General features: G+C 34.1%; 5 protein-coding genes and 1 long non-coding RNA gene across 18 annotated transcripts in view; 5 read left to right on the top strand and 1 right to left on the bottom strand.

The window, feature by feature from the left end:
• The first annotated feature begins 11,349 nt into the window (after positions 1 to 11,349).
• Positions 11,350 to 15,764, top strand: LOC123904498 (probable glycosyltransferase At5g03795). Its single transcript, XM_045954160.1, has 4 exons — positions 11,350 to 11,791; positions 13,711 to 14,171; positions 14,361 to 14,709; positions 14,966 to 15,764. The coding sequence occupies exons 1-4, from the start codon at positions 11,609 to 11,611 to the stop codon at positions 15,635 to 15,637; spliced, it is 1,665 nt and encodes a 554-aa protein (XP_045810116.1). The 5' UTR covers positions 11,350 to 11,608; the 3' UTR covers positions 15,638 to 15,764.
• Positions 15,765 to 39,517: 23,753 nt separating this feature from the next.
• Positions 39,518 to 43,400, top strand: LOC123904443 (probable glycosyltransferase At5g03795). Its single transcript, XM_045954113.1, has 4 exons — positions 39,518 to 40,029; positions 40,741 to 40,973; positions 41,855 to 42,203; positions 42,558 to 43,400. The coding sequence occupies exons 1-4, from the start codon at positions 39,748 to 39,750 to the stop codon at positions 43,224 to 43,226; spliced, it is 1,533 nt and encodes a 510-aa protein (XP_045810069.1). The 5' UTR covers positions 39,518 to 39,747; the 3' UTR covers positions 43,227 to 43,400.
• Positions 43,401 to 44,310: 910 nt separating this feature from the next.
• On the bottom strand, positions 44,311 to 56,240 carry LOC123904456. 13 transcript variants are annotated; one of them, XR_006808252.1, is made up of 13 exons: positions 55,835 to 56,240; positions 55,641 to 55,736; positions 53,110 to 53,169; positions 52,505 to 52,630; positions 52,208 to 52,430; positions 51,774 to 51,853; positions 51,624 to 51,695; positions 51,192 to 51,258; positions 50,232 to 50,316; positions 49,429 to 49,859; positions 49,251 to 49,346; positions 49,025 to 49,107; positions 44,311 to 45,035 (listed from the first exon to the last, which is right to left on the bottom strand). It is a non-coding gene; the product is annotated as an uncharacterized LOC123904456 (long non-coding RNA). The 13 variants fall into 13 exon arrangements; XR_006808262.1 differs by lacking the exon at positions 44,311 to 45,035 and having other exon boundaries at positions 48,949 to 49,107; positions 49,429 to 49,567; XR_006808254.1 differs by lacking the exon at positions 44,311 to 45,035 and having other exon boundaries at positions 48,949 to 49,107; positions 55,841 to 56,240.
• LOC123904448 (late embryogenesis abundant protein At3g53040-like) lies at positions 44,852 to 46,366 on the top strand. The gene is made up of 2 exons (XM_045954120.1): positions 44,852 to 45,709; positions 46,075 to 46,366. The coding sequence occupies exons 1-2, from the start codon at positions 44,852 to 44,854 to the stop codon at positions 46,309 to 46,311; spliced, it is 1,095 nt and encodes a 364-aa protein (XP_045810076.1). The 3' UTR covers positions 46,312 to 46,366.
• Positions 56,241 to 61,974: 5,734 nt separating the features above from the next.
• LOC123904433 (pollen-specific leucine-rich repeat extensin-like protein 1) lies at positions 61,975 to 65,887 on the top strand. Its single transcript, XM_045954104.1, has 5 exons — positions 61,975 to 62,412; positions 63,346 to 64,577; positions 64,664 to 64,757; positions 64,858 to 65,124; positions 65,246 to 65,887. Exons 2-5 carry the CDS (start codon positions 63,463 to 63,465, stop codon positions 65,657 to 65,659), a joined length of 1,890 nt encoding a protein of 629 aa, XP_045810060.1. The 5' UTR covers positions 61,975 to 62,412; positions 63,346 to 63,462; the 3' UTR covers positions 65,660 to 65,887.
• A 4,194-nt stretch (positions 65,888 to 70,081) lies between these two features.
• The window catches only part of LOC123895711 (sulfite exporter TauE/SafE family protein 4-like), a 3,261-nt gene continuing 1,253 nt past the window's right edge, over positions 70,082 to 72,089 (top strand). The window contains exons 1-7 of the mRNA XM_045946199.1: positions 70,082 to 70,249; positions 70,333 to 70,492; positions 71,039 to 71,239; positions 71,356 to 71,417; positions 71,548 to 71,602; positions 71,799 to 71,854; positions 71,930 to 72,016. Of these exons, the coding sequence (XP_045802155.1) occupies positions 70,082 to 70,249; positions 70,333 to 70,492; positions 71,039 to 71,239; positions 71,356 to 71,417; positions 71,548 to 71,602; positions 71,799 to 71,854; positions 71,930 to 72,016 (789 nt within the window). The remainder of the gene's footprint in view (positions 70,250 to 70,332; positions 70,493 to 71,038; positions 71,240 to 71,355; positions 71,418 to 71,547; positions 71,603 to 71,798; positions 71,855 to 71,929; positions 72,017 to 72,089) is intronic.

The following is a 72,089-nucleotide window of genomic DNA, read 5'->3' as shown; positions in this document are numbered from 1 at the left end:
TAAAATGGACCACTTCATAGAGTGGTCCATGGTACACCAGTCATGAATAACATTATAACAAATACGAATTTTATAAAATCTACCGTTGGATTAAAAGTTTATATCATATAGATTATCCATAAAAAAATTTAGAAAAATTAAAAATCATTTGATATGTTATTGAGAACCATCAAAATTAACGATTTATTAAATACCGTAATCTTGATGAGTCTCAATATCATATCAAATAATTTTCAATTTTTCTACTTTTATAAAATTCGTATCAGGTATATTACTTGTCCTGGTCCTAGGTGGACCGCTTCATTAGCCATCTTGTGTATCATTGATCGAACTATTTTTATAAAGATTAAATAGTGGGTGGCATTTAGCATGGTTAATTGATAAAGTTTCCCACCATGGACCACTTCAGATCAATGGTCAGATATTGCAGTTCTACTAACTCTTATTATACTCTTCTGTTATCCCACTACCTAGTACCACCCCCCATGGCTTCCAATGTTTTTACTACTGCATTAATAACAACCCACACTACCCCAGTCACAAAATTTACCAAATTTCGGACAAATTTATATTTGAAACAAAATCTTGGCATGATATTGGAATTTGTTATAAAATATAAGTAATAGTAATAATATATAAGTATAGAGGAGAGAAGAAGAGAAGAGAGAAAGAATAGAGATTGTATTATTCTCATCAAGGTGTATGTTTACATGACAATACAAGTACTATTTATAGGACAATATAATGGGCCAGTGGAATGGGCCAATGCTTAATGGACATCCACCAAATTATTCATAACACTCCCCCTTGGATGTCCATCGAGGATATGCCTCGTAAAAACCTTACTAGAGAAAACTCATTGGGAAAAAATCCTAGTGAAGGAAAAAGAGTACATCATCCTTTGTGTGTGAACTGCCTCATTAAAAACCTTACCAGGAAAAACCCAGTGGGACAAAACCATGGTTAAGGGAAAAAGAGTGCAGAACACAATTATATCTCCCCCTCATGAAGACAATTATATCTGAGACGAATAAGAGCAATTAATCTTCAATATAGTTGATCAGAAGCTTTACTTGATGATGACTTTGTAGAAAGATTTGATTCTTCTTCTTTAATATAATCTTCTCTGAATTAGCTGTTGATGCAGTATTATCTTCTTCAAATTTCTTGTATGTGTAGAATCACAAACTTCAACAAAACTACACTTTGAACTTTCTGAATGTAGTGTTAAAACTTTCACATAATCGGATGATATTGTTGTATCTCTAAGATACAAATTATATATTTGACTTTGTTCCAATATCTTTGAGTTTATTGATACTATCACATACATAATTAACAAAATGCAATAGTGTTCTCAATTGAACTAAAATATGGTCCTTCAAGACCAATTCAAGTAAGTGATCATTTTCTTGAGACATGAAATGATCTTTGTTCACATCAAGTGACAATAAATTATATTTGTTAATATCAAATATATTTCATTTCAAACTTTTCTTTAATCAATAGATTTCAAGAACTCTTCAGGAGTTTATGTCATCATATAACAAATTCATTTCCAAAGTGACTTATTTATTTCATTAAGTCATCTCTTCGATAGTTTGAAATGTATGTCTCGTGGAAATTAAATCCTTCATGGAGTTTTATATAATCCACGCTAACAAGTGACATATAAATATAGCGTAACACATTTTTCAAATAAATTGAATCTTCCATGTGTTAACAAACTTAATCAAGTAAGAGAAGGATTTTGATTTCACTTCAGGTGAATATTTCTCTTCACAATCAATGGCAAACTTTTACCAATATGCTTGAATAAAAAAAATCAAGTTTTTAATGTTTGTATTTCAACATTTTCTATTCACACGAAAATTAATTTGTATCTATCATGTTTTACATCTTCAGGTGTATGGACTGCTGGTCCAAAAATCTTCACTTTGCAAAGTGACTTTAATTACGTAGCAATTGCGTTTTCATTTAGACAATCATTGTCTATAATTCTCAATAGAATTTATTTCATGATCCTCATTAACTCCTTTCACAAATAGCGCTATATTATATATAAAAATATCATCAACGTTGACTTCCTTTCGGTTCCATCATATTCCATTCATGACATAATTTTCATTCATGACATAATTCGTCAAGATCTCTTTATTATCATAAATTTCAGGTACCTGAGAAGTTCTTCTGGAACTTATAACTCAATTATGTCAAATACTCTTTTGACAGTTTCATATCCTCAATTGGGTCATCTTTCTTTTTAGCTCATTTTCTTATTTGAGGATTTTTTTTCTTTCATTGGAACCGATTGATCTACCACGCTTCAGGGTGGTTAAAATTCATTTGCAATATAAGACTGTCCATCAGGGACATCCATTTTGATCGGAGCATTAGCAGCTGATAGTTGATTTCATAAACTTTGCAAATGATTTATCTTTTGAACTTCTTGTTCAAACTATTTTATATGAGGATCAATGTGAGATAATAACATTAATTTATTTCAAGTGATTCATTTGAACTTCTGGTTCATATTTTTCAGCTGCTTATTCTCCCCCCTAATATTGGGAAAATTAATTCATCACTTGAAAATCAGCCTACATGGCTGTAAATAATTCTCCAATTTTTTTGGCTCAAGGTGATTTATAATAGATGGAGATTCATATCAAATACATTTTCCCAATATTCTTTAAGAACCGTTTAAATGCATTCTATTGGAGCAATTGCACATACACAACACATCCAAAAATGCTTATATGGGAATCATGTTTATAAACAAAGTTCAAATTGTAAATTAGGGGAGAACTTTATAATAACTAGTTGGCTTGATGCGAATTAGTATCTCAATATACATGTTTGAATGTTCCCAAAATATAAATTAGAAGTTATGATCTCATAAGTATCAGTCATGTAATTAACTTTAGACGTCTAAAGAATGGATCTTAAGTCCATTTTTTTGTATGAACATACTACCGGATGTTTCATAGTAATTTCAATTGACATACGATACTTATCACATATTTTCTAAGAATTTAGAAAATGAGATCTTAGCAAAACTATTTGAGAAAATAATCTCACAAACTTCTGGTTGTGAGTAAATATGCATGTGACCAATTTAGTTGATGCATCAATTCAAGTCACAAAATGTCTAAATGGTCCAGATTCTCAAATTATCAATTTCTTTTGGGAATTAGTAACCAATAAAAATTATTAGAATGAAGGAACTTCGGGCCCTTCAATATATATTTATAGTTTTTTTTTTCGCATCATAATAAATCCGGGATGACCCAACCGGTATTGCCAACAATAAATTTAATATAATTTGTAAACTTCTGGTTTACAATAATTTGTACTTCAATTGCACTATTATATATAAAAGTGCAGTATAAACTTCTGGTTTATAACTTTTTCATTACACTTAATTTATCCAAAATATGTGTAGTAAATTAGTAATATATAGAGATATTCAACATCTCTTCATTTCTTGTTTCCATATTGATATTCATATATGAATGACAAGAAGATTATACTTATGCAATCAATTGGTCTGCAAATCAACATCTCCCTTATTATTGGGCTGAATTGTTACTATTGTCATTTATGTCCGTTTAAAAACGTTTCATCATATTAGGGAGTGAGTGCCTTTACCAATCATTGGTACATTTATATAAATGAGCTCCAAGCAAACTTCAGGTTGCCACTCGAATTCTTCCTTACAAATGGAGTCAATAAATTTTGATGACTTTACAAGTCATCTCAAATAGCCACAAATCAACGGCAAACCAATATATAATAATAAAAAAAACTCTTATAATAAATCAATGTAAGGATAACTTAATACTCAATTGTCTTTATAGTTCCTCAAAATAATAATTTCAATAACAGTTTGCAAGTGAGTATTCAAATAACAAGACAATATAAAATTTACAAAATATTTACAAATATTCATATAAATAACATTTGGTGTAATAACTAACAAAATTGAGCCTAAAATAAATTTCCAAATAGAACACTTTAACAAAATAATTAACATTAGTGTTACAACTTTTAAAGTAAAAGAGAGTTTCTCATATAATATTTTAGGCTCAAATTGTCATATTATATAGTTTAAAATTATATATGATTCTCAATTCTCACATTCAATCAACACCAAATATTTAAAAATTTCACAAAATAAATTCAAATCCCATAAACCAAGGATATGATATTAATATCTAACAAATATTCTTGAATTCTTGAATTGAATATAAAAAAAAATATTCCGGGTATAAATTATAATTAAATTTATTTCCAAAAGAAAAAAGATATGATTAAGGTATGAATTATAATTTTATTTCCAAAAGAAAAAAATATCAATTAAATTGATTTATTATGGAAGAAAAATATTTTCTTAATAAGACACAATTTCATACCTTAAACATTGTAGTAGCAGAATTAATTCATAATAACACATAGTACAAAGTTATCGTATAAAATAAAATGAATAAAGTATTAAGTCATGCACACCTTTTATTTTAATAACATTCAAACTTAGTATATGAAAGTAACAGGAAACATCACAATTGTAAAAAATAATGTAAATAAATAATACCTTAATTCATGATTTAAAAGGTCAAGTTGATTTCATCTTGCAAAAATCCCAAAAGTAATAGGTAGTATCACAATTACAAAAATTTGGCTAATAGAAATCACAAAAGAAATTAAACGATATGATATTTCAATTGATATTTGAAAATTTGTCAAATCAACTAATTTTATTTTCAAAACAAATCATTTAATTTCAAATGAATCAATCATAATACTTCCTTAACAGATAATGTAATAAATTGAAAACAATAAAAGAAAGAAATAAAAGGCATTCAATTGTTTTCAATGAGATTGATTGACCAAATTAACATATGAATGACATATGAAAAATCAATATGAAGATTTGTCTTAATTTATAATTTAGAAATAAAAGGCATTCAATGTTATATTTGGAAATAGTATTAAATATGAAGATTTGTCTTAATTTAGAATTTTTAACGGAAAAATCAATACGGCCATTGACCTTGTTTTTAAGGTTATATTACTGCAGGCCGTAAAAACAAACGGTGCGATTCATGCTACATGCTTTCTGTGAAATTTACTTAGCAATTGAATTTTACAATTTTATCCATTGAGTTCTTCAGGAACTATATAATAAATCACTATCAATTTACAATCCTTCAAGGATGTAGGAATATTGAATTCATCTAGAATTCATTGAAGAGAAAAAAAAGTTGTTTTATTAGTTCTTCAGGAACTATATAACACATAAAAGTATTTTGATGTGCAATCCATTAGGGATGCATGGTGATAAATGGTGATATTTCGTAAGTTCTTCAAGAACAAAATTAATTGTTTTCTAAGTTCTTCGGGAACTAAGATTATGAATTCTTCGGGAATTCATGTATTAAATGTCTAAGTTCTTCAGGAACTAAGAATAGGTTCTTTAGGAACCAAGATTATGAATTCTTCGGGAATCCATGTATTAACTTTCTAGGTTCTTCAGGAACCAAGATTATAAATTCTTAGACATGTTTATGTTCTTTTGGATGATCGAAGTGTCGATGTTTCACCATACAGGTGTCGGTCCCGAAGCATAATGATGCTTCACCAGACTATTGTCGGTCACGAAACTCAAACAAAATCAAACATCCAAGATACATATTATAAATAAATAAATAAATAATTGATCAACATTTTATGTAATATTAATGATCAAAGTGTTATGCTTCACCATACAAATGTCGGATATCACGAAGCGTAAACAACATTGAATCAATTAAATACATAAAGAAATGATGCTTATTTATTTATTTAATTTTAATTATTATTATTTGATCTTTATAAGTATACAAGGTTCAAACGATTGATAATCATATAATATTAAAAAAATAAAAACTACTTGTGATTTCATAAAAATAGAATAAGAATTGCGTACCTCAATTGGTTAGAGTGTCGTGCTGATAACGTGTTATAAAATATAAGTAATAGTAATAATATATAAGTATAGAGGAGAGAAGAAGAGAAGAGAGAAAGAATAGAGATTGTATTATTCTCATCAAGGTGTATGTTTACATGACAATACAAGTACTATTTATAGGACAATATAATGGGCCAGTGGAATGGGCCAATGCTTAATGGACATCCACCAAATTATTCATAACAGAATTGAAAATTTTTGAAAACCGCTATTCATTTTTCTGCAAACATAAAACTTTAATATAAATATTGGCATTATGTTGGACATGTTAGATAATAAAATAATAGTCTATGTTATTGGGCCTATTAGTTTAGAGTCCATTAGGTTTTATTATATATTCTCTCCAATAACCTTTTGTAATGTTAAGCATTGGTATTCTATTGAAACCCTAGCCGTCTCTTTCTCTTTTCCTATTTGTGTATCTCTAATTCTAACATGGTATCTAGAGCTTGCCTCGATCCGCCTTGAACCACTAGTCGCTTCCGTTGTGGATTCCCAAAAGTTTGGGAATGTGTTATTAGTTTTCGAGCATATTATTGTTGTTGTATGTTGGATTTGCAAGATTTTGATGTGGTGCGTGATGAAGCTATTGATCCGATTTGATCCATTGTTGGCTACGTTTCATACTTATGGTATTGGTTTGAATGATTTGCCTTTAGTTTCATATTCAAGAAAAAGGAAATTGAGAAGTGGCGTAATATATGAAAAAAGGAGAGGAATTGTTTATTGGTACTAGCATGTTGACGTTTGATTATTGGTACTTTTTGGACGTGTTTCTTCTTATGCGGTTCAGGTTCATTCCGATAGAAACTCAATTGTATTGCACTTCTCTCTGACTTCTTCTGATTGTATTGCATTTCTCCCCCTATTGCACTTCTTCTGATTGCATTGCACTTCTCCCCCTATTGCACTTCTCTTCTGATTGCATTGCACTTCTCTCTCCAATTGCATTTCTTCTGATTGCATTGCACTTCTCCCCTATTGCACTTCTCTTCTGATTGCATTGCACTTCTCCCTATTGCACTTCTTCTGATTGTATTGCACTTCTCCCCCTATTGCACTTCTTTTCTGATTGTATTGCACTTCTCCCTCTATTGCACTTCTTCTGATTGCATTGCACTTCTCCCCCAATTGCACTTCTCTCTGATTGCATTGCACTTCTCCCTATTGCACTTCTTTTCTGATTGTATTGCACTTCTCCCTATTGCACTTCCCCCTATTGATTCTTCTGTTTGGATGCACTTCTGGCTGCTCTTCTCTTTGATGGTTTCTCTGTTGACTGTGAATTGATGCTCTCTGTTGGTAGTCATCTTAATTAGTTTGATTTATTTTTTGGGGTTAATTTGTAACAAGCTTGAAGCTTAGTAAGCGCTTCAGCTTGAGGGGTGATGTTAGAAGTTTATTTTATTTTATTTGGTAGTTTATTTTATTTTCGTATTTTGTTTGACAAACTCATAATGCTTCTTGTTAATGCATCATGAGTTTGAGAGTAGGTGTTAGATAATAAAATAATAGTCTATGTTATTGGGCCTATTAGTTTAGAGTCCATTAGGTTTTATTATATATTCTCTCCAATAACCTTTTGTAATGTTAAGCATTGGTATTCTATTGAAACCCTAGCCGTCTCTTTCTCTTTTCCTATTTGTGTATCTCTAATTCTAACAGGACAAAAAAAATCCAACTTGTTAGATCTGAAACCACATCATTATCATTATCAAGTTTGAATCTTTGAGTGGAATAAAATTATCATAAGGTTTTGATGAAAATCTGAACTTCAAACAAACTTCATATCGTTGAGTGAAATTCATATCTTTGAGTGAAATAAAATTATTAATTTACTATTTATTGTGTATATTATTTGTCTTGTTTTGTGCACTTTCATCTGCCATGCTGGAGGTAATTGTCGGAGCTGTTGACAGGGATGGAGTTGTTCCGATGCGGTTGTTGAAACAAGGATGAAGATGAGTTGTATAAAGTGGTGGTTAGATCTAATGTTAAGAGACTATGATAATGTTGTGTTCTTTGTTTGATCCAATGGTTAGAAAGCAACTTGACCATGGTGAGAAACTTTATCACTTGACCGTGCTAAATGCCACCTAAACAATGGGGGTACAAGAAGGAAAAGACATCTATTTTAACTTCAAATATATATAGAAATAATATGAGAGAATAAAATTCACAGCTTGTGTTGAATATATGTCGATAAAGGAAAGAAAATATAACAAAGGGACCTGTGAGAGAGGCTGAGGGCCATGGAAATGCAAGGGACACAATCTCAGCCACTATGCCACGTTTTTCATATTCCAGTGGTCCACTATTTTATCAATAGATGCTTATTGACGTCTCAATACAAATGACAACATCATGACATAATAAATGCTGCTTAAAAATTGTGTATTTAATTTTTCAAAAGTTAAATTATCGTAGACGTTCTCGTGAGTTTAGCTCAGTTGGTAGGACATTGCATTATATATGCAGGGAACTGAGGTTTGAACACCGATCATTCCACTTATCCACTTTATGGGTGGAATTTCTAGCCACAAGATTACATGACAAAAAAAAAAGTTAAACTATTGTATTTTCTAATAGAATAATTTTAATTTTCTTAACATGTGTATTACAATTAATTTTGTAGAATTAAGTTAAATATAATTATCAATTCTAAGATGACATTAAATTCTGGTCGACCACTCCCCTATGCAATGAAAAAGCAAAGGACATAGTGAGAGGATGAGGGAGCTTGGCAAAAAGACAGATGATATTAGGGGTGATCGCGGTGCGGTTTGGTTCGGTTTTGAGCATAAAAATCATCCTAACCGCGAGATAAAAATGCATGCGGTTCGGTTTGGTTCGGTTGATTTTTAAAAAGTCATCCAAACCAAACCAAACCAAACCAATGCGGTTTGGATCGGTTCGGTTGGTGCGGTTTAAAACATAACGATTGTACCGAACAATTTTAAGCATAAAAAAAAAATAAAAAATTGAAGTTCCAAAATAACATTGTAGTACCAACAAAAATTATTTATCCAAAATAACATTATAGTAACTTACAATTTTAAATATATAAAAAAATTGAATTTTCAAAATAACATCACGGTACCGATAAAATTTGTTTATTTAAAATAACATTACAACACCAAAATAAAATTTCAGTACAAAAAATAAAAACAACTTGAAGTTCGATTAATTTGGTCGACTGACTTGGTAATTGGGCATGTATATTGGAATATAAATATATTTTCTTTTACGATATTGGAATATAAATATATAATAGTAACTTAATGCGGTTTTTGCGGTTATCCGCGGTTTTTGCGGTTTGCGGTTTGCGGTTTTGCGGTTTGCGGTTCAGTAAGAAAGCCATCCAAATACATCCAAACCAAATGCGGTTTTTGCGGTTTTCGGTTTGGTTTGGTTCGATTTGCGGTTTTACTTTTGGATTGGTTCGGATACGATCACCCCTAGATGATATATTGATATGTCGCTATATGCCACCTTTTTCATACACCACTATTTTTGGCGAGACACTAATTTTTTTTTATGTAGCTAGACACTAACTAATAATGTCCTAATTCACTAGTCCCAAAAGAACACAAATTACCCTAAATTTTTATCTCAATCGAACTCTAGATTATTTCGAAACTTTTACGCTAGACCAAATGAAAAGCTGATTCAATATGCTCTCTCAATCAAACACATCTCAATTATTTGTAATTTCGAGTCTTGTTTCTATAATATTTGAATGAACATAAAATTTAATCATGCAATAATATATTTTATATAATTATTTAAAAAATATATTATTTACTTCATCCGTCGCTAATTATAAGATCCTTTTTAAAAAAATTGTCCATAAAATATAAGGCTCGCAACACATTTTCAGATGCATTTATCTCTGCATTTATTACTCTTTTTTAACATATACCTTATCTTAGAATATGAAAAATCAATAATGAATGCATATAAGACAAAAGGTATTCCAGTAATAATCATACAAATTTCAAATAAATTTATTACTTCAACAATATTCATAATTTTTGTAAAAGATCCTATAATAAGGAAAGGAGGGAGTAATGTTTTTCTATCTTTTTAATTTTTTTTGTGACTGGTCAAATTTGTGACCACACACTCTAAGACCATCTCCAATGGTGTAGTACCTATCAGGTACTCATGGTACTTATTAAGTACTACTATTGGAGCACAAAACATTTTAGTACCTAATAGGTACCACTTCTAATATAAGAACTCTCTATCTCTCTTCTTTTTATGGGACCCACTTTATTTAATATATTCAAAAAAGTTTAATTTGGCAATATTATTTTAAATTAAATTTCAAATTTTAATGATGTGGAGTTATTGATGGACCCATTTTAGAACTTTTTAAGAAATGCTCCATTGGAGGGGTTGAGTACCTATTAGGTACTATTATTAAAAAAATAATAAATTGATGATGTGTCTATGTGAGACCATTTAAGTACTCAAAAATAATAAATCTTTTAGTAATTTTTCAAAAGTTAAATTATTCCAGTCGTTCCCGTGAGTTTAGTTCAATTAGTAGGACATTGCATTATATATGCAAGGAACTGAGGTTTGAACACCGATCATTCAACTTATCCACTGTATGAGTGAAATTTCTAGCCACAAGGCTACATGACAAAAAAAGAAGTTAAACTACTGTATTTTCTAATAGAATAATTTTAATTTTCTTAACATGTGCATTACAATTAATTTTGTAGAATTAAGTTAAATATAATTATCAATTTTAATTCTAAGATGACATTAAAGCCTCGTCGACGACCCCCGGGCAATGGAAAAGCAAAGGACATAGTGAGAGGATGAGGGAGCTTGGCAAAAAGACAGATGATATATTGATATGTCGCTATATGCCACCGTTTTCATACACCACTATTTTTGGCGAGACACTAATTTTTTTATTTTTATTTTTTTTTTATGTAGCTAGACACCAACTAATAATGTCCTAATTCACTAGTCCCAAAAGAATACAAATTACCCTAAATTTTTATCGAACTCTAGATTATTTCGGAACTTTTACACTAGACCAAATGAAAAGCTGATTCAATATGTTCTCTCAATCAAACACATCACAATTATTTGTAATTTCGAGTCTTGTTTCTATTAACGAAAAATATTTGAATGAACATAAAATTTAATCATGCAATAATATATTTTATATAATTATTTTAAAAATATATTATTTACTTCATCTGTCTTCATTTAGTAATAATCACACACATTTCAAATAAATTTATTACTTCAACAATATTTATAAGTTTTGTAAAAGATTCCTATAATAAGGGAAGGAGAGAGTAATGTTTTTCTATCTTTTTAATTTTTTTTGTGACTGGTCAAATTTGTGACCACACACACTCTAACAAGGTTGTACAAAATGAAAAGACAACAGAAGGCAGCATCAATGAGTGAATTTTGCTGCATTTAAGGTAGTACACTACACTAGCGGTATTTCAATCATGGTTCTGTTCTTATGTCTTGTTGAAGTTAAACACACACACACACATATATATAGTGGTAAATGGAATTGTTGTGCATCACTTAGAAAAGATTAATTCAAAATCATTTTCTTCAATGAAGATTTTCTTGGCTATACTTCCTCTCCTCCTAGTTGCAGGTTTTGGGATTCTTTCTATAATGAGTCCAAAGGAGATAGAAGAGATTGAAGTTTTGAATAATAATCACAGTGTTAATTTCAATCTTTCTTCTTCAACCTTACCATTTCCTGTTCTGGCCATACAAACACTTCCGCAATCTGTAAGAACTCTATTTCTTTCTTTTTATATTTTTCTATTTTGGTGATTTTCTTTATGTTTTGTTTATTAAAAAATCTTACTAAATAATGTAAAAAACTATGTAACTTTTCTTTTTCACAATTATTTTTAAGCATGGAGTATGTAGGTTTAAACAAAATTTCTTCTTTTTAGTTATCTTAAAATATTGCTTAATTAGTTAATTTACATACCCTTTTAGTATTTCAATATTGGTTTATCACCACTTGATTTTTCAATGAAAAAGAGTAAAGTCTTAACCTTTTTCTTGATTTTTAGGACAAGCAAACAAAGCTTAGAGTTTTCCTCCCCTCACAACTTTATTTATTCCTTTTCTTTTCTTTTTTTTTTAAATTTTTTTGGATTAAATATGTTTTTAAATTTTTTTATATATTTCAATTTAAATTTTTAATTACTCTAATTTTCTATTACCAATTTAATTTCTATTTTTTTACAAAGTTCATGTTGTATCTTCAAAGTGATTTTTTGTTATAAAATATATTATATATATTGTTAATACTTTAAAATATCTTTAACTTAATTAACTATTTATTCATTAGTATAACAATTTATTCTTTAATTTGAATTTATTGATAAATAATATAATTAAAGATTATGTAGTTAAATTATTAAATTAACGTTATGTTAAGACCTTTTAATGAACTATCATATAAAAATAACTTGTAACATCAAGAGTAAACTCTAGTAAAAAAACATATATTTGGTACCTTAATTTTTTCTTAAAAAATTCCTTGATATTTGGTACATCATCTCATCTCAAATATAGGTAAAAATTTATCAAAGAAAGTTGATAACCTGCTACCACAATTTTGTTGATCAACTTTTTCTTATATATATATAAGATCGAAGCATTATTATGCTTTACTTTATGAAAAATTTAGACTGTGTACTGCAACTTTCTTTAGTCATCAACTTTTGTTTATATTTGAGATAAGAATAATATCCTTTACTTCTTTGAGAAAAACATATCCATTTGACCATGAATTTCATATGTTTGTCTTTCAATCTAAAAATACATTAATTTCAAGGCCGACACAATAAATTTTAAAAGTAAGCGAGGTCTAAAACATTTTTTTTTACCTAAATCTAAAACAATTTTTTTTTTTTTGACAAAAAATCTAAAACAATTTTTAAAATTACTTAAAGTGGAAACTATGTTTACATGCATAAAAATGGATATGGGGGCATTGCCCCTCCTTAGCATATTAAAAAGAAGATAATTTCTCAATTCATCTCCCTCATGTAATCGGTAGCACGGGAACAAGATTTAATGTTGTCCAAAAAAGTGTAGTTTTCACATAGTTTTAGATCAGAACCGTCTTATCTAAAACATGTGGCTGAGATTGTTTTAATATATAAAATTGTGTTAAATCAGAACCGTCCGATCTGAAATGGATGGTTGCGATCTGTTACTACGTGAAACCGCGATAAAATCCTACAACAAGAAATCCGGGTTCGGTAGCACGTTGCTTCTTGTAGTGTATTTTGGATTTGGATTTCCTACTGTACAAAAAGCACGCAGTTTCACGCTGTACTGCATCCTGGCCGTCCGATCACAATCTGTAGTGGTTGCTTTTTATTGTATTTAATCTAAGCTGTTGGATTGTGATCGGACAGCCATGATGCAGTACAGTGTGAAACTGCACACTTTTTGTACAGCAGGATCATGCTAAACAGTACCTCCGGGACACTTGTTAAGCATGCCAAAAAAGGAAATAAAATCAATATTAAAAAAATAACTTTTAATACTTTTGAGGTATTGAATGCACGCATTTCGATGCAGAATTTATATTTTTAAATGCTTAATCAGTGCCCTGAGGACACTCTTTAGCATTTTCCTTTTAATTAATTAACATTAATGACTCATCTTTGCATGTTTAACAGAATGAAACTAAAGTTCTCAACATCTCCAAACCTTGGGTCAACAGTAGTGATCCATTGAATGATCCATTGAATGAAACAGAACTTTGGCTCAACAGTACAGATCCATTGAATGATCCATTGAATGAAACAGAACCTTGGGTCAACAGTACTGATCCATTGAATGAAACAGAAGTGTTCAACATCTCCAAATCTTGGCTCAACACTACTGATCCATTGAATGAAACAAAAATTTTCAACATCTCCAAACCTTGGCTCAACAATACTGATAATTCATTGAATGAAACTTATGTTCCTCCTCCAAAAATCAAGCAGCAAAGAAAGTTCAGCATCTTAGATAGAACAGAAGCTGGCCTATTACAAGCTAGAAATGCTATTAGAGAAGCTATCAATAGTAGTCAAACACAAGATCCAGACTATGTTCCAATAGGTCCAATGTATTGGAATCCTAAAGCATTTCACAGGTATACATAAATAATGATCTATTCATTTTAGGCTTAATTGCACTTTTGGCCCCCTATTTTGCAAGATTTAAAATCAAACTTTGTTGCCCCCCCTATTTTGATATTGCCACATAAGCATTTCTCTTGCCAACAGGTTAAAAAATGGATTAAATTGGACCATGACCACTTTACAATATTGTTGAATGACAGGAGCTACATAGAAATGGAGAAACAGTTCAAAGTATTTGTCTACGAAGAAGGGGAGCCTCCAGTTTTTCACAATGGACCTTGCAAAGACATATACTCCATGGAAGGGAACTTCATCCATACTATTGAAATGAATGACCAATTTATAACTAAAGATCCTCAAAAAGCACATGTATTTTTCCTTCCATTCAGTGTGGTAATGCTTGTTCATTACGTTTATATAAGGGACTCCCATGATTATGGTCCTATACGAAAAACTGTCACAGATTATATTGATGTCATTTCTGGAAAATATCCATACTGGAATCGAAGCCTTGGAGCTGATCATTTCATGCTAGCTTGCCATGATTGGGTGAGTACTCACTACTAATTCGACTTTAAAATCAGCATGTAGTTTTTGTCTTTTGTGGGAATCGAACCACCTACCCTGAGTATATAAGTAGATGTTCAATCCATTCTCGTTAACAATTCAGCTACTAGCTAGCTCAATTGATAGTGGGGATGAATTGAAAATGTATTTTTTTTTTTTTTTTTTTGTGAATGGGGATTGAACATGTACTTGAAACTCATCAAATTTGTTAAATATTATTCTTGTGTTTAATTTTCAGGGGCCGGATACATCATCCTTTGTACCATACTTAGAGAAGAACGCCATTCGTGTGCTATGCAATGCCAACACCTCTGAAAAATTCAACCCTGCAAAAGATGTTTCATTCCCTGAAATCAATCTCAAAACTGGTTTAATGAAAGGTGTTCTTGGTGGACCATCGGCATCTAAACGATCGGTTTTAGCTTTCTTTGCAGGAGGACTTCATGGATATATAAGAGGCATTCTTCTTGATCATTGGGAAAACAAGGATCCAGACATGATGGTTCAAAGGTATCTTCCAAAGGGTGTTTCTTACTATGAAATGTTAAGGAAGACCAAGTATTGTCTATGTCCTAGTGGTTATGAGGTGGCTAGTCCAAGGGTAGTTGAGGCAATTTACACAGGTTGTGTTCCAGTGCTTATTTCAGATCATTATGTTCCTCCATTTAGTGATGTTTTGAATTGGAAATCTTTTTCAGTGGAGGTTTCAGTTAAAGATATTCCTAAGTTAAAGGATATTTTGATGAGAATTTCTCCATCACAATATATAAGAATGCAGAGAAGAATTGGACAGGTTAGGAGACATTTTGAGGTACATTCTCCACCAAAGAGATTTGATGTATTTCATATGATTCTTCATTCTGTTTGGCTTAGAAGATTGAACTTTAAAGTGCATGATGATGATCAATAAATAATTTCTTGTCATAATTTGTGACCATGTTTGATAATTTACTTCTTAGTGTTACATTGGCAATGTAATATCGATAGGGACGGAAGTAGAATTGTGATTAATATAAACAATTCTTTTGATTCTCAAATGTGTCTTTCATTTGGTGTCTTTCTCAATTTCTTTTTTGTAATACATATCCATCTCAAAGACTTTTTACGAAACTTCAAAGTCTCTTCCATATATTGTATCTCATAGAAAAATTATTTTCCATCAACTATGTAAAATATATTAAAATATATTATTTACAAGTCAATAAATCTACAGACGCATTTTTACTTATGCTTGGCACAGGTCTGGATATTAGTTATTAATATAAACCTAGTGTATTTATTCTTACAAGTGTTTTTTGTTAGTCAGTTTGATTTTTAAATATGTCTTTCATTTATTTATTTGGTTCTCAAATATATTTTGTGTTAGTCAATTTGTCCAAAAAATTATAATAAAAGACACATTTAAGAACATTTTTGTAATTTTATGTTACATCGTGTGTTGGAGGTCTGCTCCAAATACTTGAACATGAAGATGACGAAGAACATGATAATGCTTGCACATGAATTCTAAAGTGTATGTATCACACTAAACTTAAGGTGTTCTTATGACACTCATTAATATTTCTCTTAATATAAATAGAGTCAATAGTTTAATAAGACTTTATCTTATCAGATTGATGGTTGGGGTGGATATGTGCTCAAAGAGAAATTTAAAAGGATTAAGCTGGCCTTGAAAGATTGGCATGCAACGCACACCCAAAATTTGCCTAGTCAGATTGAGTCTTTGAAAGATAGACTGGCGGTGCTTGATGCGAAAGGGGGAAGAGGATGATCTATCTGAATTTGAGCTAGCGGAACTTCGTGGGGTATCGTCAGATATTCATTCGCTTTCCCGGTTGAATGCAAGAATTTGTTGGCAGCAATCTCGTTCGCGCTGGCTCAAGGAAGGGGACGCCAACACCAAGTATTTCCATTCAGTCCTAGCCAACCGACGGAGAGGAAATACTATCTCGTCCTTGCAGGTGGACAATACCAGGGTGGAGGGTGTGGTCCCTATAAGAAATGCGGTTGTTTCTCATTTTGCTACTCATTTTAAGGCTGTTACTATGGAGAGGCCTGGGGTGGAAAATCTAGTTTTTAAACGGTTGCAGGTGGCGAAAGTTAGTAGCTTAATCAAGCCTTTCTCGATGGAGGAGATAAAGGCAGCTGTCTGGGACTGCGATAGTTATAAAAGCCCGGGTCCTGATGGGATTAATTTTGGCTTTGTTAAGGATTTTTGGGCAGAGATTCAAGGTGACGTCATGCGTTTTTGTTCAGAGTTTCACCGTAATGGTAGGTTGGCCAAGGGATTAAATGCTACCTTTATTGCTTTGATCCCCAAAGTGGATAGTCCTCAAAGGTTGAATGATTTCCGGCCTATCTCTCTTGTGGGCAGTCTTTATAAAATTCTGGCTAAGGTGTTAGCAAACCGGTTGCGTAATGTGATGGGCAGCGTGATTTCTGAGTCTCAAACTGCTTTTGTTCAGGGTCGGCAAATCCTCGACGGAATTCTTATTGCAAACGAGGTGGTGGATGAGGCACGTAGGGCTAAGAAGGAGTTGTTGCTCTTTAAGGTCGATTTTGAGAAGGCTTTTGATTCTGTTGACTGGGGTTACCTAGATGCTGTCATGGGGAGGATGGGTTTTCCAACCCTATGGAGGAAGTGGATTAAGGAATGTGTATGCACGACTACTGCTTCGGTTTTAGTCAATGGTAGTCCGACTGATGAGTTTCCTCTTGAGAGAGGCTTAAGACAAGGGGATCCGTTATCCCCTTTTCTCTTCCTGTTGGCTGCTGAGGGTCTACATGTCTTGATGGAGGCCATGGTGGAGCGTAACCTTTTTACGGGGTATAATGTTGGAAATATAAATCTGGTGTCGGTGTCACACCTTCAGTTCGCTGACGATACGTTGTTGCTGGGGTCCAAAAGTTGGGCAAATGTTCGTGCCTTGCGAGCCGTTCTTGTGATGTTCGAGTCTATGTCGGGTTTGCGGGTTAACTTTAACAAAAGCATGCTGGTAGGGGTTAATATTCCTGATTCTTGGCTTGGTGAGGCAGCGTCAGCTTTGTGTTGTAAAGTGGGAAAAATCCCTTTCCTTTATCTGGGCCTATCTATCGGGGGTGATCCGAGGCGGTTAGGTTTTTGGGAACCGGTCGTGAATCGTTTAAAGAATCGTTTATCAGGATGGAGGAGCCGTTTTCTTTCTTTTGGTGGTCGCTTGGTTCTGCTAAAATCTGTGTTGACCTCTCTGCCTGTCTATTCCCTTTCCTTCTTCAAAGCTCCCTCAGGTACTATCTCTGCTATTGAATCTATTTTGATTAAAATTTTTTGGGGGGGATGTGAGGATCTTAGGAAAACTTCGTGGATTAATTGGAAAACTATTTGTTTGCGTAAGGAGTATGGGGGTTTGGGGGTTAGGCAGTTGGCGAGTTTACGAGATGGTGGTGGAGGATGTTAGTGGATAGAGAGGGATTATGGTTTCGAGTGCTGGCTGGTCGTTACGGGGTGGAGAGAGGCAGGTTGTGTGTGGGAGGGACGAGAGGGTCTACGTGGTGGAGGGAGTTGGCGAGTTTACGAGATGGTGGTGGCGCGTTAGACGAAGGCTGGTTCGGAGGGCATATTTCAAGAAAGGTGGGAGATGGGTCTGACACTTTTTTTAGGACTGACCCTTGGGTGGATGGGACCACGTTGAGGGAGAGGTTTGGGCGGCTGTTTGACATGGCAGAAAACAAATCGGCTTCTGTGGCTGAGATGTTTATGCGGGGGTGGGGGGTTGGAGGGGAGGCGTGGGTATGGCGGCGTCAGTTGAGGGCGTGGGAGGAGGAGCTGGTGGGGGAGTGTCAGTCGATACTTATGACCATTTCCCTGCAGGATTGTGTTTCAGATAGGTGGCAGTGGCAGCCTAACCCGGACGATGGTTATACAGTGCGTGGTGCATATCAGCTGTTGACAGCACAGGATACAGTTACTTTGGATACAGCGGCAGGGCTTATTTGGCACCCTCAGGTTCCTTTGAAGGTTTCTGATGGATAATTTTCGCAAGTGAACGAATTACCACGTAGTAATAAAAATATCGATCCACAGGGATTGTGTGATTAAACGAGTCTAATAGTGTTCATAAACATGATGCAAAGAATACACATAAATTGGGGGTTTGGTTCGAATGATGTTGTTTGTACGAAAATGTTGAGAAATCAATTGATTAAGAATGAGGTTGGATCGTCGACAATTCCCTAAACAACAGTATGCACATGCAATTCAATTGTATCGTAATGAACCACTCGAATGTTACAACTAGATCAACAATATGGTGAATCGCAATCTCTTGTCAAAATCCACCCTATCCTCTACCGATACTTCTCCAATCTCTTGGATGGAAGCTACCGGTAGCGGAGTATTTGAAAACGCGTTGATCGTATGCTACATTCTATGTTTCAATCTCTCGACCGGAAACACTAAAATGCACAATGAATTCAGTTCTGATTTTAACTCATACTCTCATACATAATTAAAATCTAAGTTCATTGCAAGATTGATCAGAAATTGTAAAGCATTAAGGATAGAATTTCATTGAATAACATTCATAAGAGAGAGATTCAATACAGATACAATTGATTACATGGAATACAGTAGTTTAGTTCCTCATCATGATCCAACCTCAATGGAGATCTAGCCTCTCATCGTGAAGTAGCTCAAGTCTTGCTCCAACTTCAAGGAATCAGCTCCCATGATGTTGAATGCTTCCAATCTAGCCACACTTAGCCTCTGGAACACAGGATCAGTCTTCAAATCGTGCCTGGAACTCCCAAGATCAAGATCAAATTCCCCAAAATTTCCAACCCTTTTTCAGAAAAACAGAATTCCTTATATAACATCGCAACCACGCCGCGCGTGTAACTTCCTACGCCGCGCGTGGCTGCATCTGAAGCTTCAGGTATTCAACACTGGATCCGCGACGCCGCGCGTGATGCATCCCACGCCCCCAGCGTGGTACAAAAGTTCCCATCACGCCGCGCGTGGTCCTGCCTTCACGCCGCGCGTAGTGTAAATGCTGAAAAACCCCTCTCTGGAAGGTGAATTACGCAGCGCGTGGCCTTGCTTCACGTCGGGTGTGGCTTCAATGAAAACTCAGCTCTCCTCAGGGCATCATCACGCTGCGCGTGACCTTTCCACGCCCCCAGCATAGTTCAATTCAGCACATTCCTGCACAAAATCCTGTTTTCTTGCAACACAAGTAATCATGCATAAGAATTGATTTCTCTTACATTTATTGATTAAAAACTGATAAAATGTATCTAATGTTGCTAAAATAGGCACGGATTAATGAGTGTGACGATCCGTCATCACAACCCCAAACTTAAACTTTTCCTTGTCCTCAAGGAAACAACTTTTACCTCAAGCTTTTGTGTCAAGACCTTGGCATTTTCCTTAAATTCACTCGAATCATACATACGTGAGAATCACCTGATGATCAATGATCCACCTGCAAACAATGCTCAATTGCACAATCGTTCCCGCAAGACATTTTCAAGTAGTTCACACTTTTCGACCAAGGCTCTATGATTTCATCACACCACTCACATACACTCTTCAGTTTTGGTAATTCACTCAAATCAACACATCAATGCAAGTCAACAATAATTTTGCAAGTAGTCTAAGAATTCATTCGGTTCACTTTGTGCACACACTTTAGAGGTCTTTTAGGGTTATAACGTGGCTTGGCTAGGGTGGATGGTGACATTTTGGATAAGTAGTAGAAAAACTTGGAGTTAGATCCCCCTATTAGTCAAAGAAAATTTTCATAAACCAAACCCTTATTCTTTTGAAACATAGTGGACTAGAGAACATTTTCATTTCAACACACAAGTTTGCAATTCTTTTTGTACTCAAGGCTATCACTTCTTTTTGCATTTCTTTTCCCTTTTTCAACATTCATTTCTTTTGTTTCTTTTTTTTTTTTCTTTTTTTTTTCTTCCACACAAAGCCTTATAACTTTTGAAATTTTGAAATTTTTTCTCAATTTTTCAAATCAAACTTCAAATCAAACTTTTGTAAGTTCTCTAGTACCCTCACCCCAAACTTTATTGTTTGCTAATTCCAAAGAGCAACCCCAAACTTAGTGGTGAGCAATGCGCATCAACCACTAATTAGATGCCTAACCTCCAAGAAAGTCATTCCTTTTTTTCATCAAAATTTTCTTAAGGTTGTGCAAAATAACATTTTCTTTTTCAGCTCAAATTGGTCAAGCAAAGGATAATTATATGTAAGGGTGGATAGAAAGGCTCAAAGGTACCAAGGAACATGCCTCGTGTGTGCTACAAAAGTACCAATCAAATAAAAAGACGACAAGCAAAATCGAGAGACAATACATGAGTGGATATCACACATAGAAGAAAAAGGAGTGTTTGGCTCAATACCTCTCGGTTGGGTCGAATCAAAGAACCGGTCAAAAAGTGTGTGTTCCCTTCCTTTGCCTCTTGATCACATGAGTGCAACAAGCTATTGCACTGCAGGTTTCACATATCACACACGGAGAAAATCATGCAATTGATACTCAAGTAACTAGAAGGAACATGCCAAAGTATTAGAACAAACTCTAAAAGTAAAAACCATTCCACAATCAAACAAGACAAAGTTCAACTTCAAGGTCAAAAATAGTACAATCCAGCCAAATCCAAGCAACATCAAAATATTATTACAAACCAACGAAAGTAGAGTAAACGAAAGTAAAAAGTAGAGATAGAGTAGTAGAGTAGCAGCAGCAGAAAATCATAACCAAAGACGTCAAACGGTGTCATCCGGCTGGCCAGTGAAGTAGTTGGTGAACGGGCTATTCAAGTTCAGATTCAGCCCATCCACATCCAGCATCTCCCTCTCCATAGCAGCTGCCTCATCCTGCTCAACTCGGCGGCGCCTCTCGACCTCAGCCAACTCAGAAGTTCTCAAACCAGAATTGTAAACTTGTCTGGCCTGAAAAGATGTCAGCTCCCTCGCCTGATGTGCCTCCCAATCAGCATCAACTGGATACAAAGTCCCAAAAGTAGGAGGAGGGAAGGTAGAACGGTAAGTCATCGCCTCGGTGTACATGGAAGAGGCGGTATCAAAGTAGAGATTAGGTAGCCCGGAGTATTGTGAAATTTCCATCTGATGCAACATAGAAGCAAGCTGATTAATATCATGAGAATAAAGAGGGGGAACCTGCTCCGGCATCTCTTGAGACTCATGTACCGGATCCCCCTGTTGATCCGGATGATCACCATCTTCAAACCTATTGATTTCTTCTTCTTCTCTCAAAGCTTCCTCCCTTGCAGCATTCCCCTCACCACGGGGCACAATAGGACCTCTCTCAAACTTTTTGATGAAGTAAGATAATGACAAGGGGCGAACAGGATGAAGATCACCTTCTTGCACATCCATTGGAACATTGTTTGCTCTACACAAAGCAGCAATTAGGTTGCAATGCCCCAAAGTAAAAGTAGGATTCGGATGATTGGCTATTTCATGAAGATCTTTTTGTAACCAATACCCAAGATTAATGTGTTTCCCTTCGACCAACAATCGGACTGCGTAAGCATTATCAAGCTGAATCTCTGAATTGTTACCAACAAGCCTCACATTCTTCAACCAAAATTCACCCCAAGCTCGGTGAATGGGATTAAAACTTATTAAACTCAACCTTCTAGGGAGAGAAGCTGGTGAGTGGGCTAGCCACATTGCTCCCGGTCGACACACGATACTCTTCAGTTCCTCCCTAACTTCGATACCACTCTTGTCGATCCTCTCTCTCCCACGCAAGAATTCACACACACCTCCCGCAGCACAACCAAGCAGATTGTTGATAGATTCAAAAGAATAACTAACCTTAACACCTCTAACCACGGAAGTATATTCCGGAAACATTGGTTGATCCGGTAAATAGGCATTTGCAAGAAACTCCCTAACCCACATCTGATTGCCAGGATTAATTTCATCTTTCATCATCAACTTATTAAACTTCTCCCATCCCCTAGACTTAATCTCATTTCCTATCTCAGCTACACCATTCAGCAAATCCTCTCCAAAACCTTTTTCTTGATTAATAGTAAAGGTTCGAATTTGTGTGTACCTTTTCTCATGAACTTCACTGATGAAGTGGGGGTGGACCTGTGGTCGAGTAACATTGCTCCGGCGAGGAGGAGATGCTTGAGCGGACCGAGAAGATTGGCCCTTGCTTGCACTCATCTTGGTTCTTGCTTTCTTTGGAGGCTCTTGTGGGGGATTAGCGTCACTCTTCTTCTTCCCCTTTCCGGTTAGCCGTGTCAACATGGTGATATTATGAAGATTGAAATGGGTTAATTTGGGAAAGTGGTGAAATGAGGGATTTGGAGTGAATTAGGAGTGAGTGAAATGGGTTGTATGTGAATGTGAAGGAGTGGGATGATTGGAGTGATTAGAGATGAAATTGGAGAGGTTTGGAAGATGAAAAAGGGTTAACAATGGAGTTTTTCGCGTGAGAGGGCGAGTGAATTGATGTTGGTGGTGGTGAAGTGGTTGGGAAGAGGAAGAAATTCAAATTTTACACGTTTTCCTGTGCAGCCACGCCGCGCGTGACCCCTGCTACGCCGCGCGTAGTACAAATTGTAACGGTCAAGAACTTCTTTCATAAAGGCCACGCCGCGCGTAATCACCATCACGCGGCGCGTAATCACTAGTTAGAGAGTCCTTCTTTCTCCAGGCTTTACGCAGCCCGTGATGCACCTCCACGCCGCGCGTAGTAGATTCTGAAAACTCCTTCCTCTGTACTGAAAGAGCATGCCGCGCGTGATTGTGCTGCGCCCCCGGCGTAGTTAAGCTCTGTTTTGCCCTGTTTTGCTTCAGTCCTTGCTTCTGCTGCATACCTACCTACATACTTCAAAAACACAACAAACTAAATCATTAGAACCCGTTGGGTTGCCTCCCAACCAGCGCTTGTTTAACGTCCCGATGCTTGACGTTCCATGCCCCTAAGGGTTATGGAGAAAAAGTGCCACTATGTGGCAAGTAGTGTGCATTCCACGGTAACTTAAGGGCATTTTTAACCATATGATCATAAACCTGGATTTTAAAGCATTGTGGGTCTCCATCATCACATGTCATCTTATCAAAGACATTGAATGTAACCTGCTGATCATCGGTCCTTAGCATGAGTTCACCCATCTCCACATCGACTAAGGCTCGGCTAGTTGCTAAGAAGGGTCTACCAAGTAGCAAAGGTTCCCACTCCCTAGTTTCTTCTATGTCCAAAACCACAAAATCTGCGGGAAACACAAATTCAGCAACTCTAACCAACACATCATGGAGAATACCTTCCGGATGCACAATCGATCTATCCGCCAAAGAGAGACTCATCTTTGTCGGCTTTGCTACCGCTCCCGGTATCTTCTTCATCATTGATAACGGCATCAGATTAATGCTAGCACCAAAATCACACCAAGCCTTTTCAATAGTGAGATTTCCAATAGAGCATGTAATTGTAAAGCTCCCCAGATCTTTCTTTTTCTGAGGTAGCTTCCGTTGGATGAGGGCGCTGCACTCTTCCGTCATACTTACCATTTCATCATCTAGTGGTTTTCTTTTCTTTGTAAGCAGCTCCTTCAAAAACTTTGCATAACTTGGCATTTGCTCCAATGCCTCAACTAATGGTATAGCCATCTCAAGCTTGTTCAACACCTTCATGAACTTTTTGAACTCCTTTTCTCGCTCAAGATTCTTAACTTTCTTTCTCCTAGGAAAAGGCATCCTAGCATATGGCGATTCATCAACTCCCTTACCTTTCTCAACCTTCTTGCTCTCTTTTTCTTTTATCTCCCTCTGTTTTTCAACTTCTTCTTCCTCATCCTCACTAATCTCCACTTCCTTAGACATTTTTTCATTTTCCACTTCTCCCTCATGTCTCTCATTTTCAACTACAACCTCTTGCTTATTTTCAACCTCTCCCTCAATGACCTTCTTTTTCAAAGGCTTCTCCACAGCTGGCCTTTCCGGTATCTCTCTACTCCTCAAAGTGATTCCATTGCAAGTTTCATTTTTCGGATTATCATGAGTGTTTCCACCGAAACCTCCTTGGTTTTGCAACATTGAAAACTGTCTCGAGAGTTGACCCATTTGCACCTCAAGATTCTTTATAGAAGCTTCATGATTCTTGTTAGAGGTTGCTTGACTTGATTTCATCGCTTCAAAGTTGCTTTGGGTCATGAGCATGAACTGATTTAGAGTCTCTTCCATCCTTGATGGAGGCCTTTGCTGCTGTTGCGGTGCACCTTGACCTTGCATATTGTTCCCCCACTCGGACCCGTTGTTATTGTTGTTGTACGGCTTCCGAAAATTGGCTAAGTAGCGAGCTTCCTCTGAACCCTCCGGGAAACATCCGCCATTTAGGTGGTCCTGCAAACAAAAATCACAACGCACATTGTCAATTTTACCTATTGGAGAAGTTTGAACTTGTGGATTGGACAGCAGCTTCATCATTGCTTCCATTTGGCTAGTCATTAGCTTTTGCTGTGCTAATAGGGCTGTTTGAGTATCCAATTCCAACACTCCGCCTCTCTTTTTAGCTCCTCTATCATTAGTAGCTCTATACTCGTTTTGAGCCATACTTTCCACCAACTCTCTTGCTTCAGCCTCGTCCCGATTTTTCAGCGAACCACCGGCTGATGCGTCAAGTATCATGCGCGTTTGCGCCCTCAAGCCTTGGGTGAACATTTGCATCTGATTGTGGCCATCGAAACCATGATTCGGGCACCTTTTAAGACAAACTTTGAACCTTTCCCAAGCATCATAGAGCGTCTCCCCATCCGCTTGCTCGAAGTTGCTAATTTCAGCCCTTCTTTCCAAAAACTTATGAATAGGGAAGTAGCGGTCTAAGAACTTCCGCTCAAGTTGTCTCCATGTCTCAATAGTTTCAGCCGGTATTGTGTCCAACCAATCCTTAGCACGGCCGGTGAGAGAGTGCTTGAACAACCTAAGTCTCTTATCCGATTCACTTACCCCCGGTGGGTCGGTATAATCGCAAGCCTCATAGAAATGTGATAAATGTAGGTTGGGACATTGGGATTCCGATCCGGAGTAGGGGTTTTCTTTGAGTGCGGATAAGACAGTATTCTTAATGTCAAAGGAAACCGGGTTTGCCGGTTGAAAACCCTGATTGGCTAGAGCGTCATTATCTCTCCGCCCATAGTCACCAAGAGTACGTCTTTGTGGTTGAGGAACCGGTGGAACGTGGACCGGTGGATCCTGCTCTTCTTCCATTGTAGCTGAACTCTGTCCTTGACAGTCCGGTGTACCACCTAGCAAAGCTTTTCCTCTTGAAGCTTGAGCTTCCCTTGTTGCCTTCCGAATTGCGCGAGCTGTCTTTCAATTTCTGGATCGAACTGCAGCTCAATGGGACCTGTCCTCCGCATGCACAAGGAAACACACAAGTAGAACGCTCCGGGAGAAAAATATAAAACAGAAAAATACGGAAAACACAGAAAATATGACCACTATTGCCTTGTCGAATCAATCACAATCCCCGGCAACGGCGCCAAAAACTTGATGGATAATTTTCGCAAGTGAACGAATTACCACGTAGTAATAAAAATATCGATCCACAGGGATTGTGTGATTAAACGAGTCTAATAGTGTTCATAAACATAATGCAAAGAATACACATAAATTGGGGGTTTGGTTCGAATGATGTTGTTTGTACGAAAATGTTGAGAAATCAATTGATTAAGAATGAGGTTGGATCGTCGACAATTCCCTAAACAACAGTATGCACATGCAATTCAATTGTATCGTAATGAACCACTCGAATGTTACAACTAGATCAACAATATGGTGAATCGCAATCTCTTGTCAAAATCCACCCTATCCTCTACCGATACTTCTCCAATCTCTTGGATGGAAGCTACCGGTAGCGGAGTATTTGAAAACGCGTTGATCGTATGCTACATTCTATGTTTCAATCTCTCGACCGGAAACACTCAAATGCACAATGAATTCAGTTCTGATTTTAACTCATACTCTCATACATAATTAAAATCTAAGTTCATTGCAAGATTGATCAGAAATTGTAAAGCATTAAGGATAAAATTTCATTGAATAACATTCATAAGAGAGAGATTCAATACAGATACAATTGATTACATGGAATACAGTAGTTTAGTTCCTCATCATGATCCAACCTCAATGGAGATCTAGCCTCTCATCGTGAAGTAGCTCAAGTCTTGCTCCAACTTTAAGGAATCAGCTCCCATGATGTTGAATGCTTCCAATCTAGCCCCCAGCGTGGTACAAAAGTTCCCATCACGCCGCGCGTGGTCCTGCCTTCACGCCGCGCGTAGTGTAAATGCTGAAAAACCCCTCTCTGGAAGGTGAATTACGCAGCGCGTGGCCTTGCTTCACGCCGGGCGTGGCTTCAATGAAAACTCAGCTCTCCTCAGGGCATCATCACGCTGCGCGTGACCTTTCCACGCCCCCAGCGTAGTTCAATTCAGCACATTCCTGCACAAAATCCTGTTTTCTTGCAACACAAGTAATCATGCATAAGAATTGATTTCTCTTACATTTATTGATTAAAAACTGATAAAATGTATCTAATGTTGCTAAAATAGGCACGGATTAATGAGTGTGACGATCCGTCATCAGTTTCTATCTTTGCATGGCGACTCTTGCGAGACAGGCTACCTACCAAAGCAAACCTGGTTTCTCGAGCTATTTTATCTTCGGAGGATCATCTATGTGTTTCTGGTTGCGAGGAGGTTGAGTCAGCTCAGCACTTGTTTCTCTCCTGCAGTACTTTCGGCGCTCTTTGGTCTCTTGTCAGCTCTTGGATTGACTCGTCTTTGGTGACTGCTCAGACGCTTTCAGATCATTTCGTTCAGTTTACTGGTTCAGCGGGTGGTCTTCAAGCACGACATTCTTTTATGCAGCTCATATGGCTTGCTTGTGTGTGGGTTGTGTGGACTGAAAGAAACCATCGATTGTTTAGAGGCTCGGCGAATTCTTTATTATATATGTTGGACAAGATCAAGACTTTTTCATTCAGGTGGTTGAAAGCAACGAGTAGTACTTTAGCTTTAAACTGCCATAGTTGGTGGTCTAGTCCTATGCTTTGTTTGGGCCTTGTATAGTTTCTTTTGGTTTTCTTTTGATTTTGGTTGTAACTTACTTTAGTCTTTCTTGGTACGTCTTGTGCTGAGAAGACTTTTTGGTATATATATATATATATATATATCTCATTTTGGTCTTTTCAAAAAAAAAAAATAAGACTTTATCTTTTTTTTGTCAAGTAATCTAGTGGCTAAAAATTCCACTTAAAGATGAATAAGTGGAGTGTCAGGGGTTCGAACCCCGACTCCTACACATAAAGTGCGATGTTCCTACTATATATAAATTTATTTTCTATTATTTAGATCAATACTGCATCTTATTTATTCTAATTAATATTAACATTTATTAATTCAATAGCAAAAATAAACCTGTAAATGATATATAAAATTTAGAAAAATAGTAATTAGTGCTCTGATACAGTAGTTAAGGAAATATGATAAATATAATAAAAAAAACTCTTTAAATTTGCATATTTTACTTTTTAAAAATATAAAATGATATTTCTAATATAAAATTTTATTTGTTTATTTACCTTAACTATTGTCCCAAAACATTAATTAACATCACCCTAAAACTTATTATCTGATTTGTGTATCATTTAATCGAATTATTTTTATAAAGACAAAACAGTGGGGGACATGAAGGAAAAAGACATCTATTTTAACGAGAAAAATGGAAATAAAACATTTGAGAATAAAATTCAAAGCTTGTACTTGAATATATGTCGAGAAAAGAAAGAAAGGGTAGAAATGAAAATATAAGAAGTTGCAAGGAAATGCAAGGGACCTGTGAGAGGCTGAGGGCCAGGGAAATGCAATTGCAAAAGACATGGTGTCAGTCACTATGTGCCACCTTTTTCATACTACTCCCACTATGTCCAATACACATGTTTCATATGGCTAACATGTACCTTAAAAAATATCTCTGTTAAAAGTTATGCAATTTAACTTTTCAAAAGTTAAATTATGTACTTTTTAATGTAATAATTTTATTTTGGAATTTTTTAACATATACATTTAAAGCACATGTTAGCAAGACATTTTTTCATAATTTTTGGCTGAACTCTAACTATAATGTGGTTATCTCGGTTGAACTTGAACTCTTGATTAATTCGAAGCATTTACTCTTGACCGAATTATTAAGAGTTTCATATCGGCTTTAAGATGATTTGAATATACATTTATAAAGTGAGGACAATTATAACTTTACGAATTCATTTTGTAAAGTTAAGTTACATTCAACTCTCAATTCTAAAATATATAGTATCAAAGTTCAAAGCCTCATCACTAGGGGTGTGCATGGTTTGGAAACCACACCACACCTAATTGATGGTTTTGGTTCTAAACCAAAACCATTTCAATAACAAACCGGTTATTTTTTAAAACTAATTTGGATTTGGTTATTAACCGGATCAAACCAATTTATAACCGGTTTGTAATAAAATTTAAGTTATTCACATGATCCAATTTTAAATAGGTTTTTTACTTAAACTAATTTTTTTTTAGTTGATTAAAAAAATAGATTTATTAATTATTTTAAAAACATAATTTTTCATTAATTTTATGATTGAATTGGTTTATAATCAACCCACAAAATATTTTTTTTAAACCCAAATTATTTTTTACTTAGCCGAAAACTTGTTTTTTATATTGTTTTAAAAATATTTTTTATTATTTAAAAAAAGAGTAATTTTTAAAATTAAAAAATCTGATTTTTAAATACAAAAAAAAACTAATAAATAGGAAAAAAATTAAAATACTAAATTTTTGAAAAACTAAAAACATTAAAAACTGATTTTTTAATTATTTTTAAAAAAAAAAACTTAATTTTTTAATTATTTTTATAAATTAAAAACATTAAAAACTGATTTTTTAATTATTTTTAAAATAATTATTAAAAATCTGATTTTTAAAATAAAATAATAATAAAATAGTATGGGTGGTTGGTGATGGCCGGCCGCCGGAGCACCACCACCGGCCGCCGTAAAAGTCACCGGAGGTCCGCCGAAAAATGTCGTCCGCCGCCGTGCCGGCCGCCGGTGGTCCGGTGTTGACCACCGGTTGACCACCGGTCCTCCACCCCTCTTTTAATTAATTATTTTATTATATAATAAAGAATTTTAAAAAATTGAAGATTGGGCCTGAATTAGCTATTGGGCCTAAATTTTCAAACCAATTCCAAACCAAATTACAAAATGTGGTTATGGTTTATAATTGGTGTTTTTTTATTGGAGTGGTGTGGTTTTTTTTTTAAATGGATTTTGCAAACTAAAATTGGATATGAATTGGTTAATAAATTGGTTAAGGATAACCAAATTTTTTGCGCACCCCTCCTCATCACAATTGGTGGACAACGGAAATGCAAGGGACATAGTGATATATTATTGATATGTCGCTATATGCCACCTTTTTCATACTCCACCACTTTTGGCCAGGCACTAACTAATAATGTGCTAATTTACTAGTCCCAAAAAAACTAAATTTACTGATCTAACCTGATGATCAGAAAGGTTGAGGCCGGTCCGTTGAGCAAGCGTCCACACCGAAGGGGGGGTTTGTACCTGCAGGTGCTCCGATGCCTAAGTCAGCAAGAGAACAAGAGATACAAAAGAAGAGAGAGAAAGTAGAATGCAGAATGATTCAGAATACCTGGCTCTCCTGTCTAGGAGAGCTTATATAGTGCCCCCAACGCTGGGCCAAAGGTTGGTCTATTGGGCCGGGATAACCGGCCCAATAGGCTCAACTGCCAAGATAGTCCCTGTATCGTAGGGGAGGCCGTTATTTGCCTCTATCTTGGTTGGAGTCGTTCCGCTATTCGCGGGTAATGGATAGGCTCCGTGACAGATGTGGTTGGATAAAGGAGCACGTGCTAAACGTGCTGCTTAACTGTTAAGCTACGGTGGAATGGATCAACATGCATGGATAGATGAGCACGTGTTTAACGTGCTGCTTGTCCATTGTGTCGAGCAGGACACGTCATTGGCTGACGCGTCGGGGAAGTCTCCCCTTGTTGGGCTGTGCCCCAAATGTCGGGCAGAAGTGATTGGGCCAGCTCTTGGCCCAGTCCAGAACATTTACCATATATTTTTATCTCAGTCAAATTCTAGATATTTCGGAGCGTTTACACTGCATCAAATGAATAATTGATTCAACATGATTGCCCAATCAAACACATTTCAAAAAGTTCCAAACCTGTTATCGAAGAGATTGAATGTGATAGGATTAATTGTTAATAGGACTTAGGATGATGCTGATAGGATTAGGATGATGCTTTTGAAAACAGTTTGTTAATAGGACTTAGGATAATGCTGATAGGATTAATTGTTTAAGGTGAATCAAATGCTCTACATATGGAGGGTTTGATTGGTAGTTTGAGCTTCAACTTTGAATCAAAAGATTAATGCTAGATTGTTCAATTAATTACACTTAATAACTAGTTATCAATTTAGCTAGAAACAAGACAAGAATTATGTGCAGTAGTGGGTGTGCAGAAAATTCAACACAAAGTTTTCTACACAATGTGTAAAAAATTCTTGCACACCAATTAATCAAAGAATAAGATCTTATATTTCGAATGTATAATTTTGTAATCATTAAACCTATCGAATTAGGTGCACTATATCATTGATGACCTTGGAAAAAACCCTAAATTGTCACTTCATGCTTCCACTTACCCATGTAAATTTTGATTTAATGAACATGTAAGTTTGACAATTTAGTCTTTAAAAATTACAATTAGTTTGAATCCAAATCATTCTACAACTTTCTTGAGTTTCTTTTAGTAAAAACTCTGTATTTCTCTAAATCAAACAAAGACTACCGATCCTTCCTCTTCGTCCAAGAATAAACAATTTATCATTCAAAACCTCGATGAAGAAGAAGCTACTCGAACGCTTTGACAATCCCAGTTATTAATATCCTTTTTCTTGGAATCTTTTTGTTATGCTATCTTGGGGCCTTATACTTTTAAGCCAAACATGAAACCTGTTGAAACATTTTATCCTCGTCATCCTGCATATCCATTGTTGGCCTTTCACCGTCCTATAAATACTTATTTTCTTAGTTCTTTTACTCACCAATCTCAGGCCATGCCCTCTAAGTCCGGTAGTGTCTGTTCTTCATGTTATAGTTGGTTTTGTCGTTTAGAACCCGTCAAAAGAATTTTTTGGAGATCAATCGGGATTTATGATTTAATCAATTTTTGGCATGTCTTCTATACTCTTTAATGTTATTATGCTTTTAATTTATTTAAAAATAATAATTTAATAAGGGTTTTTTCTTTGGTTTGAGTTTCTTTTTTTTGGTACATATAATAAGGCTTTCTAAATTCTGAAGTGTACGAATAAGATAATCTTACACTATATATAAATTTATTTTCTATTATTTGGATCAATATCACATCTCATTTATTCTAATATTAAGATTTTGGCTTAATTACTAAATTGGTCCTTTAAAGACATTTTTGGTTTCAAATTGGTCTCTTAAAGAAAAAAAGGCTCAAACTGGTCCCTTAAAGACTTTGCCGTTAGTCATAATAGTCCTTTCCGTCCATTTTTTCAAAAAACTGTTAGTTTTGTGCAAGTCCACTGTTACTAATAGTGCAACACAAACACCCAATTTTGTTTTCCTTCCTTCATCTTCTACCTTCACTTGTTCTTCATCTTTAACAATATTTTCATGAACTTCAACAACAAAATTCCAGATTTTCAAACAAAAAAAAATTATGCTAAATTAAAGGGAGAATAGAAACAACAAAATTCATAAAATTGTGTGAATGCATAAAGGGAGAACAGAAATTCCAGAAACTGTGAAAAAAATATTCCAAATCTTCATCTTCTTCACCAAACAACTACAAACAACAAATCCAAACAAAAAAAAAATGAAACTGAAGGAAGAACAGAAACAGAAACAACTACAGATCTTCTTCATCCTTCTTATTCACACCGCCTTTGTCTTCTGTTTGCGCCGCCGTCGAGGAACATCACACCAACGGGTTTCTCTGTTCGTGTTTCTCTATTCACGGGCATTTTTTCCGATCGTGCTCCGATCCACAACATCTTTGACATCTTGATTGTTGTTTGTTCGCGTTTTTCCGATCGATCTCCGATTGTGCTTCAATCCACAATGTTTCCGTCGCTTCTACAATGTTTTGTTATTGTTTCTACTGTGTTCTAATCTTTATTGTTGTTTTGTTCAATGGAAAAGAGATATAATAGCACCAATATACAGTGCAAAGATTTGAGATTGTTTTACTTTTTCTTTCTTCCTGGGTTTGCTGATGGATGAAGATCATGAAGAAGAAGAGTAAAAAAAGATGAAGAAAAGGTAAATAGTATCAAGTGTTGGTAGTTCACAATAGATACAATGCACATGAAAGATTCAATGGTGTTTTTTTTTATTGAAAAAATCAAATGGTTAAAATTAAAACAATTAATAAGGTCTATGATGGATCATCAGTAATATTGGTCCACCTTAGACATTTACAGTTAAAAATTAACGGAAAGGACTATTTTGACTAACGGCAAAGTCTTTAAGAGACCAGTTTGAGCCTTTTTTTTTCTTTAAGGGACCAGTTTAGGCTGTCTTTAAGGGACTAATTTAGTAATTAAGCCTAAGATTTATTAATTCAATAGCAAAAATAAACTTGTAAATGATATATAAAGCTGATCTGATTTGTGTATCATCAAACGTACCATTTTTATAAAGACTAATCAGTGGCAATGCAACACTGATAGTGGGGGACAAGAAGGAAAAAGACATCCATTTTAACGAGAAAAATGGAAAAAAAAAAGAACATGAGAATAAAATTAACAGCTGGTGTTGAATATATGTCAAGAAAGGAAACAAAGGGTAGAAACGAAAATATAAGAAGTACTGTAGCAAGCAAATGCAAGGGACCTTTGAGAGGCTGAGGGCCAGGGAAATGCAAGGGACACAGTGTCAGTCACTATGCCACCTTATTATTCATACTCCAGTACTCCACTATTTTATCAATCAATAATGCTTATTGACGTCTAATACACATTTTTCATAATTTTTGGCCGGACTCTAACTAATAATGTGGTTATCTCGATCGGTTGAACTTTGGATTAATTCAAAGTATTTATTCTGGACCAAATTGCTAAGAGTCTAATATCGGATATAAGATGGCCGAATATATGTTTATAAAGAGAGGGCAATTATTAGGCATTACAATAAAATTCATACTCGTGGGTATCCGTCCAAACCCTATTCGCTTTGACGGGAAAAACCCGAGTTGACTGAGTTTGAATTCGGGTTTGGGTTTTCCCTGATTTCAAAAGATTGGTTTGGGGCGGGTAATTGGGGACATTGATACCCACCCGAACCCGCCCCCGCTTATACTAAAATTAGATTTTACCTATTTTACATTAGAAATCCTTAAACAATCTCTTAAATTACATTGATATTTTTATTTTTAAATTGAGTATTAAACAAACCATTTTCTCTATATATTTTCTTTATTTAAAAAAACATCGTTGAAACAAAATAATTTTGGATTTTAACTTCTTTTTTTGTTAAAAAAAATACTAAAATACAATTCAAATTCATGTGGAAAGAGCCGAGAGGGTGTGTTAAGAGTTCCAGATGAGTTGTGAGATGACCTGAATATATATTTATCAAGTGACGACAATTCTCACCTAACAAGCCGATAACAAAATCAAATCCAACAGGCATGGCAACAAATCCCCTCAACAAGACCACTCTGCAGAAAATTATAACTCCAATGCAAAGGAAAACCAGATAGAAACCAGCACTAAAGATAATCCTCAAAAGCAAAAAAACTGATGGATCGTGATGAGCTGCTCCGCCCTAGATGGGCTGGAAACTGATAAATGCAGTAGATGATCTATTTAGCAGCGAGATGGGATCTCTTGCCATATCACTCACGACTCAAGGCACGTAGAACTTTCGCAAGCTCCGACCCGAGAAAATCGGATAAGGCCTTATGAGATAACCATCACGACTAAATAGAAGCGAAAGCTGCACCAATTTCTCCCAAAACAAATTTGGTAATAACCTGTTGGTCGCTAGCAGTATCAGCCATCCTTCAGCACGACGATGCCATCTCATTTTACGAGCTGTTTGCTTGAGGAATACAATCGTTGTAGTCAGGAACAGGCAGGAAGTACCACATATGTTTTTGTGGCACTAATTTATCCTTTCCCCGTCTTCTAACATGCCTATATCTTGCTCTCCACAGATTTTACAACTTTGGAGCGCATCATTCTCCTTATAATACAATATACATCCTTCACACTACATTCAATCTTCAAACTTGCCAACCCTAGTTGAGAAATTGATTTCCTTTGTTTGATAAAATTTTTTAGGCATACAATACAATTATTATCTGGCAATGCATTTCCATCTATTAAAACAACCCTCAGACAAACCATAGTCTGCTTTTAAACTTAATGCAGTTAAAGAAGCTGACATCAAAGAATATCTATCACAATCACAACCATCCCATAAGGAGATTGTGCGGCCTTCAACATTTGTGCTTCTTCGTTAGGTTCTTCTTCCATTGTGTCTCCTTCGTCTTGATCTTCTTGCTCAAGATAGTTGCAAATGTCTGGTCCAGCAGCATCCATTACTAACTTCTCATAATTATCAAACATTTTCCTCTGACAACTACTTCCATAATATGAGTGATTGACAACCACTGGGGGAATCGGGGGATATCCTCACCATGGTTCGTCCAATAATAATAATTACTCATGAATCCCTTCCTACATAGATGTGACTTCGAAATTTCAGACACTTGCATTTCTTACACAGGCATCTAATATCCCCTCTTCCGATGTTATCTACATCTTTTTCAAAGCAAACTCAATAAACTCATCATCTACTATATCAAATTCTTTCGGTGATATTCTTGTGCGAATCAACTCTATTATTGATCTACTTTCTATTTTCAGGTACTTCCATCGCTGATGCATTACTTACACAATAAAGAAGCGATAGAAGTAAACTGGAAAGTGGAAACTAACGCTTTGCACATTTAATTTAAACTGACTCCTTTATAAACCATAAAGGAAATATTTTTGGTTTCTAGTTTCATCTAACATAGTTGAGATTGTCATAGCAAGAAAGCAGCAGAAAAAATAAAAGGATAACTGATAAAGGAAATTGTTAAAACAAGAATGGGAATTCACTATAATCTTAATGCAACTCAAATAAGAATTTGATAACTTTCTTAAAGCAGAAGAACATGTGTTAACAGAAGAAATAGCATACTATTACTATGGAATATATCATATTTATATTTGACAGAATGCACAATTTCAACACATAATTATATTGGAGGAATGAGAAAAGGGAAGAATAAGAATATGTAGCAGATTGATGAATTCAGATTGAACTTTGTTTTAGATCAAATATCATAGTTAATTATTGTAGGTAGATGTTTCTCTACTATTATCAGCCACTAGAAGAAGAAAAAAATTTCAACCTGATTCTTCAGTTTATTTCATTGTAAAGAGAATTTCTTGTTCAAACCACACACCCAAAATATGGCTAAATATGATTCATTAAAATTCAAATGAAGAAAACCATAATAACAAATCTTTGATAAGAATGAGATGATGCATCTTAGACCATGCCAACACATTCTACATAGTCAAATTAGAATGAAATACATAAAATGAACTCAATGCAATTAAAATTGAAATCAAGGATTATGAAACAAGCAGTTACAGAAATACCAGTTAATAAAACTTTTGCAATACTACTAAACAAGAAAAGTAGATCACCAAAATAACACAAGTACTGAAAGAAAATACTTCAAACTAAGGGATAATAATATACAAATAAAAACTAATAAGACATAAAATGTCTTCACTTTTAACACTTTTAAACTAGCAAGGTCTTGAAAGAGAAGAAAAGCAAATATGAACCTTTGAAAACAATGACTTACTTTTCCACACATGAATGAAAGTTTAGGACATAACCACCAAGTCAACACAACTGTTTTTAAATTCTTTGTTAGACCGCCTGAGGATAAATTTAAACCAGATCAGGTTTGTCCTACCATTATGTGACATTAATGATACCATTATGTGTTGAAAACTCAGCTTTGACCCTAAAGCAGCAAGCCATGAACATAAAACTAATTTAAGAACAAAGTTAGAACTGTTGGATTAGACCCCTTCTTGTCTAGCTCTTGTTTTCAATGCAACTAAAAGATCAGCTACAAGTAGAATTTTTTCAATTTGTCACACATAATAAGTTTGCATAAGCAAGCAAGGCCTTGAAAGTCAATACAAAGGCCTTACAAGTCTACTCTTACTGTTAAGACTTCTTCCTATCTTGTTTTGATCTATTCCCATCCTCAATTAAAATAATTTTACGAAAAGATCATCACAAGCTTGTAAGTGTTAATGGAGAAGTTCAATGAAAAACTTTAAATTGAGATGCAAAGTAATTTCAACTTATATACAAAGTTATTTCAACAAACTCATAAGTCATAACTATCTTAAGATTCATTTTAATATTGCCTTTTTGAAAAGTGATTGTTAATAAGTTAATCGAATATTGGCTCTAATTACTCAAACAACAACCAATGCAAGATTCCTTAGCTCCCAAAATATCTCATACAAAAAGTCACACAATATTTTGAAGAACACATACTTCATTTTAGCCACAAAATTCATAACCGGCATTTAAATTTGCTTACATCCTAAGTTCTCTACGTCACCAGAAGAACTCAGAAATATCAATTATAACAATAACATTAACAATAAATAATTCACCACTGAAGCATATAAATAACATCTTTCAAGTTTATTTATCTTTGAAATGTGAACTCAACTTTGCTAAGGTAAGTATTCTTTATTTGCATTTCTCAGCAAGAACACTCTGTGTGCAAGTAAAAATCTTAATCAAACACAACAATACCTAAAATCACCAAAATGCAAGATACAAACACAAATCGCACATCAGTGATAAAGCGAGTCAGAACTATTGCGATTTTGGTAGATAGTTGTTTGACATAAGATAGTTGTTTTTTTAAAAAAATTGTTATTAGTAGAATATTTTGTCCATTGTTTAATTTATTTATTACATTATTATATATTTAAGGAAATGGTACTTAAAAGATTTAGAAAGAAAGTAAGAATAAAACCAGAGAGAAAGTATAGCAATGAAAGTGATTGAAATTTCAAATGTGTATATAGTAAAATTTAAGAGTAAGAAAATAATTGAATTTGAATGAAAAGTTATGTTGGGAGAAACAAAAAAGTTTTTATGTGATAGGTAACTTGGTGCATGCGGCTTGGTGCAAATATGAGAAGCATATGGTTTGGTGCAAGTGGCTTGGTACAAAAAAGTTTCTCATTTGATCCCAACCAATTTGGTTAAGAGAAGCATGTGACTTGGTGCAAATATGACTTTTTCACTCACATCAAAGCCAAAACGGCTTAGTTAGCTCAAAAATGGCTTGGTTACTTGCTACCTTAGTTCAGTTTGATAAATTTTGGACACCAAATGCCTTATTTTGAACACGGCAGCATCTTAAGTAAGGACAATTGAGAGTTTTCCAAAACAATTAATTTTCTTATATAAATTAGATATACAAATTTTTAGATGAAATTTTTATATTAATATGCTTAAATAGTATTCGGAACACTGTTTTCCTAAAATTAATAATACAATTTATAATAGTATCTTAGGATGTTAATAAAGGAATAATATAACTACATTAAATGGTTCTCATGGACTTAGTTTATTTAACGGTGGAACATCGTATTTTATAAGCAGGAGTTTGTATTCGAAACCTAAAGACTTCAATAATCTACTTTAGAAATATGGAAATTTTAATCACTAACAAAAAAAGACTCGTGCCGTGCATGGCACGGGTCAGGATCTAGTTGTTGACAAAGGAAAGAAAGGGTAGAAACGGCAATCCAAGAAGTTGCATGCAAATGAGAACTCGAATATTAAGAACGCAGTGTGAGGACGCTTGGCATAAAGATATTCATATGCCAGCCACACTACCACCTTTTTCTTACTGAATTAATTATTATTATTTATAATTTGTTTGGTACAAACTCCATTAATTATTTTATCAAACAATATTAGACTAATTTTAATAGAAAATAGTTTATTTATATTCGCATTAAATAATTTTAATATTTTTAAGAATTCTTTTTTTTAAATAACTATATAAATTTGAAATAAATGAATAATTTCTTAATTTAAACTTATAAATGATGTTTTAATCATTCATTTTCAACAATTATTAATAGTAAAAAATAAATATATAAAAAAATTAATAATCCATGTTTTTAATAACATAAAATTAAGTAATTAAATTCAAGGACTTGAGTATAACCCTTTATTAAAAACTATTTTTAAACAAAATTATTTATTTATTTTTTAATCAAAAAATTTTGAGTTGGATCTCAATTTTTTTTCACCACCACTATCCAGTCTACTTGACCGCCTAATTTAATTCGTGAATTAATTCTGATATCAAGTAGTTTTAGTTTCCATCTAATCCCAATTGTGGGGATCAGGTTGAATCTCAAGTTTAGTTATATACAATTAAGTGAGAACTATTTATTTTTTTGCATAATAAGTGAGAGCTATTTAGATTATTTTGTTAATACCAAAATAATGTTCGGTGAACAAAAAAGGGAGTTAAAGTAAATGAATCCTTTGTTTGTTTGCTTTGGGATCTTGGTCTTTATGAGTCTTTCACTCAAACATTGTAGAAAAAGAAAAAGGAAATTAAAAATAGACAAAACAAAACAAGGAAACGGTAGCATCAGCATGCATGAATTTTGCTGCTACAATGTACCATCTAATGTATATAGTGCATGTTTTTCATTCATGATTCTGTCTTGTTGAAGTTAACACAGAGTGGCATTTCTTGTCCACATTCATAAAAGGTACTTATCTTATATCATCACAATGGTTAATGGTAAATGGAATTGTTGTACATCATTAAGAAGAGATTCAATAGCATCTTCTTCAATGAAGCTCTTTTTGGTCATATTTCCTCTCATCTTAGTTGTGGTTTTTGGAATTGTTTCTATAATGAATCCAAAAGAGAGAGAAGAGATTATCGATTTGAGATCTGAAGCGGTGCTGGAAGATGTGAATGGAATTCATAATGCAAATTTCAATCATTCTTTAGCTTCAACACCATTTCCAGTTCAACTCATGCAAACACCACCTCAACAATCTGTAACTGTAAGTCCTCTGTTTTTGTCTCTGTTTTGGTGATTTTCTTTTTATTCTGATTTTTTAAGTTTTCTTTAATTGTTAAAAGTTTAACTAAATACTAGTATTGTACTTTTAACTAGGTAGTAACTTCTGAAAAAAAAATTATTTTAATTTTTTTAACATGTATCTTAATGCATACATTGCTTAATTAACAGAACTTTTTTAGTATTTAATTAGTTTAGCTTCACTTGATTTTTCTATGAATAGTTATTTTATTTGAGAAGAAATTTCCTAGAGCTAATTAAACTCTTTAATTTCTACCTGAAAAAGAGTTAAGTCCAGTCCTTAACCATTTTCTTGATTTTTGGGACTAGCTAAAGAAGCTTGTATGTTTGCAAAATTGCACTCATAATTTGTGATAATGAATTCTCAAGCACATGCACTCATGTGCTTTTTTTATTTTATTTAATAATGTATCCATGAGCATAACTCAGTTGGAAGACACGTTGCATTATATATGCAAGAGTCGAAGTTCGAACCTGAAATTCTCCACGTATTCAAATCAAGGGTGAATTTCTAATCATTACACTATTTGAACAAAAAAAAAAAAAGATGGGAGCGAGTATATATATTTCCTTTCATATTTGTCACACTTTTCTTTTTCGGAAAACATATATATTTTTTTACTTGAATAAGTAAATAATTGACTAAAGTTAATGACTCATGTCTATTGAACAGAATGAAAAAGAAGTTCTCAAACCTTGGATCAACAGTACTGATCCATTGAATGAAACATATGTACCTCATACAAGAATGAAGCAACAAAAAAAGTTCAGCATTTTAGACAGAACAGAAGCTGGTCTATCACAAGCTAGAGCTGCTATTAGAGAAGCCAACAATATGAATCAAACACAAGATCCAGACTATGTTCCAATAGGTCCAATGTATTGGAATGCTAAGGCATTTCACAGGTATATAAACAATGCACTATTTATTTTAACTCTATCTATCTACTTTTATATTTTTAGAGTGGAATGGCAATTTCATCATCAAAACAGTAACCATCAGTTGGTCAAATCCATCTTTCGTACGATTAGATATTTCTTCATTGAAACTGTAACTCGACAATCAAAATTGTGATTACATTAAGTTCACGTTTAAGATTAAGTTCAAACATTAGACAACATGACGTGACACATTATTTGAAAATGTGGTTATTCACGTGGACTCTACATTATTACCACCCGGTGGTTATTCACGTGGACTCTACATCATTACCATCCGTTACTCTTCAATTTTCTTTTGAAATCTATCCTGTAGAGGTACTCAAATTGGATTCGTGATCGATTTCTAGGTTTCGCCATAAACCTAATTAGTTACTTCCAATTTGGTAAATAAATAGTTCAAACCGCACTCAAAGGTAGGGCATTTTCCATTTTTATAGGAACTTTTGGTTACTATAATTTTGTTGGAAAAAGTAACTCCTATGTTTTTACCATACATAACTATAAGAGTTAATTTTGTCCATATAGATGTAATAGTGATCAGTCGTCTACAGAGATTGGCATATCTTCATTTAATGTGTCATGTGATGTTGTCTAACGTCTTTATTTACCAACGGAACAATTTTGATTGACACATTGCAATTTTTGGGATGAAATTGCTAACTTTTAAAAATGATGGACAAATTTGCGAATGATTACAATTTTAGGTCGAAATTGATTATTGCCTCTATATTGTTAACTTACCAATCAAATTTTCCCTACTCTTCACAATGGAAACTTACAAATATGCACTTAATATCATATTAACCATGACCACTTTACATAATTGCTATTGCTATTATTGACAGGAGCTACTTAGAAATGGAAAAACTGTTCAAAGTATTCGTCTACGAAGAAGGGGAGCCTCCAGTTTTTCACAACGGACCTTGCAAAAGCATATACTCCATGGAAGGGAACTTTATCCATGCTATTGAAATGAATGACAAATTTAGAACAAAAGATCCTCAAAAAGCACATGTATTTTTCCTTCCATTCAGTGTGGTAATGTTGGTCCGATTCGTTTATTTAAGGGAGTCGCGTGATTTTGGTCCTATAAGGAAAACAGTCACAGATTATATCAATGTCATTTCTGAAAAATATCCGTATTGGAATCGAAGCCTTGGAGCTGATCATTTCATGCTAGCTTGCCATGACTGGGTGAGTACCTCACTACTAGTACTAACTAATTCATAAATTATTACTTTTTTACCAAACCAATGGTCGCATCGTAATTCTTAATATTATATAAAATTGCGATAAAACGCAGTTGATGACATCTCAATTGCAGCCGCATTGTAATGACACAAAGTATCCCCCGGCTTTTAGTAGGTCTTTCACCCCATCTTTTTTTTTTTAGCGATAGGGCACGAATCGGAAACCTTGCTTAAGGGACCCGAGTCTAGTAACACTTGGATGAATGTAATGTTCCTAAAGAACAAGAAAAAACACTTTGACATATGAATAGTAGTGGAGTGCTATACTAATTGATCAAATGTTTTTCTTGTGATTAAGGGGCCAGAGACTTCATTCTCCGTACCATACCTACACAAGAACTCAATTCGTGTACTATGCAATGCTAACACCTCAGAAAGATTCAACCCTGCAAAAGATGTTTCATTCCCTGAAATCAATCTCCAAACAGGTTCAATAAATGGTTTTCTAGGTGGACCATCAGCATCTCAACGACCAATTTTAGCTTTCTTTGCGGGAGGACTTCATGGATATATACGATCCATTCTTCTCGACCATTGGGAAAACAAGGATCAAGATATCATGGTTCAACAGTATCTTCCAAAGGGTGTTTCTTACTATGAAATGTTAAGGAAGAGTAAGTACTGTCTATGTCCAAGTGGTTATGAGGTGGCTAGTCCAAGGGTAGTTGAGGCAATTTACACAGGTTGTGTTCCGGTGCTTATTTCAGATCATTATGTTCCTCCATTTAGTGATGTTTTGAATTGGAAGGCTTTTTCAGTTGAGGTTTCAGTTGAAGATATTCCGAAGTTGAAGGATATTTTGATGAGAATTTCTCCAACGCAGTATATAAGAATGCAGAGAAGAGTTGGACAAATTAGGAGACATTTTGAGGTACATTCTCCACCAAAGAGATATGATGTGTTTCATATGATCCTTCATTCTGTTTGGCTTAGAAGATTGAATTTTAGAGTCCATGATGATGAATAAATAAGTTCTCCTAAGTGTTAATTTGTGACTATGTTTCAGAATTTACTACTTCCAATGGCAATGTAATTTGTGACTATAAGTTCTTTCTATTTCTGTTTTGTATATTATGCATGAAAAATAGTATGTTTATGGACATTTTGGAATTAGTATAAATCAAATATGCAAATTATGTAATTCTTCCTTTCAATTGTTGCACCAAACACTGATATTTGCTGCAAGCAAACATGAAAAAATTATGGTTTATGTTCATGCTCAAACTCAAACACTTCAAATTATAGAACAGCATATCGGGAATCGTTAATTTGAGAATAAGACTCCTTTTTCACCAAAAGCATATCCTTGTTATTAATATATAGTAGTTTTTCTTAGAATTGAGTATTAAGTCTAACTCATCCTTACAAAATCAGTTTGTAAGATGAGAATTGTCTTTACTTTATAAACACATATTCAGATCATCTAACATTGACAATCATTGATATCTTTCAGATCATCTCCTTATTATCCTATATATCTTCATACAACATTAATGTATTCAAAAGCTTCACACATTTCTATTATTTAGTCACACAATCATTAATACATGCATACTATAACCCTATCCAAATTTTAGAGAGAATTAATGTTGGATTAGAGTTGCAATCACCTATAAAAATTGGAAATAAAAGATATCAATGTATTCAAAGATTTGAAATGTAATGTTATAATATCAAGGATTTCACCACATTTTCTTCAAATAATTTGTGTAAAGACAAATATTGATTTTTGGTGACACTTACTTAAACTTCTGATAATCTGGAGGTATTTATCTAGTAATAATCGATAAGAATAAACTACATAAATAAATTTGCATATGGCATCTTCAAGTAACTTGTAATCAACTTTTATTTCAGATGTTTATTGCTTATTTTTATTGGTTGATGGTTAAATACTCCAAATTATCGTGGTAAATTAGGAAAAACCTTGATTTTTAATTATATTAATTAGTATTTTCTCCTAAAGTATGGTTAACTCTTTCTACTCAATTCTTTAATATAGCTCAGATAAATTATAAGTTAATTAGTAATTTGTTGTTTGCTATCCTTGATTCCTATGTTACTAAATATATTTCATGTACTATATCTCCCATCACACTATAACTATGGAAAGATATCCAATATATCTTGTTAACCATACAAATATGATAATTCAAAATACAAGTCAGGAAATAAACGAGATTAATCTCCAAAAACAGGTAGAAATGTAGAATAGTATAATTCAACGTAGTTCAATTCAATTAAAAGACAGTGTGCCAAGTGTCAGCAAATAAAGTGAGCCACATGTCATCATCATAGCATCTCATGATATCTCCAACCTCCTCAGCATGCTTGCCACATGTCTGACCACCGACATTTTCTACCAGGTGTTGCTTTCTCTGTACTCACGTGTCACTCCCCCACTCAATTCATCATCATATCATATTCACATCACACTCTCATATAATAAACCTCAAACAATCTCAATTCAATATCTATCTATATATACTCTAGAACTCAATAGCATCAAGGCAACAAAACTTAATAAACAAGCTCATTCTTTATCTTGTTCCAAAAGAAACCATCAAAACAAAAGCTACACTTCAAAATTCAATGGCATCAAGACAACCAAGACACGTTGAAGAAATCAAAGTAACAACAGAGCACAACCCAAGTGCTACTTCAAACCAACAGCAACAACACAATGATGACAATCGTGGTGTAATTGGATCAGTGATGAAGGCAGTTCATGACACCTATGAGAATGCAAGAGAAGCTGTAGTTGGCAAGAGAGACCCTGCAACAACAGAAGAAGTTCATGTTTTCGACAACGACAATGATCTAGTCTCAGGTGGTGGTGAAGTTAGAGACATATCAGCCAACAAATCGTGTGGCGTATACGATGCAACAAAGGAAAAAACTAACGAGTATGCAGATTATACAGCTGAGAAAGTAGAGGAAGCTAAGAACAAAGCAGGGGAGTACAAAGACTATGCTGCAGAGAAGGCGAAAGAAGGGAAAGATGCAACAATGAATAAGATGGGTGAGTATAAGGATTATACAGCTGAGAAGGCGAAAGAAGGGAAGGATAATACTGCATGGAAGATTGGAGAGATGAAAGACTCAGCTGTTGATGCTGCCAAAAGGGCTATGGGTTACTTGGGTGACAAGAAAGAGGAAACTAAGGAGAAAACTGCAGAGACTGCTGAGGCTGCTAAACAGAAGACTGCAGAAACTACAGAAGCTGCTAAACAGAAAACTGCAGAGACTAAAGACTCTGCTGTTGATGCTGCTAAAAGGACTATGGGTTACTTGGGTGACAAGAAAGAGGAAACTAAACAGAAAACTGCAGAGACTGCTGAGGCTGCTAAGCAGAAGACTGCAGAAACTACAGAAGCTGCTAAACAGAAAACTGCAGAGACTGCTGAAGCTGCTAAACAGAAAACTGCAGAGGCAAAAGATAAGACCAAGGTACCTTCAATTTGTTCACTACAAACAATGTTTTTTAATGTGTTGGGAGTGATTAAAACACTTTGTCCACTTATGGATTGTGGGATTGGTTGTTTTTTTCTTTCTTAAAACTCATATAGGGACCTAGCAGCCCCATTTAAAGCTAGAGTCCGAAATTGGTACCCGAGGGGTTCGAACCTGAACCTGAGACCCAGAACCCTGGACCCAAAGTGGGTGGTGGGGTTGGTTGTTATCTTTGATTCAGATGCTGAGTCTTCATAAGAAAACAAAAACTAAAAACTTTGTATATCTTACATTTGAATTTATGTTTTTTATTTTTGAGGGAATTATTAACTAGATGTTTTGGAAATGGATGATGGATGCAGGAAATGATGAGTGGAGCAGAAGAAGAGGCAAGAAGGAGGAAAGATAAAGGATTTGGAGAGGAAACATGGAGGCGTGGAAATGTTGGGGTGATAAGAACAGAAGATACTCGAACAGGAACGGTGGCGGAGAGGCTGAAAGCGGCGGATCAGATGACAGGTCAGACATTCAATGATGTGGGACCTTTGGATGATGAAGGGGTTACTCGTGTAGGACTACTTGATATTAAGAAAAAGTGATTTATCTGTAGTGTATCATGTGGTATGAAAGATGTAATGAATCACTAAACTTGTTTGTTTACTCTTTTGGTTGGTTGGTTTGTTTAGTTTGTATGGAAACAAAATACTAGTATTTGGTGTCTCTTTTCTTCACAGAATTGTATCTAGCGTTTTGATATGGTCTGTATAAAACATTTACAAAAATAAATGTGTTTGGAATTTATGGTCCACATTAGTGATTAGGAACTATGATTAAAAATTGAGTAATGTGAGATCAAAAATATAGTTAATCGGATTTATGTTAGTTTGAAATGTAGGGATTATTGTTAAAAATTGAATAAAATGTAGGACCTAAAATATTGTTAATCGGGTTCGTGTAAACTATAGGTTTTTCAAAAATTTGAGATATAGAAACCCTAATTGCAAGGTGAAAATCCTAACACTCACACCCCATGTATAATGTATGCTACATATCATGGATATGTAATTGTGATCATCCTAGGAATGATCACCGATATATCTCATGTGGGTCCAAATAGATGTTTCCATGTGTAACCAAATTCTCTTTTAAGTTTATCATTCACATGATACAATGATTTGCTTTTGATAAACTCTATTGGTTTTGAAATCTTCATCTTGCATTCATTGGACGTTTATCTCCTTGCCACATAATGCGAGCAAAATGTAAAGAACAAAAATATACTCCATCATCTCTTTAAAATAAGAGGAAAATTACTTTTTTAAAAAAATTAAAATTAAAATTGTAAAGAACAAAAATATATTTAACAGAAAAAATTAAATTTTCTTTTTTAAGGTTTCAACCTCAATGACATTTCCCTCTCTCTCATATTCCTTTCATCACCCTAACTCTCTCATTTCTACCTAGCGCATCAGGGGCACTTGTTAAGGATTCAAATTTAGAAAGTTTTACTTGGAAATAGTGTAGTCATAATCCTTCATTTTCTTTCTCCGGCCAAATTCCCACTTGTCGATCTCAATCTCCAATTTAAAGTGAGTACTGTACTAGCAAGGACATCGTCCCTCCTAAAGCCCAACATGTTTTGGCGAGTGCCCTGTTTAGTAAAATTGTTAAGGACGTGGATGTTAACTTTCAACTGACTACTAGATAGAAAACAATTTTTGGTTGTTTGCAAGCGGCTCATGCTCAGGATTTTCTTCTAGCTATCTCAATCGAGGGATTATGTCAGCATATGTCCCCGGCAGAGTATCGCACAATCCTCAAATATCGGCCGATGATTCCTTTATTTCCTGGTGATGAGGTATGATTTGTCTGTCGTAAGGCGTGTCTGGATAGTCATTGGGCAACATGCAGTTCATTGTCGAGAGCTTCTAGGTTTCAAATACAGAAACGATCTTGTTCGAGATGTCCTTTTTTATGTTTTTAAGCGCGCATGAGTATTTGTGGAGAAAGAGGGGCCTTTAATGATCCATTAAAGGGAAGATCTACATTGAGGTCAGCCGATGTTTTGGTATACGGGTGGGTCAGAGGAAAACATGCATGTGTGGACTTGACTGAAGTTTTCCCAGTTTGTGGGATTCATGACTGGGGAGTGTGGGGCAGGCGGCCCTCAAAGCTGCCTCAAGCAAAATGGCCAAACATGAGAGAGCGTAATCAACATACATTTATACCGTTTGCATTTAACACGTTTGGTTTCCTAGAACCTGATATTGTGAATATTTTGAAACGAGTTCAAAGAGTCATTGGTTTCCTAGCTCTCTACATTGATTTTTCCCTAGAGGCTATTTTCCCTTGAATTTTCACAAAAACCTCTAAAGCTATTTTCCCTGTAAAAAACAACAACACTGACTCTAGCAACTGATAAAACAATGGTTTGATCCAAAGTTATTTCACAAAAACGTACTACATCATACAAGATTAACACTCTTAGAAAATAAATGCCAAAAAAACTAGGAAATACTCCTCCATCGCTGTAAAAAAAAAAAAAAAAAAAAAACCACTTTTTCGAAGTACTCCACATTAATCAACAGGATTTTGGTACCAACTAAGTGGCGCTAAAAACGCTTTTGCATACTGCACAACTCTCTAACATACTTTCAAACACAATCTGTTATTCAGTGAGATTTACGCTGATCCCACCATTTTAGGAACGAATCTTGTCAAAAAGAAAATCAAAGCCACATGATTTAGAGGGTCACATTTTAGTTTCTTTAAGGGCCTTTTGGAATTGGCTTATTTGAGTTTATCTACTGACATACACACTTGTGAGACCGTTTGAGGGAGCTTGTGAGTTTACTTTCATAAGCTTAGAAAACAGCTTACAACTTATATGAAACAATTTGACTTTATTTTATCTTCTGCTATAGAAATAACTCATACATAAGCATTTATAGGATAAACACTGGGCCCGTTTGGATTAGCTTATTTTTGGGCTTATACAAAACAACTTAGGCAAATAAATAAGTTTTTATGTATTATTATAAGTTTGTCAAGGTAGGTTATGAAAAAACAGTTTATGTAGATACACTTTCTGTACTCACTAACGGATTAACATAAAAACTTAAATATTCGCATAAGCTATTTTTCATAAGTTCAAAAATAAGTCAATCCAAACGGACCCTTAATTAAAATGTTTATCCAAACAGGGCCTATAATACTAGAGAAAAATAGGAAGCATATTGCTAACATTTTCTCATTCAGAAATAAAGGAATGACAGAAAATGAATTATACAGGATTAAGCAGAATAATCAAACCTGGTTGATGAACTATAGTAGACAAAATGAGTACCCGGAAGAATCATCTTAATACCCTTAAAAGCAGGTCCAACAGAGAACATCTATAAAAAAATAAGAAAAAAAAAACATTAGTATCAGTTTCAAACGAATTTGAAACATGAAAATATCAATAAAGGTTAACAATTTTGTTTAACATCAACAAGTTGGTTCACAATTTTGGAGAGCGCGGTAGACTGATGGATACCCCCATTTGAAATTACGTCATATGCTGATTTCACTGAATAAGCGCCTACCAGATCAGCTAACCATTGCAATCTGTCAATATCCTCAACCTCCAAAACTACATTAGCCAGCAACACATTGATTACGTCATACATGGTCAATTCAGTAACAAATAAAAATTTATTTATAACTGTGCATACCTTGTGAAAAAAAAAGGCATACATACACCTACTGCATTAATTCCCTCGGCCACTTCTGCACCAAAAGCCATTGTCCCTCCTTCCATTCACCCAAATCTTCCACCATTGCATTTTGATCAGCAATAATTCCATATTGAACCTTTTGCGATAAATTAGTCATTTGTTGAATTGTAGTTAAAAAATAAATAAATAAAAGCCTCAAACAAATTAGGCTTGAATTTAGGCCTTTTCTTAACACCCATCAACGTAAATGTTTAGCCTCTATTTGCTATCTCAAGTCTCTCTCAATTTCTATCCTTCTGCAAGCTAAGAGTCTTCTCTTGCTTAGTCAGATACTATATCACCCGCCAACTAGAACTTCCCCTTCTTCTCAAGTCTTTTTCTCCTTTATACCTTCGCACTTTACGTCAATTTACCCTATGCAAACCAGTCTAAATATGGGTTAGTAATCCATGTCTCAATCAAACAATTATGTTTAAAACCTCGAAACCCACATAAGTTAGGCAAGCTCTGAATAGAAAGATGTTATGAAAATTCAGAAAACAAGTCACTATTAAAGTGAAAGAGCCATCTAATAGTTTTTGTCGACTAAATAAGAACACATCCAGTGGTATTGACAATAGATGAGCAATATTTCCTACTATTTTTTATATGTTACAACCTCCATCAAGCAAATAGCAACTGATTTATACATTTGAACAACAAATAAGACTCGATACGTAATAAACATAATAACATCTTTCTCAAATTCTTTGAAGAGTTGTACATTAACATTTATCACTTCATTGTAATATAAGATGTACCTTGTGCAGAAAGGGCTCCTGAGATTATGTCTTTTGAGCAACATAATCTGGTGCTTTCTTCTCTAAATTAGAGTTTACAGAAATCCTACGTACTCAAAAAGCATAAAATTGCATTTAAGCCACCAATTCAGGATATGAAGACTCAAATATCGAATTTTGCATTCAAAGTCATCAAAGACATATATTAAATTTTTACATAAGATTACCAAGGCACACATTAGTACACTACCATCATCCAATTTATGAAAAATGCATAATTGCATCAATGGTCATTTCAACATGCATTTCAAATTATGAATAAACATTAATATAGAAATTGCATTTAGGCCAACAATTGGTTATCAAGGCTAAAATATAGAATTTTGCATTCGAAGTCATCAAGGGACAAATGTAACCAAAGCACACTACCATTATGCCGATTTATCATCATTACTAAAAAAGCATCATAGTGAATGTATCAAGGGTCATCTCAACGCATTTCAAGTTATGAATAAGAATTCACAATTAAAATGCATTTAGGCCAACAATTCAGGGTCATTAAGGCTCGAATGTCGAATTTCCCATTAAGCTATCAAGGCACATATATTCAATTTTGCATCTTTGGTCACCAAAGGCATACTACCATCATCGATATTTATCATTATGCAAAAAGCATCGTACAATCTTTATATCAAGGGTCGTCTCGACATGCATATCAAGTTATGAATAAAAATCCATAATGAAATGGCATTTAGGCCAACAATTTAGGGTCAGCAAAGGGAGATATATTCAATTTTCACATCTATGGTCAGCAAGGCACAAAACCATCATCCCAATTTACCATTACGAAAAAAACACTGTAAAGTCTTTGCATCAAGGGTCATCTCTACTTGCATTTCAAGTTATGAATAAACATTCATCATTCAAGTCTCTATCACATTCAGACCAACAATTTAGGGACATCTAGGGACATATACTCACCAAGAGCTTCACCAACATCCACTCCACAATGAAGAACAAAAGCTAGATGCATAGACAAAACCAGCGTCTAACAAAACACAAGTAACCATTGAACCGTAAGCAAATGCCACGAAACCACTTTACTTAATGCTTAATTGCTATCAATACCCCCCCCTTACCCCCATGAACTGGTTCAACAATAATAAAAAACTGAATACTAATGGCTCACTTCTGAGTAAATTGAATAGCTAATCCATGGAAATTATAATATTAATCATGTTACAGTTGTGTATGATGTGTGCATCGTATAAACGTCTCCAAAGATGTTGATAAGAAAGTGATGTTATCACATCTAAATGAACCATTTTTAGCATACAAAAAGAAACTTTTTTTACATCTAATAATCTATGCATACATTATTCAAACCCAATACAACTCAAAAAATATACTTACTGCTTCAGTGCAGCCAAACAGAAGGCTAAGCAAGGATTTCCACCGGAGAAATGCTTCTAACGACTGACCCATCTGTAGCATTGCAAAATGTCATAGTGGATTCAACAAGACTAACAAAATTATAAAGAAACTGTGTTTTCTCGACCATACCAAAAAGGCAATTAATGCAAACTGCAGTTCTCCAAGGAGCAAGTGTTCGGAACCTCCATAATTTTTTTCCACAAGAGTTTCTAGCAATTGTGTCAGAGAAGTCCAACATAAAACATGAGCACATATCAACAAAAAGCAACATGTTAAGGCTCTGTTTGGATAAAGAGTATAATTAAGCGCTTATAGCATAAGCACTACATATAAGTGTTTGTGTGTAAGCTATTTCTTTAACAAAACACAAAATAAAGTTAAATTGTTTTCGTAAGAGCTAAAGTTGTTTTCGTAAGTTATCATGGAGAGCTTATGAAAATAAACTGAAAACAACTTATGGACATGTCATAACTTGTTTCAATGATGTAAGATTTTTTATTTCAAAACTCTTTTCTCACAATGACTTTTTCGAACCAAATATTCAATAGTATGTGTATGCGTACCTTGTCATGATTCAAAGAAGTTCCTGTTCACTGATCCCCTTGCGTTTTACAACTCGTGGAATCGAGGTATAATAACATCCTTTTATCTGGTTTGTGCCAATAGACGTTGCAGAATTACCAACCTTTAGCTGCTTGCTTGTCTGGTGCTTCCTCCATTGATGTTTTGGAGTGTTTCTAAACATATCATTTTCGCAATCAACACTGATTTCTCCTCCGATGGGCTCTGCTCACAAATTAATAATAAAATTCAACAACCAATTTAATACAAAGGACACTTCACTCAAGCAAATAGCATACCAAGCCATTCGATGATGCTCTTTGTAACGAAATTAGATAATCGCTTCCAATCTTCATAGTCGCTATGATTGTAAGGCCCAAGATGTTGGTCAAATTCTATATTTTTAACAGCTTGACTATATCTTCCTAAAGGAAAAGCAAAGAAAATAAATATATACCATAAATTGAAGAATAGGGCATAAAACTCTATAGACTATAAAATATAATCATTTAAGCCAACATTTCTTATTTAGCTCTAGATGAATCGTGAATTTTCTACCGACTGAAGCACATATGGAACTAAATGCAACTTCGAAAGCCAAAAAAAAGAGAGTAATATAGAAATAACTCAAAGAAGAGAAGTGAATGGAGAAAGAAAGAAGTTGCAAGTAAAATCATGTAGGAAATATACAAATAAGAATATCAAACACTATATTATCTTTCGTTCAACAATATCAAACACTATAACAAAAAGGAACAAAATCAATAAAGTGAAATCAATTACATTGCATGAAAATACAAAAATATTTAGATAAAGGGAGATCAGAATATTTAGATAATGGGAAAAAATTTCACATCTTAGACATGTATCATATATGTTTTAGAAAATTTAAATAAATGAATACCTCTTCCTCATACACATTGACTAGCCTTTCCTTTTGCTGGTCCCATTTACGAACAATTACCTGCTTGGCAAAGAGACCAAAATACTCTTTAGTATATAAATTTATTATTATTTTAAATGCAATTGCATTCTTAAAAAAAATGTTCAGAAAACAAACATTTCACTTTAGGGACATCGAGGGACATATATTTAATTTAGGGACATCGATGGACATATATACTATTTCGCTTCTATGGCACCATAAGTCATCTCCACTTACATTCGAAGTTATGAATAAATATTCACATTTAAATTCCATTCAGGCCATCAATTTAGGGACATTGAAGAACAAATACTCAATTTAAAGACATCGAGCGACATATATTTAATTTCGGGACATCGAGAGACATATATTCCTTTTAGAGACATCAATGGGCATATATACTATTTCACATCTATGGCGCCACGGGTCCTCTCCACTTACATTTGAAGATATGAATAAGCATTGACATATGAAATTTCATTCAAGCCATCAATTTAGGGACATCGAGGGACAAATTCTCAATTTAGGGACATTGAGGGACCTATAGTCAATTTCAGGAAATCGAGGGACATATAGTCAATTTCGGGACATCGAGGGACATTTACTCAATTTTGCATCAAAGGCACCAAGGCACACAACCAGCTTCCAAATTTCGCATCTATGGCACCATAAGTCATTTCCATTTACATTTGAAGTTATGAATAAACATTCACATTGAAATTCCATTCAGGCCATCAATTTAGGGACATCGAAGAACCAATACTCAATTTAGAGACATCGAGGGACAAATACTCAATTTAGAGCCATTGAGGGACATATAGTCAATTTCGGGACATCGAGTGACATATACTCAATCTAGCATCAAAGGCACACAGCCATCTTCCAAATTTCGCATCTATGGCACCATAAGTCATCTCCATTTACATTTGAAGTTATTATGAATAAACATTCATATTGAAATTCCATTCAGGTCATCAATTTAGGGACATCGAAGAACCAATACTCAATTTAGAGACATCAAGAGACATATATTTAATTCCAGAACATCGAGGGACATATATTCATTTTTGAGACATCCATGGACATATACTATTTCACATCTATGGTGCCACGTGTCCTCTCCACTTACATTTGAAGTTATGAATAAGCATTGACATATAGTCAATTTAGGGACGTTGAGGGACAGCGAGGGACATATAGTCAATTTCGAGACATTGAGGGACATATGAAATTCCATTCAAGCATCGATTTAGGGACATCCAGGGACAGATACTCAATTTAGGGACATTGAGGGACAACGAGGGACACGTAGTCAATTTCGAGACATTGAGGGACATATGAAATTCCATTCAAGCATCGACTTAGGGACAGATAGTCAATTTAGGGACGTTGAGGGACAGCGAGGGACATATAGTCAATTTCGAGACATTGAGGGACATATGAAATTCCATTCAAGCATCGATTTAGGGACATCCAGGGACAGATAGTCAATTTAGGGACGTTGAGGGACAGCGAGGGACATATAGTCAATTTCGAGACATTGAGGGACATATGAAATTCCATTCAAGCATCGACTTAGGGACATCCAGGGGCAGATAGTCAATTTAGGGACGTTGAGGGACAGCGAGGGACATATAGTCAATTTCGAGACATTGAGGGACATATGAAATTCCATTCAAGCATCGATTTAGGGACATCCAGGGACAGATACTCAATTTAGGGACATTGAGGGACAGCCAGGGACATATAGTCAATTTCGAGACATTGAGGGACATATGAAATACCATTCAAGCATCGATTTAGGGACATCCAGGGACAGATACTCAATTTAGGGACATTGGGGGACAGCCAGGGACATATAGTCAATTTCGAGACATTGAGGGACATATGAAATTCCATTCAAGCATCGATTTAGGGACATCCAGGGACAGATACTCAATTTAGGGACGTTGAGGGACAGCCAAGGACATATAGTCAATTTCGAAACATTGAGGGACATATGAAATTCCATTCAAGCATCGATTTAGGGACATCCAGGGACAGATACTCGATTTAGGGACATTGAGGGAGAGCCAGGGATATATAGTCAATTTCGAGACATTGAGGGACATATGAAATTTCATTCAAGCATCGACTTAGGGACATCCAGGGACAGATACTCAATTTAGGGACATTGAGGGACAGCCAGGGACATATACTTAATTTTGCATCAAAGGCACCAAGGCACACAACCATTTTCCAAATCCACCGTAATAAGAAAATTGTTATCAAGTCTCAACTTGCATTTCGAATAAAATGAATAAATATTCATATTTCAAATTGCATTTAGAACTTCAAAACTTCCATGTATATCATCCTGATTCCATATGAATGTTATGTTATAGAAATATGATAAGGGTTTATAGCACAAACTCTTGATAAAATTGTTTATCAAAACAGGGAATAAAATAAAATCAACATTACAAACCAAAAATACATAAATCAATTACATGTGAGTTATAGCAACTTACTATCATTGTGAAGGGTAATGCAACTCAAGTGAAGATAAATGTCTTCCAGTATCTGGTGACTTTACCAGTGGATGTGAGTCTCAGAGCAACAGGTTCCTAAGAATTCCACATCAGGATAGTAATAAGTATACAACAACAACAACAACAACAAACAATTAAACATAGATTAAGGGAAAAAGCCACAAAATTAGAACCTTTACAATTTGGATTGAGAGTGAAGTGAATCCAACGTCGTCGTTTAATTCTTTTCGATTTCTACATTTCACTTTCAAATCGAATCAAGATTTTTAGGGTTCAGAAACATGAAACCCGAAAATGACGATACATGATCTTCCAAAAAAAATTAGGGTTCGAATAATCAAGATTCAGGAAGAACGAATCAGTTTCACTAATAGAGAAGAAATTGGGTCGAACGAAAGATTGGAGGCAATGAGACATTGTGGGTTTCATACTAGGGTTGAATCGATTCGATGATCAGTTAGAATTAGAAAGAAATTGAATTCGGAGTTGGACAGATTGAAAACGGTAACAAAGAAACCTAACACAAAGCCATAAACCTGATCATATGAATCGTAGTCTGCGTTTATTCTACGTGAGTTGTATTTATCATGTCAAGCGAAAAAAATAATATATAAGTAATTTATTTCTGACCGTTTCAAAAAAAAGTAATTTATTTTTAGACCATAGATTTGTAAAAAAAAAAAAAAAAGTAATTTATTTCTGGAGTAGTTAATTTTTTTTTATCTTTTCAAATTCATTTGTATTTTTAATTTTTTATTATAATTTATTTCTATAAAAAAATATTATTTAAAATTATATGGTTCTATTTTAATAAAATATAAAAATCTTAATTTTTATGAATTATAAGTATAAAACTTTGTATATTGTCGGCACATCACAATTAATCATATGTGTAATTTTATAAGTGATTTTAATATGACGATTATGATTGATTATGATTGATTGATAGTATGTATATACTTTTTAAATTGACTGTTTATGTGTTTTTTTTAATATGACAATTAATCATCTTAATTTTTTATTCAAATTCCTTAATAGCATAATAGGAACTCCAACTTTAAGTCTCAACTTTTGATTTGAGAGTCCCGACGTAGAAATCGTGTTAAAAAATTTGGGAGTGTGAACATCATCCATTGTTTGACCATCTACATTCTGTGTGAGTAGAGTATCATAACTCAAATATATTTTTTCTTCACCAGGAATTAAATCCAACATATAATCATTTATTGTGTCAACTGTTGAATTTTTAGGAGCTAATATAGCTCTATTTTGGAAACACGTTATATCGTTCATGTTTTGTAAAAGTTGGGGATATGTGCTTTCAACGATAGAAGCAAGAGGATCACTTGAATTTGGAATCAATAAATCTGATGGAATGTCAAGTTCTAAATCATCGTCGTTGTCATGTTCAATTTCTCCATCGACAACACCCAAAATCCATTCAGAAAACAATCTTCTTTGATCCGGAAATGTTAGGATACATTGTTAACAAAAGAAACAAATGTGAATAAGTGATTTTTTTTCATAATTAATAATATGGTCACGTTGATATATACCTGGAGTCAATTACTATTTGCATAAATATCACTTTGATATATATATATATATAGTAATACGATCAACCATACTTCTCAACATAAACAAACTTTTAAGTTTAGAAAGACATAAAAAAATAGTTTTCTTAGCATGTTTAGTTAAAAAAAAGTAACTTTTAAGTCCAATGATTTTTTTCTTTCCGTAAAAATAAATAATAAGAAAATGGTTAACATGTTTAGTTAATTAGTAAAAAATATTAAATTAGGATAAAAAAATGTAAATTTTTTTGAAAAATAAAACACTAAGAAAATGTATGATTTGATGATTTGCTAGATTTCTAATTATCGGTTTTTAATTGTTTAAACTGTGCAATGTAATTTGATGGTGTTTAATTGTTGTATGAAATCTTTCATATGAAAATCGATGGTGCTTATCAATTATTGCACATAAATTTAATCACAATTTGTACACTTGTCATAATGGTTGAAAATATTGTCTCACACTGAAGGGTTGTGGGTTTGAATCCTAGTCAAGATAAAATAAAATTATATTATTTTTTAATAAAAATTGCAAAATAAAAATGGAGGGAAAATAAATTAGATTTAGGGTTTGCTTGTGTATACAAGCTTATAATATAAGATAAGATTAAAGTTATTCATTATGAACCTTTAGAAAAGGATCCAAGTATTAAGCATCTAATTTCATGCTATCATTCTAATATCCAAATTTATTTTAAAAATTGGTCGGCATCAACCTCCTCACAATTTTATTTACCCTTGGTCTGTTTAAGGTAAATAAAGATGTTGGTTTTACCCTTGGTATGTGGCATGTCATTTAGAGGAGTGACGTGTCTCATTCATTTCTTGAGTTGGTGGACACTTTAATTTAAAGGAAATTAATTCAGAGATAGTGTAATATATTATGCTCCGAGAAATAATTTTATGATTGCTCTTAAGATTCACATGGATCTTGTTGCTGCTTGCATGTTAAATAACTCAACAAATTATATGTGATATTGCGGATGATGTGTTTTGTTTTTTTATTGATGAATTTGTTGACGTTGCTGGTAAAGAACAAATGGATGTTCTTGTTCGCTATGTTAGTAGTGAAAGTTTGGTAAAAGAATGATTTTTTGACATTGTGAGTGTTAAAGAAACAATTGTTAAGTCAAGGGTATGGCGGAGCTAGCAGTATCCGAGGTAAGTTTGGTGGTTTGAGAGCTTTAATCCAAAATGAGAATCCATTTGCTTATTATTGTGCATTGTTTCGCCCATCAACTTCAATTGACACTTGTTGCTTTGTGCTAAGACTCACAAAAATGTTACTGGTTTTTTCGGTAAGATCAATATGCTTGTTAATTCCATACGATCAAGAATCAGAGACTTAGTAACTCAGTTTGCTAAATTGATTGAAAAGGGTCAGACAGAGACTTAGTAGTGGATTAGATCAAGAATCATTTATTCCTAGAGTGGGTGAAACTCATTGGAGTTCCCACTTTAGAATTTTCAATAGTTTAATGACTTTGTATGGTGTCATTGTTACGGTACTTAAAGTAGTGGGGATGGATAGTCATCTGAAAATGATAAACTGCGTAATTAATTAATTAATTATATGCTCCCTCCGTCCCAAATTATAAGAGAAAAAACTCTGTTTTTTGTCCCAAATTATAAGAGAAAAATCATTTTCAAGAATGTTTTTTTCCTTAATCTCAAATTGCATTTAATTTTCTTTCTCTCTCCTTTTCTCAATAAATAACAACCACTAAAAATTGTTTTTACATCTTTCCATGCAACTTATTCCAAGGAAAACCCACAAAAACATAATTCAAATTATCATGTTTTAATTTTTCTTAATAAGTGTTATTTTTGTTTTTCCCTTATAATTTGGGATGGAGGGAATATTAAAAAAATCAGGTCACTGGACAATCTGCGAATTTAACCCGCATGGCTCACAATTTTAACATTCCAAACCCACATGGCCAAAAATTAAAAAAGACTAAAAAAAATTGATTTAAGTTCGTGCGGGTTTCATGTTAACAAGTTGATCCGTAGATCTTATTCTATATACCCAACTCGACTAATTATAAGATCCTTTTAAAAAAATTGAGTTGAAGTTCTCTCCATTATTATAGGTTTGAATAATTTTGAAAGAGTATATATTAATTATTTGGAGTCACAAAATGTCAGATTATTGTGTTTACTGTTCTAAAAACATTAGTAATGATAAAAATGGAAACAACCTTGACTCAAGAATCAGAGACTTAGTAACTCAGTTTGCTAAATTGATTGAAAAGGGTCGGACAGAGACTTAGTAGTGGATTAGATCAAGAATCATTTATTCCTAGAGTGGGTGAAACTCGTTGGAGTTCCCACTTTAGAATTTTCAATAGTTTGATGACTTTGTATGGTGTCATTGTTACGGTACTTAAAGTAGTGGGGATGGATAGTCATCTGAAAATGATAAACTGCGTAATTAATTAATTATATGTTCACTCCGTCCCAAATTATAAGAGAAAAAACCCTGTTTTTTGTCCTAAATTATAAGGGAAAAATCATTTTCAAGAATGTTTTTTTTCCTTAATCTCATAAAAATTAAATGCAAATTGCATTTAATTTTCTTTCTCTCTGCTTTTCTCAATAAATAACAACCAATAAAAATTGTTTTTACATCTTTCCATGCAACTTATTCCAAGGAAAACCCACAAAAACATAATTCAAATTATCATGTTTTAATTTTTCTTAATAAGTGTTATTTTTGTTTTTTCCCTTATAATTTGGGATGGATGGAATATTAAAAAAATCAGGTCACTGGACAATCTGCGAATTTAACCCGCATGGCTCACAATTTTAACATTCCAAACCCACATGGCCTAAAATTAAAAAAGACTAAAAAAAATTGATTTAAGTTCGTGCGGGTTTCATGTTAACAGGTTGGTCCGTAGATCTTATTCTATATACCCAACTTGACTAATTATAAGATCCTTTTAAAAAAATTGAGTTTTTAAAAAAATTGAGTTGAAGTTCTCTCCATTTTCTCTCTCCATTATTATAGGTTTGAATAGTTTTGAAAGAGTATATATTAATTATTTGGAGTCACAAAATGATTATTGTGTTTACTGTTCTAAAAACATTAGTAATGATAAAAATGGAAACAACCTTTGACTCAAAATTTATTACCCATTGCAAATTTCTAGAAAAATTTATTAAACATACCCCAAGAAAAATTTATTACCCATTGTTTGTTTTTTATCAAACATACCCCGAGAGAAAAATTTATATAGGCACAGACACAAATAAATTATTTTTAGGTACACTCACATGAGAAAAAAACATTAAAGAACAAATGATTAAAGTTATATTAATTTTTCTTTTAATTTTTTTGATCAGTGTGTGCACGCATAAAACTTGTTTCTATATCTTTGTGTCTATGCAAGAATGTCTCACATACCCCTTATTAATACTATTAATTTATTTAATTTTTTGTCAAGTAATCTAATGGTTAAAATTTTTACCCTTAAAGTAGATATTTCATCCGGACACAAATATAAAAAAAATAACTGTTTACGCGGTGTTTAAGAAATTTAGTTAAGTGTAGTTAATCTTTTTGATTTAATGCAAAACTTAGGTTAAGTTTATTATATTACCCTTTGAAAAATGATTTATGTCTGGGAAATCACATAAACTTTTGAAAAGTGAAATGATTAAATAAGGGTATATTAGGAATAATAGTATTAATTAGTTTAAAAGTAGTTGACTTTTGCTTATATTTGTGTCCAAAATTTGAAGTGTTTTTTTCTTATATTTGTGTCCGGAGGGAGTAAGTGTTATGATCATGATACGAACAGTGACATTTTGTATATATAATTCAATGTCCCTGCCAATTAAGCTAATCTCACGGGACAAAAATACTATCAATTTATCTTAAAATATGAAAAGTGAACGCCATGACATATATAATTTAATGATTCCTTATAAGACCATCTACAATGGTTTAAACATTCAACACCCACTTTTTCAACTCCCAACACTCCACGTCATTTTCTCTTTCTTCCACCTAATCATTCAACACACATTCAATTTTTATCCTCTCCAATTGTTTTTTCATTCAACACTCTACCCCACCACTTTTTATTTCATATTCTTATTTAAATTTATATTTTTGTTTTTATGATTACATAAAATTATAATTATCGATTAAAATTAAATTAAAATAATTAACACTTAACGATTTATATTTTAGTTTTTTGTAACAAAAACAAAATTTATTTAAATAATTTATACGAAATGATTATTGGAATCCATTTAAAGAAAAAAAAACTAATACTTCAAAATTAACGCTAATAGAAAGATAATAATAAGATTAATATAGTGAAAAAATCGATTTTTTTTCCTGTGTCCAAATCAAATGAACCAAGTCTCTATTTATAGACAAAAAAAAATTATGAATTTTGGTGAAAAAATAAAAAAATAAAAAATTAATTTGTAACGAAATAATTGAGTTCAAAGTATTAAATAGATAAAAATTCAATCAACCAATCACAACCAGCCATGTGGTCCCCCTTGCATGCTTCAACTATGTTGAACATTTTCATCACCTCTCCCCTCCATGTCATGTTCAACATGTCTCTCAACACACCATTGCAAGGTTTTTTTGAGTTGAAATGAGTTTCAACATGACCATTGTATATGGTCTAAGTTTAGCTCGGTTAAAAGTAACATTACATTATATACGTGGGCCCGATGTTCAAACTCCTACTAACTACTTGAAGAAAAAAAAAAAGTGAACTAGTTGAAAAAATAAAAATGTTTTCCTTAGCAGAAAGGCGGGATCATATAGAAGCTTTGGCGCCTAAATATTATTAGGAAATTATTTTGTGTTAATGAGCAGTTGAATTAAAATTTACATCAATTCTGATTTCTGAAAATAACAATTTCTTTCCGGCGGATCAAGCCGCCACAAACTTCGAAATGTTGACACACAAAACCGCTACAACTCAATAAAATCTCCATTCGATTATAATTTCTCCGCCAGAAACTTAGGGTTAAGCTTTATAAATTCATCCCCGACTGCATTTCCTCTATTTCTTTGTCTCTCAGTCTTCTCTCCCGTTCTATTCACCCTCTTCCGGGCACTCACTGTCGCACCAGTCGATTGCATTGCTTCCACCGCCGTATCTGCCGCCCTCTCTCCGCTCTGGCCACTTCAGTAGTCACCGGTTAGTTTTTAGTTTTGTCTATTACTTTATTTTAGGTTACGATGTATTTTAAAAAAATGTTTATGTTTTCTTTATTGGAAAAAATGTTATTATAAAAAAAAAAGAAAAAGAAATGTTAATTGTTTGGCTTAACTACACATTTGTTTATTTTAGGTTTCAATTTGGTCTCTTACTTTAAAAAGTAGCAATTTGGTCGCTTATGTTTTTACCGTTTGCGTTAGTTAGTCATTTTCGTCAGTTTTGTCACATGTGATAGTCAGTTTGCATATGTGGATAGACACTTTGACACACTGACAAGTTAATAGTTCAAATGGTGTTAGTGACAAAACTAACTAAATTGAAACCTAATGGAAATGTAAGAGACCAAATTGATACTTTTTAAACGTAAGGGACCAAATTGAAATCTAAAATAAACGTAAGAGACCAAATGTTTAGTTAAGCCTAATTGTTTTCTGATATTTTTCAGTATATGCTAATATTTGAAGTTGATGTCTCAATGTGGACTGTGGTTGATTGTTTTTAAGGGCCAGCATTGATCACTTTAATGGCTAGAATTTGTGAATATTTGTGTGTATCAGTGTTCGAACTGTGGTCCTACATATTACATTCAACGTCTCTGCTAATTGAGTTATGCTCATCGAAACTGTTAAAGATAGTTTAGATAATTTAGTTAATTGTATTTGTAATTCTGCTGACCATGATCTTATACAAGCAGCAATGATAATTGAATCTTTGGGGTGGGGATGCCCCAAACCTAGGAGTGTGGTCCATTTTTTCTTTAACTTGTTCTCTTAAATCAAAGTTATGATTCTCATAAAATAAAATAAAATTGATTCTTGGGAATGTTTGAATGAGTTTTGGTTTTATGTTTAACCATTTGAACTTATTATTATTGTTTTGTTGAGATGTCATCATCATTGTATTGCATTACAGATAAACATCTCATCAGGAGGAGCTAACCCATCCAAACGTGCGGCATCGACTACTACTAGTGGTACTTGCAAGGTTGCTAAAGTAGTTTCTTGCTCTCCTAAAGACCAGTTTATACCTATGGCGACGACTGCACATACACAAACTCCATCTCCTCACACCTATACTCTGCCTCCACCTACTCACACTCAGACTCCATCTATCCATGCTTCATCAGCTGTATATCCTCAACATGCATATGCACAGCCGACATATACACCACCGCCATACATACAACCAACACTCACACCGCCGGGATGTGAACAACCTTCATATCCACCTACTTGTACTCAGACTCCATCTACCTATACTTCATCAGCTGTATATCCACATAATGCATACGCACAGCAGACATATAGACCATCGCTATACGCACCGCCGGCATATGCACCACCTTCATATCCACCTACTTGTACTCAAACTCCATCTACCTATGCTTCATCAGCTGTATATCCACAAAATGCATATGTACCAACGCCATACCCACCTACATATCCACAACATGAATATGCACCGCTGGTGTATACACCATCAACATACACACATCCGACATTCACACCACTGACATATGCACCACCTTCATATCCACCATGTTCATATCCCCCACCTTCATATCCACTATCGGGTGAACATTCACACAAACGTCCACTCGCTGGTAAGAGGAATGGTGTCGCATCGACTACTACTAGTCCTACTTGTAGGGTTACTCAAGTAGTTTCTTGTTCTCTAAACCAGTTTACACCTATGACGACAACTGCTCAGATACAGACTTCATCTCCTTATGCCTATACTCTTCCTCCACCAACTCAATCTCCATCTACCCATATTCCATTACCTGTATATCCGCAACATGCATGTGCACCACCTGTGTATACACCGTCGGCACATGCTGCACCTGTGAATACACCATCGGCATACGCACCACCGACATATCCACTATCAGGTGGACCTTCAGAAAAAGTACCGCAATTTATTCCCATGCCCAAGCCGCAGATCCAAGGAACACAAGGAACTTCGTTTATGCCTGGTCATCCTAAGTCGTCTCAGCCTGAGCCGCCAGAGCTTGAGCCTTTTCAGGCTGATAAGGATGGCATTCATGATGCAGAGCATTTGATTGATAGTGACGTGGAGAAGGATTCTGAGAAGGTTGAGGTGTATGGCGACGGTCAACAAATTATTCAACCTTCCACCAAAGAGTGAGTATACAAATTAGTGTATATTTTTATTTTTATTTTATTGTTAATTATATTGTGTATTGATTTATTAAAATAATATTGTTCAGATTTTTGCCTTCAAATTCCGCAACAAAGAACACTCTGACAGTTATACAATCCCTAAAGGATGATGATAGGGCAAATTTTATCAAGGCTTTAAGTGTAAGTTGAAATAATTATTTTATCAAGAGCGTGTGATTTTTTTATACTCATTTGTGATATAATATAGCCTATTATATTTTATGTTATATCGAAAATACAGGAAAATTATGTGTGGAATAACCAACACATTGATCAGATTGAGAGTAACTTTCTTTCGGCAGTCTCACATTACTTATCTGATACGTTGAACGAAGTCCGTCTTAAGGGTCAGCGCACGCATTGGATAAGCGAGACTATATGGCAGTGCTTGCTGGAGCACTGGAGTTCCGCTAATTTTCAATTGACCTATGCTAAAGAAAAGGCAAACATGACATCAGATAAAAGCGAAAGCGGTTCCATCAGCACATCACAAGACACAGCTGGAATGGTAAATTCCTTAACTAATTATTCTTTATTTATTATGTTACCATAAATTATGTTGTAATTAATTTTCAATTTTTATTTTTTTTCTTTGTTATTTGACTTATTGGTTTGATTATGCATTATAGGAGAATTTTGAGGCGACGATGTCTCGGACTAGATCTCAGTCTAACTCAACTTCTCGGTCTATGAGTTGTAACCTTAATGCTGCTACCTCACTTTCCGCTTCTGGCATAGATGGAGGTAAGAAAAAGAGATGCTTAAACGATGTTGGAACTCTTGCCACAAACTCCAAGGAAGGGACCAAGGCCAAGCGCCTTAATATTTCTTTAGATAATACAAAAACATCAGCAGCAAGTAATGCTAGGCAGCCGAAGCCTGATATGGTTGAAGTGTTACAGAGTTTGGCGACTTCTAGTGCAGAGACTGGTCAAGCACTAAAGGAAATGATGAAGTCGCAACAGGAATTGCTGAGGATAATACAAGAAGAGCGAGAAGAGCGTATGCTAGCTCATGCCCAAAAGCAGCCCCAAACCTTCTAATGACTCTACTTTGAGGCGATCAAGATGTTGATGCTGGTGCTGATGAGGAATGATTATGCTTCATAGACGTTATTTGTTTTGTTTTGTTTGGGCCAATTGTTTTTTCCAACTTTTATTTAAGCAAAGACCTTGGTAAAATGAAAATATCAAGAAGAGACCAAAGTATACCACAGTTATTGGGTATGATTTCAGTCATTTTTGTATTAATATTTTGGCCTTTCTCTTGCATATTTGGCATATAGGTTGGGAAGTTACACATGAGAATGCTTATAACATAGCAACAACTCTGGAGGCCTTGAGCACCAAGATACATAAGTCAGTGTCCTTATACACAGACCTAAACTTGAGGTACCATTAAAAAATGCGTCAATAAACAGTCCTGAAATATACACAGCTTTTCTTACTGTGAAATCTTCTGAAGCAGTTGCTAACTCATTTAATCTTACTTTTTCACTTTCTCTTGAGTCGCCACTGGGTTTCTGGTCCATAAAGCAATAACAATGAAGCAAACCTACAATAGAACAAGAGACCAATAAAATTTAGTGTAAATGAAACAACACTGCACCAAAACTAGAGAGATCAGTGAAATGAAGCTTCTGAAAGGGGAACAGAAAAAACACAGTTTCTGATTAGATGACCGAGAAACGAAAACAAAGCGTTGCGGGCACAGATCGGAATTAGAAATCCAAAAGGATCTGAAACCTAAACTATCAGATTTGGATACTCTAATTATGTACTACCACCAGATGAAAAATCTGAATAATATTTTTCAATCATAAAGTGGCTAAACAATGTATTAGTTTATGAATCAAAACTCATCAAGAATCATTATTCAAACATCGCACATAAATATAGAATACTTCAAACACAGGAAGTACATGAGTCATTTCATTGTTACTTCAACAAGCTAAGCACAAGTTCAATGGAATATTACTGTCACCCGCTGCCAACAATCCATCATGTGTTCAGCACTAGAAAGTTGTATTACGCCATCAAAATGCAGCAGCCACACTTTGCACTATTTGCTTCTTATGATATCTGGTTCCTAGTGAATAACAGCAACATATGAGATTTATAATTTATAATTTTACCCCCTCAAATACATCATATGTGGTACTACACCATTGCCAAATCAGATGTCAAAAATGCACAAGGTATCATTGAATCACAATTTAGACCTTCCCCTGGCAAAGTAACCACCTATTAAGAAGAACATGTGTATACATGATATATCCCAAAATTAAACCAGAGAGTGAAGACTCGTTTTCTTATTTCACAAATTTACAACGGGACAATTCACTCCCGATAAAAATAAAACTCAAATTAGTCAACATTTGGGACAAATTAGTGGCTTTCTAATATAACGAATCTAGGATTAGTTTGTCCTTAGTATGAAAAATATCAAAGACTAATTTGAATTTAAAAATTGCCAGTAAGATAAGATTCAAATGTTCATTACATTTAGGCATGACAATAAAATCCATACCTGGTTACCCGTCCGAACGCTCCCTGGTTTGACGGAAAACCTGAGTTGACTAGGTTTGAGTTTGGATTTACTCCAATTTCAAAAGATGGGGTGGAGCGGGTAATGAAGATATTGATACCCGCCCCAAACTCACCCCGCTTATATCTGAATTATATTTTACATCTCTTAAATTGAAAATCATTAAACAAACTCTTAGGGTGCGTTTGATCCGCTAAAAAATAGGGGACTGCACAGGACAACTTTTGTTGTACCATGTTTGATTTGAAACTGGTTATGGGACTGGACAAATTAGGCAACAAGTGACAGGACAAAAACAAGTTTTTTTGTCCCTCACAGAACCACAGGACAACTTTTTGTCCACAGTACAACTATAAAAAATACGAAAATACCCATTTTATTTTCGAATATAAAAATATTATCGCCTTATATCTCTCCGGTACGGTTTTGTCCTGTCCTGTATTATCTTGTTCTGTCCTGTACTGTTCTGTTCAGTTCTTGCTGTTTTACGAATCAAACGCACGGTTAAAGTATGTTTATATTTTTATTTTAAAGTTGAGTATTACACAAGTTGTTTTATTTTAGTTTTTCATCGTTTTAAAAAAATTATATTGTTGCGTCAAAAAAAATTGGGTTTTCAATTTTTTTTTAATAAAAAAGATTCCAAAATACAGCTTAAGTTTAAGTGGGGTGGAGGGAAATGGAGATACCCAAACCTGGTTGTGTATGAGTACGAGGATATCCAAATTTTATGGGTATGGGTTTAGAGAGCAAAATTCGTTAACGCTGTGCCCCATTGTCATGCCTAATTACATTACATTAAAAAAAAAACGTTGTAAGTTTTTCTTTATTTATTTTTTGGGAAAAGAGTTGACAGGGAAACGTCCCTTGGAAAAATCCCTTGCAAACTGAGAAACTTTCGTCGGAAAAACCCCTTGGAAACTGAGAAACGTTCCCCGAAAAAAAAATTAGGGTTATCTCATAAATTCAGATTCAGGTGGAATGGAATTTCATCCTTGTTTAGTTTTTTTTTCTTCTCTCTCCATTTCCACTCTCCCTCTTCCAGCCACCGCAACACACTGCCGAACCAGCCGTCCACAATGCCTCCACCGTCGCTCTCTCTCGCTACCAGACTCTCCCCGCTTAGGTCACAGTTTCTCCCGTAGTCACCAGTTAAGTATTTTTATTTTTTTAGTTATTATTTTAGGATGCTATTTTTTAAATAAATGTTATTTGTTTTTGATTTATGAGTAAATATATAGTGTGAGTTTGTGATCCTTTTCCTATGTGTTGGTGCTGATTGTGATTACCTACAAATATATCATAGAGGGTAGATGTTCATGTTTGCACTGGTGAAGAACCGATAGACGAAGTCAGTACGTCGACTCTCTATCATCTTTGGATGGCGTATTGCGCAAACAGTGTGTTTGGGGTGTGAGGGTGGTCGAATTTGCAGCACCTGAGGCGATTAGTTATGGTGGAGAAAATTTCATAATTGTTTGTTCATTTTTATTGAATATCGTTAATCTTGTTTGGTCTCGAGAACATATTAAACCATTTTAGATTTTTGTAAAATTTAATATAGATGATCTAGATGATATAAACTTCCAGTCCAACGGTAGATTTTGGTAAAATTTGTATTCGTTAAAGTGTTAATGAGCGGTGTAACATTATTATGTTACACCGGTGTAATTTGATCTATCCCCATAAAATATATAGTATTTATTAAATTTATAAGATTTAGACGAATTATATCTTGCACTTGACAGTTGGTACATACTAGATAGCATCAATTAACACCATAGTGTCAAATTTATTTTGACACCAAATCTTAATATCTTATTCGTCTATTTTTTTTTTTTTTGGTATTCAACGGGGCCTAAGCCCAAAAAAAGAATTACAAAATAATTAATCGCGGGGTAGAAACACCCTTACAATCATCATCAAAAACTTGAGCCACTTGAGGAGGAGGAGTCTCAAAGAAAACAATACCATGTTTGCGTTCACTACCAATGTTTGCAAGTACATCGGCTCATCGATTGGCTTCTCTAAACACATGACTCAAAATTTAGTTTAATCAAATGACTCAAAATTTATTATTAAATATCAATCGTTAGTTGATGCAGTGATGATTGACGTTAAACTTGATAAGAAGGACCACAGTTCGATTATCTGCAATTGCGATTGTGAAAGGACTGAAACCACTTGATGTCTGACCCCGAACCAGATGGTGAAAGCCAAAAAAAATTATCATTAACTGTTCTGACTAAATGTCAATCTTCTCTTAATTTTCAGTCCTAGTATCTTATTAATTGCTAAGCATCGTTGACTATAAAATACTATTTTGTTTTTTTACTAAAAAAAATGACTATAAAATACTATTGATAAGCTTCAATTTGACTCAAATAGAAAAGCCACGTATTATCTACCAAAAAAAAAAAAAAGCAACGTATTGACACCAATTTCATCATGAATCCTTTCACTGAATTTAGCGTTGTTCTTTTAATAAAAAAGTAAACATTTTTAACCTCACGCGTAACGTATAAACAACTGTTTTTTTTTTTTTTTTTGGTATTCATAAACAACTGTTTTTTGTCTAAGCATAATCAACCAATTCCATAATAAAATTGCTTTGTACAAAAAAAAAGAAAAATACTAATTCGCTTTATCAAATTTATTTTGTTCTAAACATAATCAATCAATTCCATAATTACTGGCCTCAAAAAAATTCCATAATTACATATTAATTTGCTGTATAAGAAAAGAATATCTTCATCAAAAAGAAAATATATATACTACTAGTCCTCTTTTAAATGCTACGTTACATCTTTGCCTCTGAAACACATAGTGATTACTGAATAAACCAACCATACACAGAGAACACACAAAAACAATACACAAACAGCGTTAATTTTTGTTTCCTATTTCTCACCATAACAATGTCAACAAAAAGCTTCATCGTCTATCTGTTATCAGGTTTCTGTTTCGCCGTTCTCTATGCGCTTTTTCTCGTCCATAATCACCAAAACCCATCTTTCTCCTTATCATCATCATCTTCATCATCAACCTCTAGCCGTTATGGTTCTGGAACAGATAAAATTTGGCCTGTAAATTTTTCTTACCTTTTTTTTTTTCTTCAACTGATATTGCATGAATGTATCAATATTTATTATTTTTGTGTTATTTTCAGGAATTGGAACCAAGTTGGAAACTTGTTTTGGCCACAGTGATTGGTTTTTTTGGATCAGCATTTGGAACCGTTGGTGGTGTTGGTGGTGGTGGCATTTTTGTTCCTATGCTTAATCTTATTCTTGGTTTTGATACCAAATCTGCTGCTGCTCTATCTAAATGTAATAATAATAATAATAACAATGTTTTTATTGTATTTTTTAATTAGTAGAAATCGAACTCGGTATTTCAGGGTTTACAACATTCGCACACACTGGCGGCGCGCTCAGTGCTATTAATGTTTTTAATCGGTAGGAACCAAATTCGATACTTTAGGGTTTACAACATTCACACACACTGACCCTTAGAGGTATTAGTGATTTTAATTAGTAGGAACCGAGTTCGGACTTCAGAATTTACAACATTCGCACACACCGACTCTTAAGTTTTTATAGTAGTTAAATTTCTACTAATTAAAAAAATAAAAATGCCACCACACAGACATTGAAATCAGTAGAAGTCGAATTTGGTACTCCAGGGTTTACAACATTCACACAAACTGACCCTTAGTGGTATCAGTAGGAATCGAACTCCGTAGTAATCTAGGGTTTACAACACTCACACACTGACACTCGGGTGATATCGATGTTTGTTATTTTTTATATATGAGAATATTGAATATTTTGATGTGAACAATTAAGTTTGAATTATGGTGGAATTTTTTTTAGGTATGATAATGGCAGCATCAGCATCTTCAGTTTGGTATAACTTGAGAGTGGCTCATCCAACAAAAGAAGTGCCAATATTAGACTATGATTTGGCTCTTTTGTTTCAGCCAATGCTTATGCTTGGGATTACTGTTGGTGTAACTCTCAGTGTTGTCTTCCCTTTTTGGCTTATCACTATCCTAATAATCATTCTTTTCATAGGTCTATTACTGTTTCATCACTAAAATTTTATTTTTTATTTTTTAATTATTATTAAACAAGAAAACACTGTTTTATCCATATTTTGAGGGAAATTTTGTTTTTGTTTTTGTGTGCAGGAACTTCCTTAAGGTCATTCCACAAAGGAATTAAAATGTGGAAGATTGAGAGTTTTGTCAAGGTCAAAATTTCTTGACTTGAGATAATTTAATATATATTCTTATAATAAGCCATCAATCATCAAAAGAAGTTTTTAGGAAAAGTTACTCACTACCCTTTTCTCTTTGATTTTTTTCTTTTTTATTTTGCAGAACGAAAGTGTTAGGCGAACTGCTTTGGTTGATTGTCATGAAGAATCTAAAACAGGTATACAAGTTTTTAATGGTTATCTTTTCATAATATTAAAAAACAAAAATGCAATGTGTGATTAGAGACCGACTCGAAGTAATTGAATGTAAACACATATGTTAGTGTCAGACACGTTAGATACATAACATGCCTTTAATTTGAGGTGTCAGTATTACATATTATTGCTAGTGACTTTATTTTCTTAAATTTCCAGTTCAAATTGACACACAAAATGAGCCATTGATTCCTAAACAAGAGAAGACAACTAGAGTACGTTCTCTTGCAGATGACAAATTTTCATTTGGCTGTATTTAAGAGTAACTGACATTTTCTCATTTTTTTCAGCAAATTCTTTGTATGAACCTTAAGTGGAAAAGGATTCTAGTGTTGTTGGTTGTGTGGCTTTCTTTCCTCTTAATTCAAATCATCAAGGCAAGTTTTTCCCTCTCACTCACAGATCTAGAAGTTATTAAGTTTTGTATTTTGTTTTAAATAAACAATTTTT

The sequence above is a fragment of the Trifolium pratense genome, linkage group LG1, assembly GCF_020283565.1.
Source record: "Trifolium pratense cultivar HEN17-A07 linkage group LG1, ARS_RC_1.1, whole genome shotgun sequence".
Taxonomy (NCBI): Eukaryota; Viridiplantae; Streptophyta; class Magnoliopsida; order Fabales; family Fabaceae; genus Trifolium; species Trifolium pratense.
This window is presented reverse-complemented; position numbering and strand designations above follow the sequence as displayed.

Bases quoted from the DNA above. Each gene is read 5' to 3' on its own strand.
- LOC123904498 (XM_045954160.1), top strand. From the start codon at position 11,609: ATGAAGATTTTCTTGGCTATACTTCCTCTCCTCCTAGTTGCAGGTTTT. The intron at 11,792-13,710 runs GTAAGAACTCTA...CATGTTTAACAG, and splicing joins TACAAACACTTCCGCAATCT to AATGAAACTAAAGTTCTCAA. The intron at 14,172-14,360 runs GTATACATAAAT...GTTGAATGACAG, and splicing joins AATCCTAAAGCATTTCACAG to GAGCTACATAGAAATGGAGA.
- LOC123904443 (XM_045954113.1), top strand. From the start codon at position 39,748: ATGGTTAATGGTAAATGGAATTGTTGTACATCATTAAGAAGAGATTCA. The intron at 40,974-41,854 runs GTATATAAACAA...TATTATTGACAG, and splicing joins AATGCTAAGGCATTTCACAG to GAGCTACTTAGAAATGGAAA. The intron at 42,204-42,557 runs GTGAGTACCTCA...CTTGTGATTAAG, and splicing joins TGCTAGCTTGCCATGACTGG to GGGCCAGAGACTTCATTCTC.
- LOC123904448 (XM_045954120.1), top strand. From the start codon at position 44,852: ATGGCATCAAGACAACCAAGACACGTTGAAGAAATCAAAGTAACAACA. The intron at 45,710-46,074 runs GTACCTTCAATT...TGATGGATGCAG, and splicing joins AGGCAAAAGATAAGACCAAG to GAAATGATGAGTGGAGCAGA.
- LOC123904433 (XM_045954104.1), top strand. From the start codon at position 63,463: ATGGCGACGACTGCACATACACAAACTCCATCTCCTCACACCTATACT. The intron at 64,578-64,663 runs GTGAGTATACAA...AATATTGTTCAG, and splicing joins ATTCAACCTTCCACCAAAGA to ATTTTTGCCTTCAAATTCCG. The intron at 65,125-65,245 runs GTAAATTCCTTA...TATGCATTATAG, and splicing joins CACAAGACACAGCTGGAATG to GAGAATTTTGAGGCGACGAT.